The sequence below is a fragment of the Chrysemys picta genome, chromosome 3 (genome assembly GCF_011386835.1).
Source record: "Chrysemys picta bellii isolate R12L10 chromosome 3, ASM1138683v2, whole genome shotgun sequence".
In the NCBI taxonomy this organism is placed as follows: Eukaryota; Metazoa; Chordata; order Testudines; family Emydidae; genus Chrysemys; species Chrysemys picta.
Window position 1 is genome coordinate 123,348,408 of NC_088793.1, and position 72,089 is coordinate 123,420,496.

Below are 72,089 nucleotides of genomic sequence, written 5' to 3' on the forward strand. Positions count from 1 at the left end.
TGACGGGGGAGGGAGGGGCCTGACGACATGTACCCAGAACCGCCCGCGACACTGTTTTGCATCATCCGGGCATTGGGCATCTCAACCCAGAATTCAAAGGGGCGGCGGAGACTGCGGGAACTGTGGGATAGCTGTGGGATAGCTACCCATAGTGCAATGCTCTGGAAGTCGACGCTAGCCTTGTACTGTGGACGCGGTCCGCCGACTAGAGCACCTAGAGCATTTTATTGTGTGGACACACACAATCGGCTGTATACAACCGATTTCAATAAAACTGGCTTCTATAAATTCGAACTAATTTCGTAGTGTAGACGTACCCTTAGTCTTAGTGGAGGGTTTATACCAGCAAAAAAGTCCTTTTGCTGGGGTAGTTTGTACCTGTTGCCCGAATGAAATAAACTATACTGGCAAAAGGACTTTTATGCAGAATAAAAGGGCTTTCGCCAACATAGAAATGTCACAAAAAATCACACCTCTTGGGGATGTTACTCTACCGGCAAAAATTCTAGTATAAACCTATCCTTAGTTTCTTCCTGTTACACAACTAGTTTGGTTAGTCTGACTTTTATACAAAACTGATTTCATTTGCTTATATTGATTGAGGATAAATTCTCTTCTCTTTTCCTATTTTAATGTTTACATGGATACCGGTGCATTTACTAAGGCCAGGTTTACACTACCACTTACTTGGGTATAAGTTACGTCACTCAGGAGAGTTAATAGACCTCCTCCTTTCCCCCCGACCCCCGTCCTCCCCCGAGAGACCATAAGTTACACTGACCTAAGCACCGGGGTGGACAGCACTATGTTGGCAGGCGAGCTTCTCCCACTGATATAGCTACTGCCTCTTGCGGAGGTGGATTTATTATGTCAATGAGAGAGCTCTTTCCCATCAGCATAGAGCGTCTTCACTAGACATGCTATGCAGCTGTGCCGATGTAGCGCTTCTAGTGTAGACTAGCCGTAAGTTGTACCTTCACCTCTTTTTATCTCTGTCTCTTTATCTTCTCTGTCTAGGTTCTTATACTGCACCCATTAGTGTTGTGTCTGATTGCCTCTTCCAATGAATGCTTCTTTAGATCTATGTAGTGCACAGTGGCTCAAGTAGTCTTGAGCCGTTCCCATAACGTGTGTTTAGCTCTGCTTATGTCCTACAACACCTTTTTGTGAGTGTTTCATTATTAACCATTCAAACAGCGGGTATTTTCTTTTGCAGGCAGCCTACTTGTAATGCAACATAACAATGGAACATTAAGCAATCAGTGGGTCCACTCATGTGAATCTGTGCTCCCCAACTTGAGTGTGGGTTGCCAAATCTGTCCCTCAATATTATAACCAGAGCTGGCTGGAGAATGACAGTTCCATCGTGTGACAGCACCCAAGATTTCAGTATTTGTTTTCATGCCACACTAGAACAAAACTCAAACTTTGTAAACACTTTCTCGCTCTCTCTCTCTCTCTGGAAGTGACCGGAGAGACTGCCCTAGATCCTAGAAACCTTCCATTGACAATATTGTTGAAATCTATGCGTTTTCACAGAACGTTTTGGCTTTGATGAAACAGCATATTTCCATGGAAAAACATGCCAACCAGCTCTAATTAGACCGAATAAGAGTGTCAAGCCTGCCTGGTGTGACTTGTATCTACCTGTCATGACTGTAAATATGGGCCTGCGTCACCAAACTTGGATCTAGATCTGGATTTCAAAACCCTAGCAAAACTGGGTGGTGATCAGCTCTAGGCTTGGTTTTGGACTGTTACAAAAGTACACATGTAATATGGAACTATATAATTACATAATGAATAGACATCATTTTTGTTGCACAAGGTTCCGTGCATGCATGCCTGTTTGTACACATAAAAATCAGTGTGGGTGTAATTAGAATTCACATCGCTGATGTCGTTTACAAAGGTCATTTCAGACTGGGGAGAGATTGAACATGTTGCTTTTAATCGAAGATGGGCTATTTAACAGGTCTTTCTGACAATAAACAGAGAACAATAACATTGCAGCTGCTGTCACCTCCTTCCTCCTCCTCCCCCCCCCAGCCCAAAAGCATTTTTAATATATCTCTTGTTTTGCTTAATATAAATATAATGAATTCACTGTCCTCTCCAGCCCTGGTTGAGTTGTGTAATGGCCAGTAGTGTTATAGTGCAAATTAACACCAGCGTCTGGGATCATGACACTGGTCTAACTCTTTTTTCACTCACAAGTCTTGTTGAGAAATCTAGCTGAAATTGTGGTGTACATTTTGTGTGTGTGTGTGTGTGTGTGTTTTGAGCAAGCTCAAATTACCAGGCATTTCTTCCTTCCTGCTGCCCTGTAGAATGAACAAACCTTCCCAGCCCCACTTCTCTTACCTGAGTGCTCAAAAGACCCAAGAAAGTATCACTTCTGGTGGGATTTCAAAACCCAACCTGACGCAGAGGTGCCAAATTCCAGCTAAACAGCTGCTGTGTACTGTCAAATCTACGCACTGCAATGATTTGTACTGCCCATGGCTGCACCAGCTACAGCCGTTTGTTTAAAAAATAAAGAGACAGATAAATCCAACTCTTACACTTCTCCTAGCAAGCTCCTATTATCCATGAGCCTCTTTTAAAAAATGGCTTGCTGTAGAATGCATTAGAGCTAAATTATCATTTATGTTTGTCACAGGGGTTGCTAATGTGTAATGAGATTTTAGAGTTAATGTTTTGTACAAAGCACTTAGCGAAGCCGGAATGAAATTGGTTCAGGATTCTGATGTGGTGTTTTAATTAAAGATAGTTTCCAATCAGAGCTGAGCAAATGGCTTGTCAGAAGATTTTATACCCATCAGCCAATATACCGAGGTAATCCTGGTCTTGCTTTCTGCTTTGGGGTGCCATTGAGGGAATTAGGTGAGGGAGCCTCTTTGAAATGAACACACTGCTACCTCACTCAGCTGGACGCCCCTTAAAGGAGATGGACCATTTATTTGAGGCTATGAAATGTCCACCTGGACGGTGAGGATTTGATTCACTGCTGTGTTATTCCATTCATGCTGTAGTTACGGCGCAATGGCGTCACACCACTACACTGCACGGAATCAGGTGGGAGCCAGAGTCTGTGATTCTAGGGCTGACCCTGGACCCTTCACAGTATGGGTCTGACCTCTGATTTCTAACTGCAGTTCTCTCTCCTGCTCTTCTACCAGGGAGAGAAAACAGAGACAAAAAGGGGGAAAAAAAGGGTGTGTGTGCGGGGGAGGAGATTCCGCGTCAACGTAGCTGAATCTGCAGTAGGAGGAGGGGGCAGCAGCACGGGGCATCTCAGACAAACTTCATACAAGTTATTAATTTGGGATTTGGTTCCTAGCTACTGTGGTGATGGGTGGTTAGGCAGAGCTAAACTCGAGAGTGCCAGTCTAGTCATCTTTGGTGTTACTAATCAATGTAAAAATCAAATGCATCTTAACAGAGCTATTCCTTTGATTATAGAGGAAGAACAAGGGTTTCATTGCATCTAATGTCCAACACAGTGATCTAACAGTTTGTATTCAAGGCAGAATACTGACGCGTCTGGAACTTCACCCAGTGTCATGTACTAACCGGGGCTACAAAATAATCATATTTTAAAAAAAGATTGTCAAACTGTGCCATAACCTAATACCATGTATGGAGCGTTCTAGGCCAGTGGGCTTGTGTGCTAGATGTAGATCACAGACATCAGCAGATGTCACATCATAACATGGCACATCCTGGATTATTGCAGCAGAGGGGAAGCCCTTTAAAAGCAAACAAACACAGCACCACTAAGAATCATATTTATTTTTGCAGTTTTTCCATTCTAAACTTTTTATATCTGAATAATTGCCAACCATCCAGCTATGTGGTTTACATTCCATTTGGTAGGGAACTTAATTTAATCCCTTTTAGTATATGCATTATTCTTTTTATTAGGTGTTTGACTTTAAGTGAGAGAAAAAGATTTCATTTTATATGCAGTCTTGCCGTTATTGTTTTCTTTAAGGTTCACCTCCTTATACATTTCTTTTCTTTTACAGGTTTGTTAATTTAAATGTCTCATGTGCAGTTTGGAGGCTGAGGTGCAGTAAGCAGACTATTTTCACAGGGTTATTTCTAACATTAGCTATTCCTTTGGTGAGCGCGGTAATTCTGTAGAGGAATTCACCTGAGCTGTGTGAAGGGACTTTGGGGACTAGAGTGAAGAGATGAGGGTGAATTACTCAGAAATAAATTTGATATGTTGCCAGCTGTGCTGGATGCGTGGATATTCTGGATAGTGTAACATTTACTCTTCTTTTATCCATAAACTTTGACAGAGATCATAGGAACTCAGGAAATTATAGGGATGGAAAGAGGCCAAGAAATTTATTCAGGTCAGCCCCTCTGTGAAATGGCATCACATACTGTAACTATAGCTATGTCTACACTATGAGCTAGGGCTGTGATTCCCTTGCTTATGTACATATACTCACATGAGTATAAATAGCAGCGTACCCGTGACAGCATGGGTATTGGCAATGGAGGCGTGGCTGAGCCGTGCCAAGTACTTACCCCCTTCATTCAGGCAGGTTTGCACTTGCACAGCTCAATCATGCCTCTGCTGCTTCTACCAGTGCTATTGTGGCTACACTGCTATTCCTACTTGCACTACTCGATGTGCAGGGGAAGCGGATCCCTAGCTTGTAGTGTTAACATAGCCTGCAACAGTGTTTTTCACAGTCAGGGTCGCGACCCAGTACTGGGTCGTGGTATGTAAGGCACCAGGTCGCTCTGGTCAGCACCGCCAACCGAGACATTAGAAGTCCCATCGGCGGTGGTGCCCGGCTAAGGCAGGCTAGTGCCTACGTGCTCTGACACTGCGCTACGCCCCAGAAGCGGCCAGCAGCAGGTCCGGCTTCTAGGCAGGGAGGCCACGGGGCTCCGCGTGCTGCCGCCACCCCGATCATCGGCTTCCCGGCCAATGGGAGCTGGGGGTGTCGGTGCCTGCGGACGAGAGCCGCGCGGAGCTGCTTGCGCGCATCCACCTAGGAGCCAGACCTACTGCTGGCTGCTTCGGGCCTGCCTCTGCACCCCAGCTGCGCTGCTGACTGGGAGCTGCCGGAGGTAAGTCCGCACCCCAACCCCACACCCAATCCCCTGCCACAGCCCTGAGCCCCCCCAAACCCAGAACCCCTTCCTGCACCCCAAACCCCTCATCCCAGGGCCCACCCCAGTGCCTGCATCCCCAGCCCAGAGCCATGACCCCATCCTGCACCCCAACCCCCTGCCCCAGCTCTGAGCCCCCCCAACCCAGAGCCCCTCCCACACCCCAAAACACTGCCCTACAATACGTACTATAACTATATAGCATCTCTCTTATCAGGCTGCATTTGGCAAAACTCTTAATGCGTGGTGTTTACATTTTTCAGGGTGGAGAGGTACTGATGTATACTAGATCCAGTAGTGCTAGCCCAAGCGTTCAAAAATCAGGAGGCAGGCCCCTCAAAATCACGAGACTGGCTTAAAATTATGAGTTTTTAAAAAATAATGAATTTTGGGTTCTTTTGATTTGCCATCTGGTTTCTGGACCTTTAGAGTGTGCTCAGGTCATGTTTTGAAGTCTTTCTCCACACTCATGAAGACTAAAAACTTACATTGAATCATAGGACTCCAGGAGCTGAGGCTTTATGAAAAGTATCAAATGCCATGAGGCTATATAAATGAGAGTTGGCAATGCTGGAGGTCCAGGCTGATACCTCTCCTTGCTGCTAGCACGCATCTCTGTGGCCATGTCACTACAAAGATGCTAGCACGTCTCCTCCATATTAGATTCCGTGTAGGGGAGCTGACCTGTGAGTGCTAGGGGATGCTGTGTGCTCTCTAGTAAGGACACAGCTATCACTTGTGGGTTCCTCCTCGCTGACATCAGGATCCTTTAACAAATGAATGTTTTTTTTTTCCTGTGGGGAGAAGTCTCTCCCTGTCCATGGTGCTCTGAGCTGGAGGAGGAACTGGGGACCTGGAGCTGTTGGGGGCCCATTGATATTTTGTGTCTGAAGAGGGATTTAGACGCCTAGCTTTAGGCACCTATATTTAAAGATTTGCCACATGTTGTTAGCACTGACAAGCAAGATCATGGGCCCAGATCCACAAAGGGACTTAGATGCCTACATCTGGGTTTAGGTGCCTTAGTCCCAGCTTTAGGCTACACTGTGATCCACAAAACTCCTCACGAACCCTATAGGTGCCTAAACTTACTCTGTGCCTGAATTGTCAGGGTAAGAGTTCCCCTGGTGCCTGGGCATGCACATGGCTGACTTGGATTGTTTATCCACAGTGGAGCAGCTTCAAGACGAGAGATTGAGGGAGCCCCACATCGGAATGTCCCATAGCTCAGGGCACTCACCTGAGAGCTCAGATCCTTTCTCCCGCTCAGGCAGAAGGGGCCATTGAATCTGGGTCACCCACGTCCCAGGTGAGTGCTCCATCCTCTGGGCTAAAAGTTATAAGTTTTGAACCTTATAACCTTGCACCTGGAGCGAGGCAGGTGCCTGACTCATTCCTGCAAGGAATGACTGAGAGGCGTCTAAGCCGCCTGACTCCAGGACAGGGGTTCCCACGGGTGGCTCGCTAGCAGAGTCTGGGCTGCAGAGAGGCACCTTAGATGCCGACTCCTTGAGGGGGTGGGGCTTAGGACACTCCCCTCTCATCAGCATCTCCCATTGGCTAGCGTAAGTGGCTCCCAGGCTAGCGTGCTGGCTTTTGTGGATCGCATTCTTAGGCGCCTGTCTCTCTCCATCCATTGCACAGGAAGCCTGGGCGCCTCACCCAGGCTTTGTGGATTGCAGTGTTCCTGTGATTTTCTAGGTGCCTGAAAGTTAGGTATTGCAACGCTCAGCCTCACAACGCATTTGTGGTTCTGGGCCTAGAGGTCTAAATACCTCTGAGGTTCTGGGCCATGGTCTGTGATAACAAATGTAGCCATTGGTTAAATGGTTTAAAATTTCTTGTATAGCACTCCAAGCACCTTGATGGGTATCTATCTATCTATCTATCTATCTATCTATCTATCTATCTATCTCAAAGTATTATTTATCAGCTGACTGATTTCATGCCACTAAACCCCCCCCCCCCCCACCCCAGGGGACACATTCTCCTCCCCAGGCATGTTTGAAACTGCCGTTAGCATTAATGAGAGTTAGCCAGGTGCAAGGAGTGCAGGATGAACTCATAAGTAACCATAGCCCTGGAGGGTGTATTGCTCCAAGAGCCAGGCAGAACAGATAGGTGCACAAACTACTGAGCCAGCCTGAGCTCAATTGTATAATGGATTTTTGTGATCTCAGAGCAGCAAAAGTTGAGAGAGATGGAGGAGGGGGCGGGGTGCTGTGTACAGGGAGAATGTTTTCCTGGGCTCTATCTTGACACATGTGCATGTCTTTAAACCCCTTGAGCAGCTGTTCAGCCAAGGGGAGGTTTTTGAGATTCTCCATTTCTGATCAGGTCCTAAAGGTTGCAGACACCATTTGGTCGTCTCCTGCTGTTGTCTTGAGGCCGGAGGAGAATGAGCTCTGATTGCTGTTCATGTTCTAGGGAAGACGCTCCTGACAGAGAAGACTGACCTCTTGTGAGCAATACATTCATGGAGGATTTACATTACAAACCACAGCAAAAGGGCTGCAGTTTGTTTTGATGAAATATGACAAGTGAATCCCCCTCCAGGAGTCGGCTAGGTCTAGAGACAGCAGAAGCATCAGCATTGCCATTTTCCCTTCCAGAGTACAGTGCTAGCCTCTGATTTGGCAAATTCTGAGCACTCCGTGGCTGTGGCTTCAAACACTTGCACTTCAAACACTACAGTGGCACAGTGGTGCTTTGCTGTGTGGCTTCAGTTCTTTTGCTCCAAAAATCCTTTGCTCTAGCATCTTTTGGCGTCTCTGGGTTGTTGACGTTTTGCCTTGTTCCAGCCCCAGACTGATGGGCAGGGAGTGCTAGTGGGACATTCTGGGTGCAGCAGCAGCTGACCGCAGACACATCTGGGGCTCCCAGCAGAAACTTGCAGTGGAAGACTCCGCACTGCACACTGGCCACTGGTTAATGAATCTGAGGCTTGCAGCAGAAAGCGCTACTGGGGGAGAACCTTGCTGTCCTCTGTTTCATTTTATTTACAATTTCTCAAGGAGGAAATGCTACCGTATTTCCAAATCCTGCATCCCTCTGGAATTGGGGCTTAGTTGCTCCTCTGTGACCATTGTTGAACAGACAGGTTTGCTGCTGATTAGTTCAGCTCAGGAGTAGGGATATGTACCCTTCTTTGAGCTTGGTGGTGCACTCACCAGCTAACTGATCAGCAACCGAACTGATCCTAGCACAATTATTTCATTTTCCTCCTGCTCCTAGTCCCAGTTGTGTGAAAACGTCATGGCGCTCTCCTGTTTAAAGCTGATAAAGACATCTGTTGCTGTCAGGATCCAACAGTTGTGCCTCCTGTCCCTCTGCCATTTTTCTTTTGTTGTTTTACCCAGACTTTTACAAGTGGCTACCTCTCAAATTTCCTGTGAACTGCATAATTTCAGTGGAGCTGGGAAATCTTTTCCCCTCTGAGTGGAAGGGAAGAATGGATTGTCACCGGAACACTGGCTTGGGAAGTTGAATTGAACGCTATTGCAGTTCGACTGGAACAATCGCAGTGACTTGAGAACTTTCTGCACAGAGCTAATCTTGATTTTCCTTGACACCTCTTTGGATTAGGTTTTCCTGACTGTTCAATAGTTTTAAGCTAATAAAAGGCAAATGACCTCCAGTCACGCTGCTGGGCACACTCATCTCTCTAGTCCAGGGGTGGGCAAACTTTTTGGCCCGAGGGCCACATTGGGGAATAGAAATTGTATGGTGGGCCATGAATGCTCACAAAATTGGGGTTGGGGTGTAGGATGGGGTATGGGCTCTGGGGTAGGTCTGGGGATGAGGAGTTTGGGGTGTAAGAGGGGGCTCTGGGCTGGGACTGAGGGGTTCGGAGGGCGGAAGGGGGATCAGGGCTGGGGCAGAGGTGCGGGAAGGGGTGCAGGTTCCGGCTGGAGGTGCAGGCTCTGGAATGGGGCCGGGGATGAGAGGTTTGGGGTGCAGGATGGTGCTCCAGGCTGGGTTTGAGGGGTTTGGAGAGCAGGAGGGGGATCAGGGCTGGGGCAGGGAGTTGAGGAGTGGGGAGAGGCTCAGGGGATGCAGGCTTCGAGCGGCGCTTACCTCAAGCAGCTCCTGGAAGCAGTGACATGTCCCTTCTCCGGCTCCTACACTTCGGCACAGCCAGCTGGCTCTGTGCACTGCCCCATCCGCAGGCACTACCCCTGCAGCTCCCACTGGAGTGTGTAGGAGCCAGAACGGGGCCATGCCGCGGCTTCTGGGAGCTGCGTGGTGCGGCCCCAACCCTGCGCCCCGGCTGGAGCGGGGCTGAGCCACGTGGTGCGGCTCGCGGGCTGGTTTAAAACGGCTCGCAGGCCAAATCTGGCCCGCGGGCTGTAGTTTGCCCACCCCTGCTCTAGTCCATCATTAGGTCAGGCTCTCACTCCCTTTTTTCTTCCTGGGTCCTTTTCCTTTAACAGCTCCCCCAGACAGTGGTCCAGTTTAGACCGACACTTCCCATTTTCACTTTGCCTTGAGCAAAACATTCTATTGAATATTGCTTTAAAGGGGCTCCTGTGATATGAATAACACTACCCTCTGCATAAGTAAACACTAATACCAAAAACATGGCCTCTTTCTTTCACGGCCTCCGTCTGCACCTGTGTTCAATTAAGTGTGCAGGCAGAATGGCTGAGCAGAAGAATGTTTCTGAACTCTTCATGTGTGCTCTGTGGAAGCTGGTTAAATTACTATTTTGATCTTTATCACTCCTCAGAAACCATTTTTTATTTAATGGAAATTAAGTAGTTTTTAAATAATCCAGTGGTGTTTTATGAGTCTGTCATACATAACAAAAGCGAAGTTACTTTCCTTGTTTTCTTCTTAGTTATACGTACCCTGTTTTCAGAACTCAGTATACTGATTTCAGAGTAGCAGCCGTGTTAGTCTGTATCCGCAAAAAGAAGAACAGGAGTACTTGTGGCACCTTAGAGACTAACAAATTTATTAGAGCATAAGCTTTCGTGGACTACAGCCCACTTCTTCGGATGCATATAGCATACTGACTATCACAATGCACTGTAACAATCTCCTGGTCTCCATTCCTCTCCAGCTGCTCAGTGCACTTGCAATGGAATGACTTGTTACAGGAGATTTTTTTTGCCTTTGTGTAGGGCACCTTTTTTTCAAAACATGTAAGCTCCTGACTGCTCACATTCTAGAGCGATCACATTGGCTGAGCCTAAGTGTTTTATTATGAGAAATGTTCTGTCTCCTTCTGCAGGCTCATTGCAATATAAATGTATTGTCTGGGGAGCAGCACTGGACAGAGGAATGGTGGGAGACAGGGAGAGTTTAGCTCTGAGTGGGCAGGTGAAGATATGGAGAGTGGAGGGCAGGGGAAGGATGGGTTTTAAAACAAGAGAAGAATGTAATAACTGTTGTTTCCCTGTTTTAAAAAAGCAGATGAAATTGACTCTTTTTACGTGGGACAGAGTCTGGAAGATCTTTCCTATGCGAATGACTTCCCTGAGCAGGGCCGGCTCCAGGCACCAGCTTACCAAGCAGGTGCTTGGGGCGGCCACTTCGGAGAGGGGCGGCAAGTCCAGCTGTTCGGCGGCAATTCGGTGGACGGTCCCTCACTCCTGCTCGGAGCGAAGGACCTCCCGCCGAATTGCCGCCGCAGATCATGATCGTGGCTTTTTTTTTGTTTTTGTTTTTGTTTTTTTGTTTTTGTTTGGCTGCTTGGGGTGGCCAAAACCTTGGAGCCGGCCCTGCGTTCCCTGTGTCAACTTCGGGACCAAGGAAGTACTCCTTCACCATTTCCCCCCTCTGGGTATTAGGGACATCATTGTTTTGTCCCCGTCTGTTCTTCGGCCATCAAATCACAACCAGAAACAGCAACTTTCTGAGACTTAAAATAAGTAAGAGAAAAATCAGCCAACAAATTCAAGCCTCAGTAGGTGAGGGCAACTTTAGAGATGATTTTAAACTCTGAATATTTGTCTCTGACTTGCAAGCTCTATTGCTCTTACCCCTAATCTTCCTCACTTGCTCATGCTGTGCATGCACAGGCAGTGAGAGATAATAATGGACTTATGGTTGTACTTGGTGTTCCAATAACAAACGGCAGGATCCTAACATAAATTGTTTGAACATGTAACACTGCTCTTATTTCTTAACGATAAGGGCTCAGGAACTGCCCTTTACCAAAATGAAAGAAACAAACCAAGTGTTTCCTCTCTCTCTCTCTCTCTCTCTCTCTCTCTCTCTCTCTCTGCTTTGGTTTAAAAAAAATAAATAAAAAGTCCCCACAACAAAAAGGCATTATGATGATCCTTAAAGGTATAGGAAGCCTTTCCAGTAGAGACTTTCCATGCACAAAGTCTGGCTCTGTTTCAGATTTCTTTCTCTCTAATAAGCCCACATGGTTCAAGTTTTCTGAAGCAGCTTGACCTGCTGTATGAGACTGAATAAGTACTCTCTGGGCCAATTGGAATCCCTGGATGGGATTTCAGACTTGGGAGGAATCAGGATTCCTGGGGGAAGTAATTCTTTGGATGCTTTTTCCTATGCAAAGAGTTCTCCCTTGTCTCGCTCCCAAGTGCTTCCTCCATAAATTATAAATCTGCACTCAGTGTTTACAAGGATTTCTTGTTTATTGTGAAATATTTATTGCCAAGCTCTGCATCTGTTGTTCAGACCAGTGATGTTGTCTGTTTACTCCGAGGAAACAAAATTCTAAAATACCCTTTTGGTAACATGGCACACCCCTTAGGATGTGACCAGCCTTGGGTGCAATAGAATGTGTGCACTATCACTAGAAGACAAGGTACCTAGCATGGTGCCTCTTGGCAGTGTAGGCAGTATATTGTAATTTGAACGCTTTCAAGCCGTAAAGAAACCCCATTTATCATATATTGGCTAAGTTTATTTTTTGGGGGGGTTGTGGGGAGTTGCAGTTGGTTTAAAAAGTTAGTACGAGCTCCATTTTTAAACCCTCTTCAGGAAAATGGAATTATAATGATCTTCAGCAGAGATAAGTCTGTTATAACAACTGTGAAGTTGCTTCATTATTGTCATAGGATAGAAGCCTACTCACTTATTGCTAGTTTCATAATCTCTGGAACCGAGAGCTTGGTAATGAAACCTGTTTGACCCTGCCTGCTTCCTCCTGATCCGCCCACGGGCACACATGGGTTAACACACACTCATTAACTTTCTCACTGTCGGCTGCTATTAGTGCATCTGCTGTGACTCCCAGCTGTGAGACAGATGAATGGGCTCCTCCAGATGCAATCTTGATGCTGCTTTTTAGCTTAGCCAGAGGAGACATATGAACTCCAGACCCAAGATAGCTACACTGGAGCCCCACGCCCAAACAGCCTGTGTGTTCAATGGGTGTGGAGGGGTGTGCAGTTCTGCAACAAAGCTTTTTTTCCTCTGCACAGTCTCTACTTTCCACCTCTTTGAGTTACAATTTCAATAACTCCACTTTACACTTATTGAGAATGTACTGAAATCACTTTACAGTGGTAAATAAGCATTATTCTCCTTCTGCAGATGGGGTAACTTAGGCACAAAGGGGTTAAGTGACTCACCCTATGCCACATAGGAAGCCAGTGGCAGAGATGTTAACTGGTCCCAGGTTTAATGACGTGCTGTCCTGGGTTCAATGCACTAGAGCACAGATTCCTGTTGGGGTGAGGTGTTCATGATCTTTAACTGAATGGCTGTTAATATGAGGGACTTCCTATAACAATGCACTTATTATCAGATATTTGGTTCTGCTAAGGCTCAGTGAGGTGACTCTGGGTAGCACTCCAGAACTGGAGGAAGAAGTTTGGGATTGCTGTATGTTGTATGGGAACTGAGTGAATTTGCAGGCATGACCTACTTAGACTTTTGGGTGGGAGGGAAGAGAGTCAACAGACAATATAGGAGCGTCTCATACAGCCCAGCCCGGAATCATTGTTGGTGGCCATTGAAGCAGCAGTCTGACCTAATTCAGGATGCACCACAAAATCTGCCTACAGAGAGAGAGAGAAAGAGTGCAAGCCGGGGTAAATTAGAGGATGGGACAGATGCTGAGCTACACATAGCTAAGACATGAAGGGCTGTATTCCACTTTCCATAACGTGGATTTTCATATTGTTTGAATGAAAACCTCTTACTATGTGACTCTCTTGTTCGACTTTGGAGAATTGCAAAGGACTGTGTATTTGTCTTCTCATTACCCAAAGATGAAAGCTGCCTCTTTTGGGCTGAATGCTCTTGAAAAATATAAATTGCTTCTATTTGCACTGGCTGCCACGTTGTAGGGTCAACACATGAGTCTTACTGCACAGGTCTTTAACCAAAATCTGAATAGATCATTGGCCAAAACCTACCTTGCGGGGATGTGGGGTACACACAGCTTAACTGTATATTTTAGATGGTAAGGAGGGAGAAATGCTGCAACCCTGAACTGGGGCTGCCTGGCAGTGCCCCTAGTCACTGTTCTGGAGGAGGGTGGGAAGAGGACAAAGGTGGCTGTAAGCCATGTTTAGAGACATTCAGGATCTTGGAGCCACCCAGGTTAGCCCCTAACATACATTAGAGCAGCCTCAGAGCTATTCTGATTTATGCCAGGCACCTCATGCCCTATGGGCCTATTTCTGCAGCCAGGGATTGCTGAGGCATCTAGCTATCCTAGCCATGGATCTCTTCTCCTAGACATTCGGTGGGGACCAAACAGAAGGAATTGGCCATTAATTGGTAAGCCAGCATTACAGCTTTGCAAACCAGCCCTAATGGGGTTGAGGATCTGGCTCTGTTTGCCCTTGGCTGGGAGGTTGCACAGGTGGTTATGTTGTTCACACACTAGGAATCAAATGTGCTTTTAGTTTGGATAATTTGCTATGAGATTAAATCAAGAGTCTTACTCTACAGCAGCTAGCTTGAATTGACTACGGGCACGCCCCTCCCTGTGACTTGCAGTTAGAAGTAGACACACTCATAATAACATCTCTTCTACGTTTACAGAGGAACAGCCCTGAGATGGGGCATATACCTCACACTGGCAAGTATAGGGTTAACAGGGAGCCTGAGGGCCCAATTAGTCCAGTCTATGGCAGCAGGACAGGAGATGCTAATTGACAATAGACCCAGCAGGAGAGAACCAGACTGGAAGGTTCTGGTAAAGGAAGGACTGCAGGGCCAAGGGAGGAGACCTGAGAGAGCAGAGCTGTGGTAGGAAACTTGTACTCTGGGCCTGAAGCAGGACTGGCTCCAGCTTTCCTGCTGCCCCAAGCGGCAAAAAAAAAAAAAAAAAAAAGAGCGGCGGCACTTTGGCAGCAGCTCAAAGAGGAAGAGAGTGAATGAGGGACCTGCTGCCGAATTCCCACCGAGGACCCAGACTTGCCGCTCGATACCAGACGGGGTGCCGCCCCTTTGAATTGGCCTCTCCAAGCACCTGCTTCCTATGCTGGTGCCTGGAGCCGGCCCTGGCCTGAAGAGAGATGGCAGCAGGGGTAAAGTGTCTCTAGGCAGCTGCCAGAGAGGCTTGGGGATACCCTGAGAAAGCTCCTTAGCAATGGTGTAGCTGCAGGATAGATGCTTGCAAGCAGGTAACGGTAGGAAGCAGCCTGGGGAACCAGCGAGGGATCATGAGAAACAGACTTGCTGCTTATCACAAGGGCTCTAGGCAGGCACCTGGAGCACAGAGCAGGCCTGGGGTCCCTACCAGGCACTCACAGGAAGGGCAGTGTAAGCCTCAGGAGTAGAGGGGCAAGGACTGTTAAGCCCAGATCAGGACTGAAGGCCTGCTATGTGGGCACTAAGCCTTTGGGTGTTTGGCTGGACTTTGTGGTTACCCTGAAAAGGGACTGAACTGAAAAGTGTCTTGGCTGGAGAGTTAGGTCACAGAAACTGCCGCAGAATGAGAACGGAGGGAACTGGGGGTGCTAGAGGCAAAGGACCTTGGTGATTAGGGTTGTCCATTTTGGTTGGAAGTATTCCTGGAGATTTCACCACATGACAATCTTTAATTCCTGGAGATTCCAGGCCTATCCTGGAGGGTTGGCAACCCTAGATAGCCTGACCTGATGCCCTGGGTGGTACTGCAGTGGGGCGATCACTTACAAGCCCCTGACTCTAAATGTCTCCAGTTAGGGGAGTGTCAGGGCTGCAGAAGTATTCTTGAGCTTTGCAATGACTGTCAGGTGTTGGGGCCGTGTTTCCATGAGAGCCATTTTGACTATATTCTAGTCTATATAGGTTCTTACACCATGCTCTGCCCCGTAGTCCCTGAGTATCTTTCAGCAGTGCACTCATCTTGTTTGTTCTCTCATCATCTTCCTGGGGAGAGACGAGCGTAGAGTGTCTTGTTTTGGATTTTTTAAAAACTATATGAGTTCTGAAGTGGTTTCTGATGGCCTTTAGTTCCTGAGGTTGTTCATTCCACAGTCCTGGCCTGTCCTCAGAGAAAACTCTATAGTCTATTTCCATGAAGCATTTTCCACTGCCAGCATGCCGGGCGAGTGTGAGGAGACAAAGCCTGGGGCCTAGATTTATTTTGTTTGCATGGCAATCTTTGTGGCAAGAGGAAAGTCAGTCATTCCTAGAGCAGGAATGCAGTATGCTCCCCTACGTCCTCTCACACAGCTGCATCTGCATGTCCCACCCCCAGCTGCTGCAGCTTCACTTTGCCTCCAAACAGTCTTGTGTTGGATGCAGTGGCTCTGCTCCGATGGAGATCCTCTCCAGTTACCTATGGCTGTATTACAGCTGCTTCATGTTGCTTTTTTAACCCTCTGCCTCTTCCCTAACCTAAAATTAAACTGTATCAAATTTGAGCCATGCCACTCTAACTAGAGGGCCAGGCCCTGAGCTGGCATAAATCAGCATTTCTCCACTGAGGTCACTAGAGCTATGCCAGTGTACACCAGCTGAGGATTTGGTCCAGGTGGGTCTGTTTTGTCTCACAGAAAGTCAGTGGAAAAGATACGATTGTGTCAGTAACATGCAGAGGAAAAAATGCCAGAAAAGAGTCTTAAAAATCTGACACATTGTCATTCAGAAGAGCATTCCCAGTAGAGTTGTACAGGAATTTTTCCAATAAATAAATTTTACAGACGTTTAAGGGATAGCTTTTAGATTAGTGGAAATATTACTTGAATTAAAATTCAACCCATTAAGCCATCAGTTATATTGTCATTGCAACATCATGTGCTTAATGTTAATGACACACACAAATAAAAAAGAAATGACACAAGAAAGCTATTTGTGTTACTGTTCTCGGTGGTATGAGCCAAAAGCCTAATAAGATTTACTCTTGAAAGCCAAACTGAAGCCAGAGCTGTGACAAGGGAGGATGAACAGAGACACTATTCAAATGGATTTGGTGAAGGTAGGTGGCATTATCCTATGTGCAAAAACACTGAAAACCCCCGAACCCAATCCCCAACCACATTTTTGACCTATTCTTACAAGGAGCTGAGTCTCCTCAGTTCTCACAGACCTCAGGAGGAGTTGAGGAAGCTCTCTGCAATAGGTGGGAAATAGTTCTCTGCCCTATGACTGCAAAGAATACGGGCTTGGTCTAAGAGTGGGGGACCCTCACAGGGTTCCGGTTGGAAAAGCACCGGCAAATTCAAAACTTTGTCTGAACCTCGTGGGTCAGCACTGCTGGGTTAGAGATGGCCCAGACCAGATTTCCTGGCAATGATAGCGTCAGTACTTACTGCTTCCAGTCAGGCTGGAAACACCTGGAGAGCAACCTTTCTCATGGTATTTTTGGCATTTCCACTTCTGATCCAGGCTAGGACACTGAAGTGCAGAGACGAGTGATAATGAAAAATAACCCTGACCTTTGCAATCTTCTAACAAGGTCGAGGCAGAGTTTTTGGCTGAAGATTCTGGTTGTTTTTGGCTAAGCTGGGTCGCTCATTACTGCTTTGCTCAGCTTGTATTTGGATGAGGGAGTGGGCCTGAATCAATCTGAACCTGACCACTTCAGTGGGTTGTTTTCTTCTTTAGCCAGGCCACCATGACTCTACTGTGTGTCTTCTGGTGCTAATCCATCCCCAGTCTTGGGGTGTGACTCCCTGGGGCAGCACTTCTGTGATTTAGGCAGAGTCCTTGCTGAGAAATGGGTGGGTTACTGGCCTGCATGAAAATAACACTTGGGCCCTAACCAATGCCCCCGGCCATGCCCGCTAGGCCTGATTTAAAGCACCATGAAATGTGTGTGTTAAGGGAAATCTCTAAGTGAGAGCCTGAGTTAACTTGTTGGGTGAAGATGTACTGTTGGTGACTCAGCTCTGGTGCTAATTTATAAAGTGATTGGGGCAGATTGTTCTTCAAAGCCAACAAGCGTGAGGATGAAACATGAGGAATCCTTTCTGTTATATTTTCCATGTCAGAGGGTCCCCTCAGTACCCAGTTAGCTCAGCTGGTGCTAACTAGATTTATAGTCAGCTGCCATCTCCTCCCCAAAGTGCCTGCTGTTGTTGCCACGAACACACAAGTTGCACAGGTTGTAGACCTGTGTTGGTGGTCCTGGAGATATTTGCAGAGCCCAGTGTAAGTCTTGGTAGCGTTTGCCTGAAACACCCTGCCCTGTTACCACACGTTGAAGCCACTTGAAAAGAAATAAATGGGATTTAATGACTCACCGAGGCAGGTGCCTCATTATCCCACTCAGATTTAAGGGAGGTGAGAGGGAATGTCTAGGCTGTGGGCTGGGCAGTATGATAGTAGGTGCAGCCAAGCCTGGGGAGAAGGTTTGAGCTAAACTTTGTGCCTTTCTTCCTGATTCCTTGGTTAGCAAAACAAAATCCCAGGGAAAGGGTGAGTTTCTGTGTTGTGTGCACTGTTTCTATAGTAGGTTGAGAAGGGTGCCTGCTCACAGCCCGACATGGCTCTTGACACACAGGAACCCAATTAGGTCCCTGCCAAACCTTGGGCTCGAGATGTCCCCTGTTCCCAGCTTTGTTTTGGAGGAAGGAAACAATGTTATTTTACTCAGCCAAGCTGAAATACGTTCCAGGCCAAGGTCAAGCCACCCATCTGGTCATCTCCATCTATATGGCTGAAGCGGCTTCAGCAGGAATGTGAAGCAGTGCAAATACATCATTGTTAGAGCTTGCTCTCAGAGAAGCTTCAGGAGCACTGAACATGCTGTTACGTGTAATGAGGCACAGCTCCCACTCATTTCATTGCAATTGCTATTTAGACTCAATTACCACAGTGGCTGCTCATTATCCCTTAGTTACCAGGTTATTACTACTTTTCTAGAGAATAATTATTTATTTTTCCCAGCTGGCACAGGATGCATTTGTCTAACGCTCCCTCACAGGTGTTCAGAGTAGGAAAGTTTCACAAAGTCCCTGACTGCCGGATGGTGTCACTGGATGCTTTTCGTGGTATGATTCATCAGCCTCTTGCTGGGCGGAAGGGCTGTTACTCAGACACCCGGGTTGAAATCCAGCGATCGCTGCTCCTTTTTGCCTTCATAAATATTTCTTACATCCTGCCCCTTGCTGAATAGGCTCTATGTTCTCCCCATTCCTTCCCCAAAGCCCTTGGGCTCTATCCCTGATGCCAGGGGTGCAAACTGCACAACCACTGCAATCAATGGGAAATTTGGCCCTAGGGCGAGCAGGTGGGATTTACAATGTCATCCTCTCGCAGGGTTTCAGGTAGGGGAAGGTGGCTTTAAATCACTATCAGGGCTCCACAAGACCCTTCTCTGATGGAGGCAGGCCTGGGATACCTGGCACATCTTCAATCACCCTGGCCATGAGCCCTCCCTGGTGACTGCTGTATCCACTCTCCCCTGCTCTTATCTGGCTGATTTACTGCCACTTGGGGCCCTGTATCCTGGATTGCACTTCTGGAAGCTGGTGTAGTCCAGGGGTGAGTTATGCCCTTGTCTTTTGAATATGATCTTGTCTTCACATAACCCCACATCTTGGCCTCCCTGGGCAGCTTTTGCAATGAATAAAGACTCGTAGACTTTAAGGCCAGAAGGTACCATCATGATCATCTAGTCTGACCTCCTGCACATTGCAGGCCACAGAACCTCACCCACCTGCTCCTGTAATAGACCCTGAACCTCTGGCTGAGTTACTGAAGTCCTCAAAGAGACGCCCCCCGCGTGGCTTTGAAACAAATGCTGGAGGCTCCATGGATAGTGGTAGCTGCATTTTAGATTATTTCCATTTGAGCAGGTGGCTTTCCCATCATGCTGTAAAACACCAACTACATATGCTTATAGATAGAGCCTGGCAAACCTACGGATATCCGCTTTATATCTGCAGATCCTGTTCATGGATCGGATGTGGATACAAATTTTATATTCACGCAGGGCTCTAGCCTTAGAGGACCAAAACTGAACACCTAACTCGAAATGAAACACAAATCCCATTGCCAAGTCTTCTTTCCAGGCTTGGCTGGTCCTTGGTTTCCTCCCTAAGGAGTGCTCTGCTCACAGTTTGCCCCCCTCCCCTCTCCAGAGAGCCCCTTCATCTTCCTTACATACAGGATGGAGTTAACAAGCCCCCAGCAACACTAACTTAGCATTTCTCTGCAGGATCAATACCTGCTAACAAAGGTTCACAGAAGACTGCCACTCCGTTACATACTCCAACTTTCCATTCATTCTTCTACTCCTAGGTATACTTCCAATGCTGAGCTAAAGGGATTTTATCATTCTCAAGTAAATATAAAATGTAAACTTTCTCAGTACAGGTTTCAATAGTATTAAAATGTAACTGTCTTTTTAACACAATTTTTATTATATTGATCTCCTTTGAAGGCTGGAAGGAGACATTGCAAAAAAAAAATGTCCTTGTGTTGGGGATGAGTGCTTACTCCCTAACTTCAGGCTGGATCATATTGTTCTAGATGAAGCTGGAAGCAGCAGAGATCTGGAAACTGGTCTAGTGGTTAAAGCAGAGGACTGGGAACTAGGATTCCTGTGTTTTGTCTAGTTCTGGATCTTCCACTGTATGGCTTTAGCACTGTGATTTAATCTCTCTCTGCTTCAGTTTACTCCTCTGTAAAATGGGGATAAGAATACTCCCCTAATTCACAGGGGTGTTGCGGGGTCTAATTTGTTAAGGGTGAGGCAGTGTAGTCTAGTGGTTAGGATGCTATCTGGGGACTCAGGTTCAATTCCCTGCTCCACTACAGACTTCCTACGTGACCGTGGGCAAGTCACTTGGCCTCTCTGTGCCTCAGTTCCCCATCTCTAAAATGGGGCTGTTAGAACATTACAGGGGTGTTTTGAGAATGAGCACCTCACAATCTTTAATGTAGTCAGATACTACAATAAGGAGGCCATATAAGTACAAAATATGGACAGACTAATGTGTGCAAAGCCCTTTGAAATCATGGTTGGCATTTGCTTTAGGAATACCATGTGAGATAACAAATCCCCTGTAAGAAGTGCTGTGCATCATGGCGATGCTGAACTCTACAATGATAGCAGGGATAGAACTTGCATTCTCCGGCTTCAAAAGCACAGGCCCTTTGCCTTTGAGCTAAAGAAAAATGTCTATTGGCTGTAAGCACTAGTGGACCTTGGACACGCTGCTGAGCAGTTCTGATTCCATCTGGTGGTACACATACAACATCAGTCTCTTAATCAAACAAGTGCAATAAGTAGATATTGACTTCTACATAGATTTATTGACCTGAGAGTATATTATTGGCTGAGACAAAGCCAAGGACAATAGGGACTGCAATGGATCCTGATGTTTATTGAAACATGAGGTTAGTGTACGTAGAGTTACATGTATTGTGATTGTTTTCATCAGAGCTATCTGGAAAGCTCTCCGTTACAGACATTATTTGCAAGCGTGTAATAGGTTTTTCTTTTAAACTAATATTCTAAATGGGAGATGAAATTAAAGGTCCATTTAAAAACTACTTCTTTCCTCCAGGGAGAAGGTGAATAACAGTGTTCACGTATTCTGCCGCAGCCAGTCATTATGCACTTATTTGCATATGTAAACTGATTTGTTGGCATTACTTCAAACTCAGTGTTGTTTACTTCTGAGGAAGTAAAGTAAACCCTGCAGACAGTTACACAAGTGTTTAACTTTCAACTAATAGGTGAGTTCCACTGGGTAAACTCCTAGCCCCACTGAAGTCAATGGGAAAACTTCCATTACTTGAGTGGGGCTGGGATTTCCCCCCTTTGACTTCAATGGAGCTACTTGCACACTTAAACACATGCGTAACTAGTAAGCCTCTAATCCTGCAAATGACTTGTAACATGCCTGGTGAGCTAGGATTTCCCCTGTATGTAACCAACAATCCCTATGTCACAACTGTGGTGTGAGGTGTAAGGCAACATGATGAGTTTAAACAATCAATTGTCTAAAAAATATGTAGCTACTTTGCAAATTACAATAACCCAATGTGATATGAGGAAAAAGCACTTTATTTCACATTTGACAACAATGTCCGTACAGTCAATTTTGATGTTTCCCCTCTGTCGTCAGACAATGTTTACTTTTGATAGTGTGGGTCTTTCTCACAGCAATAGAGAGAAAAGCATTATAAACATGGGAAAGCGTGATTGTAAATCCACAAAAGTTGGCAAGGGAAATTTCTCTAACATTATTTTTTCAAATGCAATCATATATTACCTCCCCAAAAGTTATGTTAAAAGGATGTTAAGGTTGCCAAGTCAAGCACTCAAAAGCTAGGAAATGGATGGATGCTGCTCACTAAATGGGTAGCTGTTCAGTATTTATTTTCTCCTCATAATTCAACATGTAGCCACATTTACTGCACACCATCCAAACTCTGCACTGAATACAGAAGTATTAACTACCTCACAGGCTGTTTTATGGTGCTCTAATCAGAGCGTCTTAGTTATTTACAAACAATGAATTTATCTTCACAACACCCCTGTGAGGGTAAGTGGTATTTTATGCAAGGGGAACCCAGGCACAGAGATTAAAGCCAAAATTGTTAAGTGTCAGTTAATTTTGGGTGCCCGATTTGAGGAACCTAGGACCTGGTTTTTCAGAGTACTCCGCATTATATAGCTCTTCATATGTTCTGAGCAGAGGTCCCACTGACCTCCAGGTGAGTGCTCAGCACTTCTGCAAATCAGACTCCAGATGTCTTCAATTGGGTACCCAGAAAATGAGGAGCATACAGTGGCCATCTGTGAAAATGTTGGTTTAACTGAGTGGAACAGCATCGCATGGGAGCTCTGTGGCAGAGGCTGGGATAGAATCCAATTCTCCAGGGCAGCATTCCACTGCCTGACCCTGAGACCTTTCTTTTCTGCATTCCCCTGTTTCATTTACTACACACCTTCCAGTTACTGCAACAAATGATGCAACGGTCCTACAGTCAGTCTCCTTCTTTACAAAGTCCTGATTCATCCCCAGAGCAGGTCCATTCTGTGCACTGAATCAAGGATGGGTCCTGTGGAAAACATGGTATGTGACCATGTAATTAAAGACTCCATCATAATGCATGCAGATGAGGGACAAGTTATGATTGCACAAGCCACCTTAATATGGTCATTTCTTAACTTCCGAGTGCTTGACTGTGCAACCCAATCACTTTTTAAATGTAACTTTGTGTGTAATAATATAGAGGTTAGTTTGCACTTCTGTAGCACCTTCCATGAGAACCTCCAAATGCTTTCCAAACACTATTGGGATAAGCCTCACAACTATCCTTTGCAAGAAGGATGTTTTATCATGAGCATTTTATAGGGGGGGAAACAGGCACAGAGGGTCTGATTCTGCTTTCACTTACACCAGTGTAAATCAGGAGAAACTCATTGGCAGAGTTAACTGATCATACTAGTGTGAGAAGTGAAACAACTCAGAGGGTTACATGCCTTGCCCAAGATCCTACAGGACGTCTGCAACAGAGTCGGGAACTGAAACCAGAACTCATAACGCTCCAAAGATGAAACTAGATAGTTTGTTTGTTTGGATTGATAATCTCTTCCAGTTGGAAAAATGTATCAAACCGTACATGTCTACACTTACTGGGGATCGAAGCTGTGGCGATCAATGCACCGAAGACCTGCTAAATCGACCACAGATTGCTCTCCCGTTGACTCACTCCACTGGAACAAGACGTGTAAGGCAAGTTGATGGGAGAGTGTCTCCCATTGAACCAGCGCAGTGTAGACACCGCAGTAAGTTGACCTAAGCTACGTCGACTCCAGCTATGTTGTTCATGTAGCTGGAGTTGCATAACTTAGGTCGACGTACCCCGATAGAGTAGACAAAGCCTATAGTGACAGCACTTCCCACTGTCCCTTTACTGGGGGTGTTCAGGATAGCCTTGGGATTGCCCAAAGAAGGCTCCTGTCAGGGTTCCTTCCCCACTCTAAACTTTAGGGTACAGATGTGGGGACCCGCATGAAAGACCCCCTAAGCTTATCTCTACCAGCTTAGGTTAAAAACTTTCCCAAGGCACACATTCCTTCCTTGCCCTTAGTATCACCAAGTGATTTAAACAAACATTCAGGGAGGGCCACTTGGAGCCCTACCTCCCCCAAATATCCCCCCATACTCCTACACCCCCTTTCCTGGGGCGGCTTGAAAATAATATCCTAACCAATTGGTTACAAAGTGAGCACAGATCAAACACGCCCCCCCTCCCCCCGCCGGTCGTTAGGACACTGAAAACAATCAGGTTCTTAAAAGAAGTTTATTTAAAAAAAAAAGATAAAAGAATCACCTCTGTAAAATCAGGATGGAAGATAACTTTACAGGGTAACAAAAAGATTCCAAACACAGAGGATTTACCCTTTAGGCAAAACTTTAAAGTTACAAAAACAGGGATAAACCTCCCTCTTAGCACAGGGAAAATTCACAAGCTAAACAAAAGATAATCTAACACAATTATTTGCTATTACTTACTATTTCTGCAATACTAGATGCTTAGTCCAGATATGCTTAAGGAGATATATTTTTCCTGCCCTGGTTCCTTACAGACTCGAAGAGAACAAAAACAAAGACACAAACAAAAACCTTCCCCCACAGATTTGAAAGTATCTTCTCCCCTTATTTGTCCTTTTGGTCAGGTGCCAACCAGGTTATCTGAGCTTCTTAACCCTTTACAGGTAAAAGAGGAATTAACCCTTTACAGGGTAAAGAGGGATTTTATGCTACCCTTAGCTGTATGTTTATGACAGCTCCTGTCCAGCTATCTTCACTGTGGTCCATATGAAGGGCACTGTGGATAATCACCCTTTCCTGGGGTGATTGTCAGAAAACATTCCCTTTTGCTTGTAGAGCAAAGATGGCAAGTTACAGGCCACACCAAGTTTGACCAAGCCACAGTTACAGGAGGGCCAATGGTAGAACTTTATAATGTAAGCTGCTTGCAACCTTAAATGTAGACAGGTTTCCACCTGTCTATAGTCAGTGGAGAAGATCCTCAGCTTGTGTAAATTTTCATAGCTCCATTGTCTTCAAGGGGAGTGGGGGAGCACAATGTTCCTGAGATGAGTGGGTAGAGTAGTAGTCAGCGTAGAGTGAATTTTGGTTCATGTTTAGAAGCAGGCCCACAAATGCAGGTGAATTACAGACCTCATGATTTGAATCCAAATAAATTTTCTCTCTCTGCGTTTTGAGGAGACTTCATGGTGCCTTAATGCATTTATGGACGTAAATATGAAATTATATTTTAAAAGCTAGAAATGAAGACACTGGGTGTTTAAAAATTTTGCATAAATCTGGTGCCTTTTAATGCTCTTTAAAGTCAGAGATTGATAGTGCTGACTAGAGCCAGACATAACGTAGGCATGCCCTTTGCAAGCTTTCCTACACACCTCTGCCAATGCACCTCATTGCTGGCATGGTTATTCTAGTCTTCAGCCTCTTCAGCACTAGACCTGGTCAGTTGTTGTGCAGAATTGTGCCACAGTGTGGGCCATACAATCCTTTTGTGCTGTGGAATCATAATCACCAAGGTCCAGATCCTCAAAAATATTTAAGTACCTAACTCCCATGGGTTTCAAGGGGATTTAGGTACCTAAATACCTTTGAGAATCTGGCCCTGAGTCACTGAGAACCCTCACCTCACACTAGTTTCACTTGGAAATCCATATTTGAATGTAGCTTATTATATCAAACAACCTGATCTTTTGCTTATGGATATCTCTGAATGTCACTTGTAAATATTTGCAAAAGCCAGAGCGATGTGGATAGTATGGATGATCCAACTTAACGTGTATGGATGAACTTTTTGTGCTGTGGGTGTGTATTTTTTCCCTCCCATCCTAAATCTACTATCCTGGTAACATTTCAGATTTGTAAATAAATAATAACCAATAGCTTTGCCTTCAAGATTGCAAATTACAACAGACTATGGACTATTCCATACTTTTGACAAATGATGTTTGCTCCAATAACAGTTGTTCAGAAAAAATCATGAATCATTTAACTTGTTCTTCTTAGGATTTTGTTTTGTTCAAATGTCAGTTTTGTTTGTAATATTTCTTCTCTCCCCCCGCCCTCCCCCAACAGTTTGGTAGTATCTTACAATGACCCTTGAAAAGAAAGGGTGGCTAGAGAGAGGAGGTGAAGTTAACGGAAGCTGCAAGATCATTTGGAATTCTTCAGGGCCTGCTCAACAGGAACAGATAGAGAAATACAGGCAATTTCATTTGCCAATATCCTACTTAGATGCATCTTTAGCTGGACAGAAACCACGGGCAGAATGTACACCAGGTCCATCTCCTTCTGAAGTCAATGGCAAAACACCCATTCCGTTCAGTGGCAGCAGGATTGATTCCCTACAGCTGAATTTTGGAAGGTGGCCACTGATTTTTCAGTGCTTCAGTTTATGGATGCTCAGCTGGAGATGCCTGGGCCCTGATTTTCAGAAATGCGGTGGACCAACAGCTGCATCAAGGTCAATGGAGCTGTGAATGCTCAGCACCACTGAAAATCAGGCACAAGGTGTTTCAAGTGGGGAATCACTGGCCAGTTCTGAAAATGTTGGCACAGTGTCATGAACTCACCCCAAAGTAAATAAATAAAATGGATCAAAGCTACTGTACAAATGTAGGATTATTAGTGGTGGAACACTTCAGGCAATGACCAACATCTATGATAGCTTGAATCTAAACTGTGATCATTAATCTATGGAAAGCAAATGGAAGACCCAGATGTGACTTCGCTGTAGAACAATAGGTGGTCAAAATGCTCTTCTGTGAATAAAGAGTCATTGTTGCCAACAGTAGCCCATAAATATGATGCTCTGCTCCCGCACATTCTCAGCTGACCTAGATACAGAGCATCATTTTAACTTCTTTTTATACTGTCATATCTACTACTGTAATCATAATATTTATACAGTTTTTCAAGAAGCATTTTGATTGTGAAAACCAGTTCCTTTTCCCCCCCTTTCATGGAAGTACGCTGAAGGTCAGATTTACAAAATTTAGGGCTATATTCTGTGCTCATTTATACCATTGTAATCTTGAATAATGACATGGAAAATAGTGGAGTTGCTCCAGATTTATATGCATATAACTGAGAACAGAGTTTGACTCTTGGTTAGCAAAGCTTGAATAAAAAAGCAGTTGCAAGGATAAAACTCAGTGCTCTGAAGTAGCTTGTGTGTATTCTGTGTTTGGAGGGAACACAAGAGCCCAAAGATTTATTAGTAGTGTTTCAGAGCATTATTGAAATTAGACTTAATTATCTGTGTCATGTGCAGGATCTAGCATTTTTGATCAAGCATATTCCATTTAAAAAAAGAGATGTGCCAAACTGCTTCCAGAAAAAGAGAGCCCATAGTTTCCAACTGCCTACTTCAAAAAACTTTAGGGTTCTTTTTTTTTTTCTGCTAGCAAAATGCGCATTGAGTCCCATTTTGTGTTCATGTCCAAATGCAGAACCTTTCAGATGGATAAATCCCAATGCATAATCATTCAATGAGAGCAAGAGTGGAACCGCATGGATGGATTTTAGATTTAAGAGTGCATAGCTGGGTGCGCCAGAGGGAAAAGAAGGTGCAAAGAGCTCCTCCTCTTCTACTTAATTATTACAGCTGGTTGGGAATTTCTAACAGAAAAAGCCCGGCCACAAAATCAAAATTTTCTGCGGTAAAACTTCAATTTTGCCCCAAAATAATTACTTTCTATTGGGAAAAGTGGAAATGACAGCTCCCTGTCTGTCCACCTGCAAGGCTCTTGTCAATTTTACTCGAAAATGCAATTGACAAAAGGCTTCCAGGTAGGCAGCTGACAAGCTCAAAAATTCCATTTCAGTTCTCCCAAAATAGACTTATTTTCTGGAAACTCCATGCTGTGAAAAGTTGTTTCTCTTTTTTACTTTTTGGCCCAGTTCAGGATGGAAAAAATTCCAAAACCTCAACATTTTTCACCAGGATGGATTTGCATTTTCCTGCTAACTCTAGTGATTACACGGCAGGTGAAGAGGAATGTTTGGGTGCAGGGAACAGGATACTAGCAGCTCTAAAAGGTGTGTCTGGCTAGGATGGTGCCATTGCCCCTCCCCTACAAAGGTGGTGTGAGGTGAGTGTTCACTGCCTGGTCAGCAAGGGGCTTGTTTATCTGCTCTCCCCAGTGCCACAGGGGGCAACATGCCTTCCAGGAGGGTCTTCTGGTTAAGACACTGCACTAGCCTGTAGGTGACCTTAGTTCTGTTCCTAGCTATGCTACTGATTTCCTGTGTGACCCTAGGTAAGCCATTTAACCCTCCTGTTCCTCATTTATACAATGGCAACAGTCATACTTTTCTACTGCCCCAGGGGATAAATTAGCTAATATTTACAAGGTGCTCAGAAACTATGCAATAAGGGCTAGATGAGTGCCTATTTAGTAGGCTAATAGCTAGATGTACCCTGTTATTTTGTCAGTCCCCTTCCCACCCCTCCCATGTTTCTTAGGAGGCATACCTGGTTGTCACAACTTGGTGTTAAAATATACGTCTTATGGAACAATGGGTTATGCTTCATGCTTTCACTGCTATTCTTGCTTGGATTTTCTCTTCTCCTCCTCTCCTCCGTCCCCTCCCTCTGGACTATATTGTACTCATGAATTTGTCTTAGGGCTGCAGGGAAACCAAAGCCGTAACTGTCACAATTGTCATTTTGGAAATATTGTGTGGGCAATAAAAATGAATTGTTCCATGCTCTAGGTTGAATAATCCAACTTGGATTTCCACAGTAAATGATTAACTTTTCTTTGAACACAGAAGGAAGATTGCAAGGGACTCAATTAATCAAAGCAGCAGTCTCACTAGTTTAGAAGTCCCTACACTTCTCACTAGCAGCTTCCAGAGCTGTCTTGCCGCACAGAGCTGATTCCAGGATAACTAATTAAACACAGGTGCAGGCTAGAACACTTGTTGAATTAATGTACAGTATCTTCTTGTCTCTGCTCCCAGGCACTTGAACCCAATAACATCCGGTGTCTGCTGTATTTTTATAATTAACCCATGTGCACTAGAGATAATTAACCCTTTTTTTGCTGGATTAACATGCTGTAAAAGCACATCTTTATTTAATCTCTCTGATGTGATTGGTTGCCACTGATATTGTTACACACCTAATGGAAAAACTGCATCTTGTAGAGGAAAGCGCAATGAGTTAGTGAAACACTGAAGTATATTAATGAATCTCCTGGCATTAGCAGCTGTTGACACAGATGCTTCGTATCTTTAGAGGGTATTTATCTGCAAAGTTGTCTTAACTTAAATTTTTGGCAAGGCCATCTGGTCCTGTGGTTAAAGCTGGCGATTGGAAGTCAGGACTCTTGGCTCTGCCTCTGACTGACTTTGGGCGAGACATTTTAAGTTCAAATTATCAAAAGTGCCCACTAATTTTTAGGGACCTAATTTTTGGGTGCCCAGCTAGAGCCACTTAAGGATTTGCAGAGGTAGTGAGCACTCACTACACCACATAGGTACTCATAAGAGGTGCAGAGAACTTGGCATCACTGAAATTCACCTCTCCTCTCCCCCAAGGCTCAGCTCCTCAAAGATATTTAGGTGAAATTAATGGGAGTGAAGCACCTACATACTTTTGAGTATCTGGGTCTAAATGTCTCAAATTAGGCACCTAACATTAGTGCACACTTTTGAAAATATTGACCTCTTTTTGTCATGGTTCTCCTACTTTACCTATGGGACAGAGGTGTTTGTAAGTCTTAATTAGGACAGTGGATCTCTGTTATAGTTTTGTGGCTTGGTTGTGTGTTTTTTTTGTTTTGTTTTTTAAACCTCACCAAAAGCAGAGTTTCACTGTAAAAGGTGAGGAGGAGCTGGCATAAGATACCTTCCACTTTAACCCAGTTGTGTTGGTAGGGCTTTTCTTCATTCCCCGTAGCTTCAAGGGCCCTTAGTCACTGTGGGGAATTGGTGGCATTTGCAAGGACATCTCTCCACCTTGAGTGTGGAACAGTTCTAGCAAGACTGGGAGCCCTGGCTTGCTCCAGACTGTTGCTTTCATGTGGTGCTGACTACTTCCCCTCCCTCTCTTCCCCCCCGACCCCCCGGGCTGTCTTCCTTTGCTCAGCCAGAGTGAAGGAGTGCGGGGGGGAAAGGGAGTGACCGTGTTCTTGGGATGCAGCCCTTGGCCTTCACGCAATGGGCACCATTTAAAAAAAAAAGGGGGGGGCTGTTTATCATATTATTTGCAATATGCCCTATCCTTAGAATGTGAAATACCGTAAGTCATGTGGTACACTTAACAATTATAGGTAATAAATATTCAGGTTTAGTACTGCCCATTGTACCTACCTTGGAGGAGATGTGAAGGGCTGCATTCCTACTCCTATTAATGTCAATGGAATGACTCTCACGGACATCAAAGGGAGTTTTGTTGTGGATTTCAAAGGGACAAACACTTGGCCCCATTATGTGTAGCTAAAGGCTCAATATACAAGAAATAAGTCTTTTACATATGCACCAAAGTCTTCCAAGTCCTTCACTCCACTTCATTATGGGAGGAAATTTTTACCTGTGTCTGATGAATGCAAATGCTCCCAGAGACTTAGACAACGGACATATGTTTTTATAAATGATTAAACCTTCAACAGTAGTAATGCTGGTGAATCCTAGTACAACATTATTCCTGAGTGGTACTGAGGTTAGTACAATTCCTTCAGGTAGAAACACCATGAAATGCAATGAAACCAGGAAAACCTTCCTCCTGCCCCCAACACAGAAGGAAAAAATGTTTGTGTATCTGAAAGAAAATAGCAACTTTTTGTTTTTAACTCAATAATGAAAGAGGTCCAAAAGCTACAACAGAGGATTGTAGTGAGAAAATGATGTAAAACCTGAGAAGTGGATCAGATAAGACAAGTCATGTTTTATTCAGTGTGGGAACCAAACCCTGCCATTTTGTATAGATGGGCTGATATGGAAGACAGGAATGTAGTTAGGGGAATCACCTAATGGGTTCTTAAGAACTTACGTAAGTTCGGAAAAGCAGCTATACTTTATTATCCTGCCGTGCTTTCCAGTGCCTTTTTTAATTTGGTAGAATCAAGTAGCATCATGGTACTTAAGTAAAAATTTGGCTACTTTATTTAGTATTTATTTTATACTTGGGAATAACTGGTCACACTTAAGGGCCAGGATGGATTTTCTTTGTCGATCAATTTGGGGGAAAAGCACATAGTGGGATTTTATGTAGCAAAATGTTTGCCCTTCTGTCATGCAAAGAATATGAGAAAAGTATATAGAATAGCAATATCCAGTATTGTTCCTAGTATATTAGAGAGACAAGGTGGATGAGATGATATCTTTATTGGACCAACTTTTGTTGGTGAAGGAGACAAGCTTTCAAGCCACACAGAGCTCTTCTTCATGTCTGAATAGAATAGCAATGGCACAGTTCTCACTGAAGAACACCAGGCACAAAGGACCCATGGCCTACTGATGATACTGTGTAATGGAATTTGCAGAAGCACAAGAAAAGCAGGACCAGACCCTAGATTACTTCCTTTCAGCTCATATTCCTGCCAGTTGTGTTGTGTGTATGGTGGATGTAACTAGCATGGTTTTGGTTTTTGAGTGCCACACTTCTAAATTTCTAGGAAGCTGTTGTCTGTTGCTGATAGCCACCACTGTGCATTCAATTCTGTTCTGTGTTGAGGTCAGCTACCACCTGTTACAGAGGAGATTCTATCATGGTAACTTTGTTTTTGTTCTTTCTTTTTAGTTGTCTTCATTAATTTTAAATAAGTGTAATTCAAATTGAAAGTATATGGTTGTTCTAAGCATATGCAAAAGCTGGCTGGAGGGTTATCCATGTCGCAATGAATATTACTTTGCTGGATATTAGTTTTAGCAATAATTACAATATTGTGGGGTGTTACATGATGGTGTATAAGATGCCCATATTTTTATTTGTTACTTTTATCATGTTCTTCTGTTTTTTCCCCCCATAATTTTACCAGTGCTTCGGTGACTCAGGGAGCTAGTCTCAACAATTGCACATTGTCTGCATGCTAGGAAAAATGTCAGGTTTCTGAAGTATGGGCCCCATTCTGCAGTGGATCATTGCATCTACCAAAGTAATAAACCAAGAAAGGCTGTATGTATGTATGAATTTAGAAATGTACCTTAAAATTGTGATGTCCATTTCCCCGTAACAGCTGTTTGCTGTACATGATTGATACAAAGGACCCTGATATACTGTAGACAGATGTAAAATTGAGAAGCCAATAGGCTGCTATCATTCTTCCTTTTATTCCTGTTATGTATCCCATGTCTGTCTCTGCTTATAGTCAAATCTGACATAGTGCATGCCATATTGAGTTGTTATGCTTAATTACAAGCCAACACAAGAGATATGAGTGCATTAAAGAAAACACACAAAGTGGAGAGAGAGGTTTTCTGCAGGAGCCTACAATGATATTTTTTTTCACGCTGGTTCTGGATACCCAGAATCCACACCTATTTCTTTAAGCTGCAGGGTGCTTTAAGAGGGAAGAAAGGTAATAAAGGCTGGTTCATAGAGGGGAGCCGTTAATGATCTAATAAACTATCTAAATCAGTAAATAACTTCACAAAGTAAAACACACTTTAAAAAATAAAGTTGCCCCTACCTTGATTTGAAGAATTTGCCTCGCCCATGCAAACAAAAGTGTATTGTAGGGGTGGGTTGGTAGAGCCTGTCCAGTTTAACTGCTCAATTCCCTCCCTTTTACAAAGTTGTCGTTGGTTGTTAGGCACTGACTCTGCTTGGAGCCGAGCAAGTGATAATTAAAAAACGTGTGCTCCAAAGAGCTTCCAGCACCCGTGGGGCACCTTGGAACGAGTGTAGTGCCCTGCCTGTACACGGTTACTCTGACATGGAGTTCCTTGAGAGCTAGGGACCTAAAATGTGCCTTGAATTATCCTTTGTAACCATCGTTTTCAGCTATCTCGGTCTTGCTGGCTCGGCTCTGGAGTCCATTTTCTTTGGACTCCAACCTGCACTAGAGGTATTATCAAGCAGGCAGGATCATGCTTTTTCTCAATGAAACTCTAGGGCTGCACACTGAACATTATTACTGCTGACCTTTGACCTCAGTTACACATGTTCAAAATTCAAATCTAAATTGGGTCCAAGGGAATGAGAAAACCCAAAGGAAACTAACAAAACCTTCTAAAGCAACAGTTCACGTTTCTTTGGCAGGAAGATGCTACAGAAATTTGTGACACAGCTCTTAGCAATCTTCAGTGCAGGGTGTGTATTTTCCCTCTCCTTTCACTTAGAATTCCTGTGGTAACTTTTCTGGGACAAATCAAATTGGCAAACAGAGAGAAAAATGAAGTATGGGCTCCTGACATTAGTCATGTTTGATTGCAAAATAATCATAAAAAAGATGAATCTCACTTGATAAGGGAGAGATTTTTATTTCCCATCCAAATGCTACTGTGGCATCTGTCTCTCTCCTTGTCACTTCCTTCTAGTTCATTTACAATCCTGGAAGCAAACTGAAAAATCTATTGCAGTACTTCATGGACCTCCATGTGCAATTTTCATGGTTCATTTCTGGTTCTCAGTCTTGTGATGACTCATCCAGCCATCGGTTCTTTCAGCACTGCAGGTAAGGGAAGTGCTCAATGACACTGGGAATTCTCCCTCTTGTTGAGGTGTGAGGTGATGGAGGTTGTCAGAGTGGTAAAGGGGATAGACGTAGCACTGAATAAAAACACTACAGATTAAAAAGGTCATTTAGGTTAGGTTTGGATCTGCCTTTTAGAGTCTTCTTGTAATTAGCTTGTCTCAGAATATGAGTGGTGTGAGCTTTGTTTACATGACTGTACTGTATGTCTGGAATGCTCAGTAGCGTGACCGTACCTATTGCTGTCAATCCATGACAATAGCAATAGCAATAAATGTGGATATAAACAAATACATTTCAAACCTGATTCTTCATACCTTGGTAATTTTTAATAGATACTTTTGTTAAATCTTAGTGTATGACCACAAAGGAGGTCACTCCCACTTAAGAAGTGCAGTCATGGAACAGAGGGCTGCAGTCCGTTTCAGTCTCTTCCTGTGACTTGCTTCTCACCTTCGATAGCTCATTCCTATCTGTGTGCCTTGATTTCTCCATCTGTGTAATGGGGATAATACTAACCTCCCTCAGGTGTGATGTAAGACTTCATGCATGTTTGTAAAACACTAGGGTATAGCTACACTGTGATAAGACCTGCAGCTGCCCCATGTCAGTTGACTTGGGTTGGGGCTGAGGGGCTATAAAATTGCAGTGTAGACATTTGGGCTCATGCTGGAGCCCGGGCTCTGAAACGCTCTCCTCTTCCGGGGTCTCGGAGCCTAGACTCCAGCCTGAGCATGAACTTCTACACTACAATTTTATAGCCTCACACCCAAGACCTGTGAGCTTGAATCAGCTGGGGGCCAGGTGTGGATCTTTTATCACAGTGTAGACCTGCCCTGAGACTCGGTGCCGCAGGTTTTTTCCTGCAGTGTAGACGTACCATTAGACCATTGGGATGGAAACTGAAGTAGAATGATGAGCTATTTTTATTCTTACATGGGTCTGTCCTGATTCTGCCACTAGATCTGCATGGGAGTACCCCACATAAATTCTCTGCTGGACCTTTGGGTAAATACTATATTTAATTCATTTTTTAAAATGCATGTTATTTGTCAGATGGACTGGAATAGACCCTTAGGTACTACCTGAATCTCTGTCTTGATAACAGTTCTTCCTAATATTCTAAAACCTGCATTGTGGGGTGGGTGTTTGCTAAATATTCATTCAGAGCTTGCTTTAAAATGCATGTTTGCTGGTTACACAATAGACCTAAATGCCTCTAAATAAACCATTATAGCCTGGTGTATAATTATGTATTTTTAGGATACATGCAACATGCAGTTTTAAAAGAAATCTGTAGGGAAACAAATTGTACTGCATATGCAATAGCTGAATGTGTTTAAACAGCAACCCCTCAAGCCTTTCCAAAATACAAAAGGGTGGGATCAATAAAGGTGCTTAGGCCCTTAAGTCTGGGGTTTAGGTGCCCAAGTCCCAGTTTTGGCTCCATTGTGATTCACAAAACTCCTGCTGAGCAATGTTGGCGCCTCAACTCACTTGACAGCTTAGTTTTCAGGGTAAAAGTTCCCTTGGCACCTACGTTCCTGCCTTTGAGCATGCGCACTGGTGCCTTACCCTAGCACCTAGCATCCACCTAATCCCCACAGCGATGCATGAATTCAGTGAAGACGGGTGTTCAGCCACCTAAGGCATGTGCGGGGTCCCATTTGAAATGCAGCTGGAGAAAGCTGCCCAAACATTTCCTCCCCCTTATAACGTTGAGCCCAGTAGTTAGCACACTTGCCTGGGATGTGGGAGACCCAGGTTCAATTTGGCCCTCAGGCAGAAAGGATTTGAACGGGGGTCTCACCTCTCTCTGGTGCACATGTAACCCACCCACCTTCTGGGGGTGGTTTTCTGTCCCATCTAGTGGCACTGAGACCACTTAAAAGAGAGAGAGATAAAAGGAGTCTGCTCTACAGCCTTAGCTAACAGGCAGTTGGCTTTTAGCTTATGTGGTAGAGACTCATGCACTAAGCTCCAGATAGGGTGACCAGATCACCCAAGACAAATATCGGGACGCGGGGGGAGGGGGGATGATGCGGGGGGGGGGGGGCGTGGCGGGGGGCATGGCCAAAAAAAACCAAACCCCCCCCCCCCCCCCCCCAAAAACAAACCCTTCCTCCGCAAGCGCTGGAGGGAGGCCCGGGAGACTCAGGGGAAGCGCGGGGCCGGGGTGAGTAACAGTCCGGCCTGGTCCCTTGCAGGCAGGACTCAGTTGGGTGGTTGGGCGAGGAGGGGGGCGGCCCGCGGGGCCAGGCAGCGGCTGTTCTCACCCCCGGCCAGCGGGACTCGGGAGCAGCCGCTGCTGCAGCTCCCACTGCCGCGGGGGCAGGAAGCGGCCATGGCGCTCCGCGGCTGCGGCTCTGGCGCCCCCGAACCCCCTGAGCCGGGGCCTGCTGCGGGGACCCAGCAGCGCGCACGCTGCGCCCAGCCCAGCCCCTGGCCAGGCGCGTCTGGGCTGCTGCCCAGCTGGTGCTATCCCGCGGCGGCCCCGGAGTGGGGGCAGCAGGCCCCAGCCCCCCCGTCCCGCAGGGGAACGAACGGGGCTGGGCTGCCGATGCCTCCGCCCCGGGGCCGCCGCGGGATAGCACCAGCTGGGCAGCAGCCCAGACGCGACCGGCCAGGGGCTGGGCCCAGCGTACGCGCTGCTGGGTCCCCGCAGCAGGCCCCGGCTCGGGGGGTTCGGAGGCGCCGCAGCCGCGGAGCGCCATGGCCGCTTCCTCCCCCGCGGCAGTGGGAGCTGCAGCAGTGGCTGCTCCCGAGTCCCGCTGCCCGGGGGGACAACAACAGCCGCCACCTGGCCCCGCGGGTCGCCCCCCTCCTCTCCCAACCACCCAACTGAGTCCTGCCTGCTCGGGGCCAGGCCGGACTCTTACTCACCCCGGCCCCGCGCTTCCCCTGCGTCTCCCGGGCCTCCCTCCAGCGCTTGTGGAGGGAGGGGGAATGGTGAGCCCGGGGAAGAGGCGGGGATTCGGGGAGGGAGCCAATCGGGGGAGGAGGGGGCGGAGTCGGGGCGGGGGGTGTGTGTGCGAGCACTTCCGGGCTCTAGGCTCCGGGGCATTTCCTTGTTTGTCCAGTGTCCCGACCGCATGTCGGTCGGGACGCGGGACAAACAAGGAAATATCGGGACAGTCCCGATAAAATTGGGACGTCTGGTCACCCTAGCTCCAGAGGTCTCCAGTTCAATCCCGCCTGCTGACGACTGGGGTATGTCAGCATTATACCTGCCCGAATCATAGAATATCAGGGTTGGAAGGGACCTCAGGAGGTCATCTAGTCCAACCCCCTGCTCAAAGCAGGACCAACATCAACTAAATCATCCCAGCCAGGGCTTTGTCAAGCCTGACCTTAAAAACCTCTCAGGAAGGCGATTCCACCACCTCCCTAGGTAACCCTTTCCAGTGCTTCACCACCCTCCTAGTGAAAAAGTTTTTCCTAATATCCAACCTAAACCTCCCCCAGTGCAACTTGAGACCATTACTCCTTGTTCTGTCATCTGGTACCACTGAGAACAGTCTAGATCCATCCTCTTTGGAACCCCCTTTCAGGTAGTTGAAAGCAGCTATCAAATCCCCCCTCATTCTTCTCTTCTGCAGACTAAACAATCCCAGTTCCCTCAGCCTCTCCTCATAAGTCATGTGCTCCAGCCACCTAATCATTTTTGTTGCCCTCCGCTGGACTCTTTCCAATTTTTCCACATCCTTCTTGTAGTGTGGGGCCCAAAACTGGACACAGTACTCCAGATGAGGCCTCACCAATGTCGAATAGAGGGGAATGATCATGTCCCTCGATCTGCTGACAATGCCCCTACTTATACAGCCCAGAATACCATTAGCCTTCTTGGCAACAAGGGCACACTGTTGACTCCTATCCAGTCATAATCACTGGGCTATTGGGATGTGGGGCTCCCTCAGTCCCCCTGTTGAAGCTGTTTCACTTTAGCCAAAGACTTAAATCATCCTTGGACCAGCAAGCGAGAGAGAATGAGTCTGTAGCATGTTGGTTAGGGCACCCAGCTGGGATACCCCAGCTCCAGGCCCCTTGCTCCAATCACTTTCATTCGGTACCCACAGTGGAACAGTTTCAACAGGAGAGACTGAGGGAGCCTCACATTAGAATATCCCATAGCTCTGTGTTTAGCTCACCCACCTGAGAGGATTTGAACAGGCATCTCTTACCCCTTTCTCTCCCTTAGTCATGTGGGGGGGGGGGGGTTGAACCTGGGTGCCCCCACATCCCACCTGAGTGCTCTAATCACTGGGCTCAACATTTTAAAGTGGGCATCACCACTTCCTCCTCCTCCTCCTCCCAGCCATTTTTGTGGAGAAAAGTAGGTGCCCACCTCGTTCCCGCAAGAAACAACTTAGGTGGCTGGTTCCCATTCATGGATTGCTAGCAGATGGGCACCTCCCTGCAGCTATCTCTGAGAGAGGGGTGGGGCTGAGGACACGCCCCTGTTGTCAGCATCTCCCATTTGCTAGTTTGGGCCTAGCGTGCTGGGTTTCGTGGCTCATGTTCTAAGGTGCCTGTCTCTTCCCATGCATTGTCTAGGAAGCCTAGCTGCTTAACTCAGGCTTTGTGGATCACAGTGTTATTCCTGTGATATTTTTTTTCCCTAGGTGCTTAAGTCCTTTTGTGGCCACTCTAAAAAATTTAGACTTTCTGGAGTAATCACTTCCCAGACTTCAGATTCCGATTTCCATTTACACTGGTGTTAATTCATAGGGGCTGAATTGGCTTCAACAAAACTACTACGGATTTATATCAGCATAAATGAGACCAGAACCTAACCATATATGCATCTGTATATAATATCTACATAATAAAGTTAAAATTCTCTATGTGAAGTTCTAGCACAGAACAAGTCATTGTGATGGTGGAATTGCAGTCCTTTGAGAATTGTGTGGCTTTTCCCTTGGGTAAGAAGCTGGGAAGGTCCCTGGCAATTTGGACCCACTGTTCTGGGTGGCTTGTTACTGTCTGGATTCCTTGGTTTGTTTGTGCATTAGTAAAGGAAAGAGATTGAAACTCTGGCCTTGGTGAGAATGTTACTCACCTTCCCTAGATAGGTTCTGCCCACTGGCCTGCAACGTAGAACCTTATATTTGTCCTCCTAAACAATCATTTGTCTGGCATTAAGGTGGCAGCATGACCCACCTTTATTTGTAGCTGGGAGCAAAATCAAATGGTGTTGCCCTGCTGTGAGAGGCTTTTAATGCATGAATGGTCCTGAAAGCTCTTATTATGCACTGCGAGGTTGGGAGCTATTTCTGGAATGACAGTAGCCAGAGGTATTAATATTGGAAGGTATAAAACAAAGCTGTAGTGAATGAGTTAAGTTTTTAGTTTCTTTATGTGCTGAGAATTCAAGAGGCAGTGCCGTGTATTGGAGTTAGGAACTCCTAAATCCTCATCCAGGCTCTGCCACTTATTTATGTTATGACTTTGGGCTAGTCACTTAACTGCTTATTGCCTGAATTTCCCCATTTGTCAAAGATTTGCTTATTGCTAGGGGGTGTCTGTGGGGCTTTAATTAATGTCTGTAAGGGGGGCTGAGATCCCTGGCTGAGCGAGGATAAAGAATTGCAAATGATTTATCATCAGTGAGAGACAGAGGAAGCTTACACACATGGGCATTAGAATTATTTCTTCCTGTGATGATGCTCTTGGGCTCTGCTGCAGCAAGATCACCGGGGGGGATGGTGGGTTTGGATGTTTTAGATGAAGTCTTCCTTTTGGCCTTTTCAGGCTTGCTGGAAAACAGAACAGCTGAGTGAAGGAAAAGGAGGGCAGCCAAGGTTAACTGTCCTTTCCTGTTGGTCCCCTGGATCCTCTTGTCTGTGCAATGACAGCTGAGTCTTTCAGGAAGATCATTACCTTCCTGGAAATGCCATCTTGCTACAGGCTGTTAGTAAAGCCATGCAGTACCTCTGCTGCCCATCTACTCTGCCTTTTCCTTAGTAGGAATAATGGATCTTGGACAAGAAAAAATTCCTCCATATAATTAAACAGCATTAGAATGAGTCCCGTGCTTTGGCTGGTAGGCTGCATGATGAACTTCAGTGAAAGCAGATGGTCACAATGGTATTAAAAGCTAAAGACTTCAGTCAAGCTTTTAATTGAAAACAATTGGACCCTGCTGGATGGTAATTACCTTGGCTGCTTGCAAATAATATCACAGCATTGCTACCTATGAAGGAAGAACGGAAACTGAGTTAATAAGAAGTGCTTGAAGTGCATATAATAAGCAAGGAGCATCCAAACTTATTTTCTCTGCTAGTTTCTCCCCTGTAAGGAGCTTCCAAGTGGTTAGGAATGTGAAAAGGAACATGCAGTGGCAGAAACTAAAAAGTTAAGTGTTGGCTGCATTCATAAAACAACTTGAGCCTCTGTGTGAGGTGGTGTTTTATTTCTTTTATTTTTTATTTTATTTTTTTAAATAGTTGAAATTCCAACCAGGACTAGAAAAAGCATAAAATAGCCTTAAAAATATCAAGAGGTTCCCTTTCTCTTACCTCCGAATTGTGAATGCTAAAGTCAAAATCTATTCTCTTTATCTCACTTTACAAGATTTTTCCCCCCTCTTGTGGCTCAGTGGCTGATTGAATTTGGAAAGTTGGGGTCCCAAAGTTTTCCTTTTCTGCACTGTGTGTTTAATTATAACTTTTATTTAGTAGCCCTTCTAATCCCTAATGAAGAAAATACAGTGTGGTGTATATTTTTGCATATGATAAAGAATTCAGAGAAGGAGTTGAACATCCTGAAGCAATAAGTTGACTGAATTGTCAATCTGATGTTCTTAAAATACTAGACTCAGATGAAGGTTCTGAGACTTGCCCACCCAAAATGTCTGTGACCTGTTCCACAAGATTCTGTTAATTGTTGTCTGTAATAGACTTCTGAACATAAATGTGACTTTGACACTAATGTACATAGTAGTACTTGCTGGGGAAAATGACTTACATTGCTGTGTGTGTTTCAAAAAATACCCCTGACAACACTGTCTCTTTCAAACATCTCTCAGATGTGTATACGTTTGTGAGCTGAATCCTGTCACCATCTGTGTAAACACTATTTTGCATGCGGTGGTGGTGATGCAGCTGTGCTCATAGGGCTTATAAGCAGGGGAGCAACTTTGCTACTTTTGATGGCCTTAAGAGTAGCAGCTGCTGTAATTTAGCAAAATTAATGAGTAACTGTAAACCACTAGTAAAAATGATGCCAAGTTTTTCCATAACATAGCGTCACTTTAGAAGTGATGATTTTACCTGCTATTCCTTTCAGTAGCCAAATATTTGTCTTTGCAAGTGCGCCAGCCAAGAGTTTGTCCAGCCGTGGCTGGCTTCTGGCTGGCAATGTGAAGAAATGGACTCTTTCAATGCAGGCATGCCTTGAAAATATATTGCCTCTAGAATGAAATGATTATTTTTATACGTTGAGTTCACCCTTAATTCATATAGTTTGCTGTGATAAACATACTGGGAAATGTCCTGGCCCCAGGGCCTCCCTAGACATTTTGGTGCCCTACACAGCCTCTTCGTGGCGAGGGGGGAGCGGGGGCATCCCCAGGCCTCCATGGGGGGGCAGGAGCAGGCTTGGGACGGAGCGGGTTGTGGCTGGGTCACTCCACTTCCTGCTGCCCAGTGAGTGCAGGGCAGGCCTGACCCTGCTCCGCTCTGCTTCGCTCCCCTGGCTCCCAGCCTTGGGACTTGTGGGGCAGGGGGAACCTAGGATGACCAGATAGCATATGTAAAAAATTGGGACCGGAGGTGGGGGGTAATAGGTGCCTATATAAGAAAAAGCCCTGAATATCGGGACTGTCCCTATAAAATCAGGATACCTGGTCACCCTAGGGAACCACCCCACCTAGCACTCACCAGCTGGGAGCCAGCAGGGTGGAGTGAGCTGCCGCCGGGTCACTCTACTTCCTGCTGTCTGGTGAGTACAGGGTGCGCCTGACCCCTGCTGCAGTCCCCTGGGATGTTGCTCAGGGAAAGGGGTGGAGTGGTGGCGGGGCAGGGGCTTTGGGGAAGGGGTAGAGTGGGAGTTGGGCTGGGGCGGGGCAGGGGTGGGAAGAGGCGGGGCTGGGGTGGAGCAGGGGCGGGGGCAATGGGGAAGAGGCAGAGCAGGGGCAGGGCAGCTTTCCTGGCCAGCTCAGCCAGCAGGGGGATTGGGCTGGCCACTGGAGCAGCACGCAGCTGCGTAGGGCACCAGGAAATTTGGGGCAATTTGGTGCCCCAAATTTCCTGGTGCTCTACGCAGCTGCATACTTTGCATATGGGTAAGGATGGCCCTGCCTGGCCCTTTTGAAGTCGATAGGAGTTTTGATACTGACTTTAATGGGGCCAGGATATCACCCACTTCATATAGCCGAATTATATTCTTAATTATACTGGTGTAATTCTGGAGTAGTGTTACTGAAATTGCTGGTGGAACTCATTGCCATAATATATTATGGCAAAGAGTTTAACAAGCTTTTTTTAAAAAAATTAACAAGTATAATAGTTACATTTAGAGAGGATAACATATTTATAAGGGGTCTAAAACCAGATGTTTCATAGGTTAGCAAGAAACTTCTATATACAAATGAATAAAAAATTATCCACTATGATTATTAGTGTGCCTTCCTCTGATTTTGGTACTGGCAGTTTTGTAGACAGGACACTGGCTGAGCTGAACTGTGAGGATGACATCTCAATATGGATGCAAACATGATATTGCTAAAATTAGTATAAGATTTTTAATATTGGTCATTACTTGTTTGCACCTTCACTGAATATTAAGATATAGCTACAAGTATGTTCTAGCCAGGGATGCTTGAAAATATAACAATATCCATGTATGTTTGTTAGTTATGTTGTAAAATGTTCAGGCTGGTTAAAGACATTGCAGGAAGTTTCTCCTTTCTATCCCCTAGGACAAGCAAGTGTCAGGAAGATAATCTCTCTTTAGCCATAAACCACTTTTATTGCCCTAAGAGTGCTTCTACAAAAAAAGTTTAAAATGCAGATTTTTTTAATCTTACTTTAACTTTCTATGCCAATTTTTTATACTGTTTTGAAAAATGGATATAAGATTGGTTATTGTGATTGGGATTTTGTAGATAGTACTTGTGATGAAGTGGGGATTAAAACACTGCCCAAGGGATTAGATTTGAAAACTCTTGTAATGATTTTATTGGGGTATAGAAATGCTGTTGTAACTTAACATATTACATATCAGAGGGGTAGCTGTGTCAGTCTGTATCCACAAAAACAACGAGGAGTCCGGTGGCACCTTAAAGACTAACAGATTTATTTGGGCATAAACTTTTGTGGGTAAAAAATCCATTTATTCAGATGCATCTTATTCCTGGAGAGGAGACAGGGGCAAAACATTGGTAAACAGAGAGTGGGATTTAATTGGATTTAAGACTCTTAATAGTCATCATTAGCCTGTTTTAAGACAGCTCCTTACATGGCTTCTTCTAAATAACTGATTTAAAATTATTTTTTTCTTTGCCAAATTATAAACTCTCTGGTTAGTATTAATAACTAGACAGGTTTCATCTGCCCTTAAAAAAAATATTTTGTCCATACATAAACAGGTTTTTGGAGTAACTTTTTGCCTTAGTAAAATGTTTCAATAAAATGTTACCATACCACATCATTAGTTAGTTATTTAGGATCAGGTTAATATGAAAAGATTCTGGCTTGCTGGTTGGGGAGCCCGCCTCCTCTGAGTACGCTAAAAAGAGTGACCAAATTTCTAGATACATAACCTCTTTTTGGCACTTCTCTTGTGTACAACAGCTTTCAAGTACTTAATAAGATACCAAGATTGTTTCCCAAAATTATTGTGAATTCAATGTACTTTGGTCTGCGCTTACTGAAGGAAGGGTGCTCCCAGAAGCGGTCTACTCTCACAGGTGTAATGGCTATTGAAAAAACTCTCCATAGAGAGGCATACACAAGAGGTTGTAACGGAAGTAACCGATTTATCATTTGTGTTTTGTTTAATGTGCTCTTTTCCTTTAATAATAAAATACCCATGGTTAATAATTGTGGTCATTTTGCTTGGTCTCAATTATGATGATGTCCCCTAGGGTATGTAAAAGAACCCCTGTGAGTAAACCAGTGGGAGTCACTGCTGTCTCAGGAGTGTAAGAGAGAGAATTAGTAAGAGTCGGAATACCATATCTTGTGTTTTGAAACTAAATATTTTTAGGAATTTAAAAAATAAAGCATGGGATGACAAATAATTTTAAAACTACCCCTGTCTACCCCTGAGGACCATCTGGCTGATACTATCTGGCAGTTCCTATGTTCAAACTTAACACCAGTGTAAGAGAGTAGAATTTGGCCCACAGCATTTAGAGTGAAAACCTGGCCCCATTTAAGTCAATGGCAAAACTCCAATTGACTGCAATAGGATCAGAATTTCACTCGTGGTGTCTGCATACATGAATAATAAAACTATATGTAACCACCCTTTACCACTGGAACTTGTGACAAATATGCAACTGGAAAAGTTACTTTTGAAAAATAACTTGAACAATTGTCATTATTTCTACCAGTCTGGTAACAACTACTTGTCATGTATGCATATTTTAATTGCTACTTGCAGGTTCATGGGGTGGGGATTGTATACCGCATACTATTTTAAAGGTGTATGTAAGGCACAAACTCTATTGATTTTTAGTATACAAAACAACGAACAGCTGCTGGATTTGATTAAAGCTGACGCACTTAATCTCAAAGCTGTTCTGAATATATCACAAGGCTGTAGTGATTATTGCTATTATATGACAAGCCATAGCATAATACAGGAAGAGAGAGAAATCATTTTTCTTTTCTTGGAAACATTTGAAAGTGTGGTGCTGGTTCTTTTTTGGACTTCCTGGTGATGTCACTTTGGTAGCCTGGTTGTAGTGACAAACAGAGTGTAGTCTGGCTCAAAGCCGAATATTCTTCTAAGTGGGGTTGCTTTTGTGCATACATTTCTTTAGAATACCTGATCACTTTTCTTATAGCAGGGAAACCCCGCTATAACGCACCCCGCGATAACACGAATTCGGCTATAATGCGAGCATAAGGTGGCTTCCGCCGCCCCAAGCGCGCAAAAAAAAAAAAGGCGGCCAGAGCACTGCCGAAGAAAAACAAAAAAAGGAACATGCCTTCCCCACTGCCTCTTCCCCTCTACCCCCACTTCTCCTTTTGGCGGGAAGAGCCATTCTCCTCCCCAGCTGCTCCTCGCTCCTCCTATGCCCCTTGCACATCTCCCCTGCTCTCTGCCCAAGAGAAATTGACTGGCTTGAAACTGACCGGCTTGAAATGGTAAAATTTTCATAACCCCGCTATACCGCGACCCCGCATTTATTGCGATCGAATTTTTTGGACCCCAATCATTGTGTTATAGTGGGGTTTCCCTGTACTTATTATATGGGTTAAAAATTAGTGATCTGTGTAATCAAAAAGATAGGGACCAGCGAAAGGCGAGCCTTTTAAAAAACTGAATTGACACTGTCAACACAAATTAGGCCCAAATTTAGATTAATTTTTAAAAACTTGGAAAACCTTAGAACAGTCTTCATTAATATTAAAAAAAATCTATTAGAAACCATTGTTGTTAAACAAAAAAACATTCCTCTGCAGTGTTTGCAATTCAAAAGATGCAGCACTAGGATCCTGAAAATGAAATATAAGTGAAAGTGACTCAACTGATTTTCATTATTCAACTGGAGGGAATCAGAGAAAGTAAATGGAGCATAAATAGTGATGAGTGAATTGGATTTTTAAAATATTTCAGTTCTAAGAAACTAAAGTGGTGTTAATAAGATATTGCAGACCATTTACTTCACCTACATTAATTTTAAGTTGACAGTGCTCCTCTATGGCTTGATTTTTCAAGGGTGGTGGGCGCATGCAGCCCCTAAAGTTAATGGGAGCTTTGAAATAAAGGCAATAAATGACAAGCCTTGGTGAAGCTGGACTGGATGTTGTAAATGTAGGAGACTTTTAAAGCAAATTCCTATGCAGACAGACACTGCCTAAGTGTTTTGAGCTACATATCCACCACCATAATTATTCATTGCAGGCATTTCTACACCTTCCATCACCATATCATGGTCCACTTTACATTGATCTAGTTTTCAAGTGATATTATGTCTACAGAGCAGCGCTGGGTAAACTTTGCCAGTTAGCTGAATGCTATGCATACAATGATCGTTGGTAAGACAGAGTAGTGAATGGCTTCCCTCAGATTGATTAATCAACATGGCCCAGATAGCCCCCTTCTGTGCTAATGGGAGGTGATTTATTGCTGGGGAAGCTCCAGTTTAACTTTCAGGATTCTTTCTTATTATCACATGGGGGGGGGGGGGGGAAGGGAGGAGTTTGGCCCCCCTTGATGGAAAAAATGCCTTTAAACCTGGCAGACCTTGGGGATCTGCTGAAGACTACGGCCCTCTAGGGGGAGGCCTCTCTGTAGTGGCTTTGGCTTCTGTCAGCCCCACTGGCTCCTTACAAGCACAGCTCTATTGGAGCCATTCTGCCAGGAGTCCCTTCTGGTCGCAGTTCCCCTGGGTCAGCCACTGCAGCTGGGGAGCAGCAGAAAAGTGAATACGGCCTAATGCTGAAATAGCTTTTTCCAGCCAATTTTGGTGGGGCCAGGGTGGGCTGACATGATATTGTGACTGGAGTGAGACAAGGACGTGTGTTATCACCAATCCTCTTTGCATTAGCTCTAGACTGGGTGATGAAGCAGGCAACAAAAGGCATTGTGGACAATGTAAAATAGGTTAGAAGTGATGAGTTGCACAACCTTGACTTTGCTGACAATATTGCTTTACTAAGTGTGAGGTGGAACAGAATGATTGCCCTTACATCAGAGGAAGGAGAAAAAATTGGATTGAAGGTAAATGCAGAGAAAATCAAGATTATAAAAGTAGGAAACTGGAGAACAGACGCAAAGGTGTACATAGGTGGGGAAATGAATCGAACAGGCAGAGTTCTGCTATTTGGGGAGCATGATAACGTTTGAAGGTGGCTGCGACAAAAGGTATGTCTACACTACGGGATTACTCCGAATTTACAGAATTCGATTTTTGGCAACCGATTGTATAAAGTCGAGTGCATGCGGCCACACTAAGCACATTAATTCGGCGGTGTGCGTCCATGTACCGAGGCTAGCGTCGACTTCCAGATGCCATAGCACGGCAACCATGGAGCCCGTTTAGCCTTTTTTCACTGTCACCATATGTCTACTGGGTGCTGCTGACAGACGCGGTACTGCAGCACTACACAGCAGCATCCCCTCGCTTTTGCAAGTTGGCAAAGACGGTTACCAGTCAAACTGTACCGTCTGCTGCTGTCATGGGTGCTCCTGGTCAGCCTCGGTGAGGTCAGTCAGGGGCGCCTGGACAAAAATGGGAATGACTCCCCAGGTCATTCTCTTCTTTAAGTTTTGTCTAATGGAGAGTCAGTCCTGCCTAGAATATCAGGCAAGCCTACTAAAGAACCAAAGAGGCAAACGGCGGCTCCAGTCAGAGCCCCAGGCATCTCGCAGAAATGATGAGCTGCATGCCATTCTAGTGGGTGCCCCTACAACAACCCCACCCGTTGCTTCCCTCCTCCCCCATCCATCCCGGGCTACCTTGGCAGTTATCCCCCCATTTGTGTGATGAAGTTATAAAGAATGCATGCATTTGAAACAACACTGACTTTATTGCCTCTGCAAGCGGAGATCAAAGGGGGGAGGGGAGGGCAGTTGGCTTACAGAAAAGTCAAGTGAGCCACCATTCTGCACTTGCTCAGCCTATAGCTGAAAATGGGAATCTGTAATAAGCACTAGGATAGAAGCACAGGCAGGACTGAATCTCCATTTGTGTGTGGGCCTTTGGTTGACACTGGTAAAATACAAAATGTCCCAGGATATGTATGTTGGGGGACAGTTCTAAACGGCAGCTTTATTTTTTTTATTTGCAGCAAAATGTAGAGGTCTACGTATCTGATTGTGAGCCCTGGGAGCAAGGGGTAGGCTGGGGTAGGTGCGACGGCGCGGTGCTGCCGACTGGGAGAGCAGCCTGAGGCAGAAGCCTCCAGCTGGCATGATATTCCAGGCAGGACTGAATCTCCATTACACAAAACTTAAAGAAAAGAATGACCTGGAGTCATTCCCATTTTTGTCCATGCGCCCCTGACTGACCTCACCAAGGCCAGCCAGGAACACCCATGTCTGCCCAGGTGCCCCCGACCGACCTCACTGAGGCCAGCCAGGAGTACCCATGGGACGATGATGACGGTTACCAGTCATACGGCACCGTCTGCCATCCGCAAGGCAAGGCAAGGCAAGGCAAGGCAAGGCAAGGGGATGCTGCTGTGTAGCGCTGCAGCACTGCGTCTGCTAGCAGCATCCAGTAGACATACGGTGACAGTGAAAAAAGGCGAGAAATGTTTTTTTCCCTTTGCTTTCACGGGGGGTGTGGGGGGGTGTGGGGTCTGATGACATATACCCTGAACCACCCGCCACAATGTTTTTGACCCTTCAGGCATTGGGAGCTCAACCCAGAATTCAAAAGGTTTTCGGAGAGTGCGGGAACTGTGGGATAGCTACAGTTGTCAGTCGCCCCTCCCTCCGTGAGCGTCCATTTGATTCTTTGGCTTTCTGATACGCTTGTTTCAGCTCCTTAAGTTTCACGCAGCACTGTGTTGAGTCCCTGTTGTGGCCTCTGTCCACCAGGGCCTTGGAGATTTTTTCAAATGTTTTGGCATTTTGTCTTTTGGAACGGAGTTCTGATAGAACAGATTCATCTCCCCATACAGAGATCAGATTCAGTATCTCCCGTACAGTCCATGCTGGAGCTCTTTTTTGATTCTGGCTGTGCTGATGAGCTCTGCATGGTCACCTGTGCTGATCAGCGCTCCACGCTGGGCAAACAGGAAATGAAATTCAAAAGTTCGCGGGGCTTTTCCTTTCTACCTGGCCAGTGCATCCGAGTTCAGATTGCTGTCCAGAGCGGTCATAATGGTGCATTGTGGGATAGCTCCCGGAGGCCAATACTATCGAATTGTGGCCACACTAACCCTAATTTGAAATCGCAATGTCGATTTCGGCGCTACTCCCCTCGTCGGGGAGGAGTACAGAAATCGATTTTAAGAGCCCTTTATGTCGAAGTAAATGGCTTCGTTGTGTGGACGGGTGCAGGGTTAATTCGATTTAACGCTGCTAAATTCAAACTAAACTCATAGTGTAGATCAGGCCAAAGATTCATATGAAACTAGGAAAATATAACCACCTTTGGAAGGATGTACAACATCTGGTCAAACAGAGGTCTCCACATCAAACTAAAGTCAGATTATACCATGGGATTGTACTGAGCACACGACTGTATGAAGCAGAGATTTGGGTGATGTAATAGTAGTCACCCTGATTTCAAAGGCAAGATTGACAATCACATGTTTTGTACTAATGAGTCTTTGTGTGGCATCATAGACCAATCTGGGAAGAACAACATTTACCACTCGAACGAGAGAGCTATTGGCCTGGTTGTGTTAATTGCGCTGCATGTTGTTTCCATGCCTGGTGCTGTGCTTCTATCTGTACATTGTGATTCTTCTCAAAGTCGTGCCCCCCCTGCCCCCCCACACCCCCCTTGCCCTCCCCTTGAGCTGTAGAGCCATGAGAAGCTATCAGTCACCAGTTGCTCAAAGGTCAAATCAGAAGTATTTGTAGTGTGCAGATTTTGTTTCAGAATATCTTTTGAAGTGTCATTTGCCCTCCATGCTTACAGTTGCCAGAGCTTAATTTGGAATATAGAATGTGTTTTGCTGGACAGATCTCAGGCATATGAATTACATGACCAGTCCATCTCAATTGGGCGCAAATCAATAAGCCGCAATACCAACTGAACCAGCTCTCATGAAAATGTCCATGTTGGATATATGGTCCTGCCACATGATGCCCAATAGTCTCATTGTGGGTGTTGCAAATGGAAACTCTCAAGGTTTTTAATATGCCATTAATAACACTGGTCTACAATTTTTGAGAAGTCGTCTGCTTCAGAGATAAAATGTGCTATTTATTATGCATTTTGATGTGCTGAATTCAAATATGACAATTAAAACAACTGATTGGCTACTGTTTCTAAGATATTTAAGTTTTTACATTTTATGTCTATGTATATTATGTAGATAGTAGAGTTTTAATCATAAATTGTAAACCTAGGTCTTTTCATGTGTTTATGGTTGCTTTACATGATAATATTTCACCTGTCCTGTTTATGTAACACTTTAAAAATCAGCAAAAGGGTTATATAAATAAAATTTATTATGAAACAAAAGGCAAAAAACTATTACGTACATAGTTTAGTCCTATTCAGTGTCTACTCGGCGCTTCTTGGCTTGTCTCTTGTATTCATTAAATGGAGCATCTCTTGTCACTGTCCAGCAATAGTCTGCAAGCATTGATGGGCTCCATTTGCCCTGATAGCGTTTCTCCATTGTTGCAATGTCCTGGTGAAATCGCTCGCCGTGCTCGTCACTCACTGCTCCGCAGTTCGGTGGAAAATAATCTAGATGAGAGTGCAAAAAATGTATCTTTAGTGACATGTTGCAAGCAAGGCTTTTGTATGCCTTGAGGAGGTTTTCCACCAACAACCTGAAGTCTGCCTTGTTGTTTCCGAGAAAATTTATTGCCACTAACTGGAAGGCTTTCCATGCCGTCTTTTCCTTGCCATGCAGTGCATGGTCAAATGCATCATCTCGAAGAAGTTCACGAATCTGAGGACCAACAAAGACACCTTCCTTTATCTTAGCTTCACTTAACCTTGGAAATTTTCCACGGAGGTATTTGAAAGCTGCTTGTGTTTTGTCAATGGCCTTGACAAAGTTCTTCATCAGACCCAGCTTGATGTGTAAGGCTGGTAACAAAATCTTCCTTGATTCAACAAGTGGTGGATGCTGAACACTTTTCCTCCCAGGCTCCAATGACTGTCGGAGTGGCCAATCTTTCTTGATGTATTGGGAATCTCTTGCACGACTATCCCATTCGCAGAGAAAACAGCAGTACTTTGTTTATCCAGTCTGCAGACCAAGCAAGAGAGCAACAACCTTCAAATCGCCACAAAGCTGCCACAGATGTTGGTCATAGTTTATGCACCTCAAAAGGTGTTTCATGTTGTCATAGGTTTCCTTCATATGGACTGCATGACCAACTGGAATTGATGGCAAAACATTGCCATTATGCAGTAAAACAGCTTTAAGACTCGTCTTTGATGAATCAATGAACAGTCTCCACTCATCTGGATCGTGAACGATGTTGAGGGCTGCCATCACACCATCAATGTTGTTGCAGGCTACAAGATCACCTTCTATGAAGAAGAATGGGACAAGATCCTTTTGACGGTCACGGAACATGGAAATCCTAACATCACCTGCCAGGAGATTCCACTGCTGTAGTCTGGAGCCCAACAGCTCTGCCTTACTCTTGGGTAGTTCCAAATCCCTGACAAGGTCATTCAGTTCACCTTGTGTTATGAGGTGTGGTTCAGAGGAGGAGGAGGATGGGAGAAAATGTGGGTCCTGTGACATTGATGGTTCAGGACCAGAAGTTTCATCCTCTTCCTCTTCCTCATCTGACTCAAGTGAGAATGATTCTGGTGCATCAGGAACCGGCAGTCTTTCTCTGTGGGGTACTGGGCGTATAGCTGATGGAATGTTTGGATAATGCACAGTCCACTTTTTCTTCTTTGACACACCTTTCCCAACTGGAGGCACCATGCAGAAGTAACAATTGCTGGTATGATCTGTTGGCTCTCTCCAAATCATTGGCACTGCAAAAGGCATAGATGTCCTTTTCCTGTTCAACCACTGGCGAAGATTTGTTGCACAAAAAGTGTTGCAGCATATGTGTGGGGCCCACCTCTTGTCCTGATCTCCAATTTTGCAGCCAAAATAAAGGTGATAGGCTTTCTTAGCCATAGTGGTTATACTGCACTTTTGTGATGCAAAAGTCACTTCACCACAAACATAGCAGAAGTTATCTGCACTGTTCACACAAGTACGAGGCATCTCTGCTCACTTTGGCTAAACAGAAATGTATCCCTTTGCAAAATCAAACACTGACAAATAAGAGAGCACGACCCTGTATGATTTCTAGAGCTGATATAGGGCAATTTGTTCAGCAGAGTGATGTAAGCTTCGTTATGATTGCATCATTCATGACTTCTAGGAATAACATGATGCAATTCATATCATGTATGACACAATACCAGCTTCAGATTGCATCATTCATTGTTTTGCCTAAAAAGCAAGTACTGTCCAAACCCAGTCATAGATTTATTCATAGATCCAGTCAAAGATGTATTTTAGTCATTTCTGGTTTAAATTGAGATCCCTTCCCTTTATAACTCACGTATCCTCCGCCATTCCCAAGTCAAGGGTCGTATATACTGACCCAATAGCATATCTTGAAAACTAGAGCCAATCAACAATTTTAAGCATCATTTTCGTTCTCAGTGACCCAGAATTAGTAAAGTTTGACTACATTTATTTCAGAAGCATTTTGGCTGTAGAGCAGTGTAACAGGTCCATGTTTCACTCCCATAGAGCAATGTCCTGAGGACAATATCATTCTACACTTTGATTTTTGTCTATAGACCGATTCCATGTTGCTTCCAGATTTGGTGATAAAGGTGAACATAAGAGGCGCTGACTTTCTCAATTCATTCCTTTCTCTTTATTAAAATACTAAGAGTATTTTATAGTATATTATGGCAGACGCCCATTGATGTCTGTGGGCTTTAGATCAGGCCCCAAAAACATTCTACTTAACATGGTGTTTGTTACAGTGTTTTGGCATGTTGTGGTGGAAGATGGTAGTGGTGGACGATGGTAGTGTTTTATATAAGGCTGGCTCCTGCTCATTTTACCTTTGTGAGACTGCCTGGTCCTGTCTATGGTAGGTGCAAAGGTGATTTAGTTTGGACTTGTGGTCTTTTTTGAATTAAACTTGAAAGAAACTTGGTCAGCTTGAAAAATCACACTACGGTATGAAACTTGTGTACTTGCTATTGCTACAAGTAACCCCTTAGGGCTGGTCTACACTGAGAACTTACATTGGCATAGCCATATTTTTCAGGCCGTTGAAAATCCATTCCCCGGAGAGACGTAGTTATACCGGCCTAACCCCCAGTGTAGACAATACTAAATTAACAGACAAAGTTGTCTGTCAACCTAGCTGACGCCTATGGGGACGTGGATTGCCTCCTGTCATCGTAGATAGTGTCTACACTGAAGTGCTACAGCACTGCAGCGTTTTAAGTGCAGACATACCCTCAGACTACTGTAACTGGAGAGAATTTTTCTTTCCACTGTTTGCTTTGTGCCTTGACAGCTCTCTACAGAGTCAGTTTCACTGTTTCCCCCTGTATCATCAGGCTCTGTCTGCGCTACAGAGTCTAAATTGGCATAGCTATGCCAGCATATATCCTAAGCCACAAAGACTTCTGTCCCTTCCAAACTTAAAAGATATCCTTACTAATCTAACTCTGGATATTTTCATTATCCATACAAATGTCAAATCCTGTTTTGAATCCTGCTCAACTCTTGACCTCAATGACCTCTTGTGGCAGTGAAGTCCATGGGCTGACAGTGTATAAAGTATTTCCTTTTATCAGTCTTAAATTTGCTGCCTTCTTGATTTCATTAACTGTTCCCTTGCTCTTGTATTTATGCGAGGGTAAATGGGAGCATTTGATCCACTTGTCTATTCCATTCATTACTTTATATATCTTTAGACCTAAGTCTTCTCTTTAAACAGTCCCAATACGTTCAATGCCCTTCTCCTCACACCGTAAAAACACTTTCCTCTTGAGCGAGCCAAACATATGGATGGTACGTCTAGGACATCCAGATGCCTGTAGGAGGTGGGTAATAAATATTTATAACTAGGAGTCCTATAGAAATGGGAAGACAACTCAGCCTTTAGACTTCCCATTGGATTCCATAATGCCACTGTGGTAGTGAGTGCTGTTGGCATCCGGGCTGTTTTTATCACTGTGCCATGGAGGTGGATTCTTTCATTGCCCAGGAAAATGGCTTTTTGTTATCTGCATTCTTTTAGCACAACTGCACGTAAAGAATTTGTCATGGAAATGAGCAGACTGTATACTGGACAAAATAGAAATAAAAAAACAACAAAATAAACCTTTCCACTATTACTGGATAGGTTGTGTCTACATTGTCTTGCTCTACTCTCCTTATGTTATATTTGGACATCATGAAAGGATGACTAGGATCCTGCTAGACCAAGTTTGAGATGCGGCAGAGTGTCCAAAATCATTTAACTCCAGCTCAGATGCAAATGGAACAAATGAGGTTAACTATGAGGTGTCTTCCACACAGATAGCTGAACAGGTATTAGCACCATTGGGAATCTTCCATGTAAAAAGTTCTAGTGTAGACATGACAGATCTTTTTTTCTTTGCTTCACTGTAGAGCCTCCAGCCTTTTCCAGATCCCCTCCTGTCTTCCTGCTACATATTTAAAGCAGCAGGTTTTTTTCATTACAACCAGTAGAAAACTTCTTTCAATGAAACTTTTTTTTTTTGGAAAATGCAGATTTTTGTCCAAACCAAAACTACTTGTGGAAATGTATCGGTTTCAATGAAATTTTTGCCAGGAAAAAGTCTCTGACTAGAAATTCCATGCTGGAAACAAACAAGGTACCCCCCGACCTAGAACAGCCAAGAGCCCGGTGGTTAGGATACTCCTTTGGGATGTAGGTGACTCAGGTTCAATTCCCTGCTCTGAATCGGCAGAAAGGGAATTCTTGTTTTCTGGCCAGCCCCAGTACTCATCCTGACAAGATGTTACTCAGCACTGGGGAAGGATTCCCCTACAATCTATCTTGCTCTTGCTTTATATCTAGTCTAAATGTTTATGGCAATATTGACCGGGGGTGCGGGGGAAGTAGGAGCAAAAAGACTAGAGCGAGGCAAGAATGTGTTGGTGCCTGGCCCTGTGCAAGAGGTTCGAGAAATAGTCCTCTGAATCCGTTTGCCCCTATTGTGATTTTGTTGTGGTCCATGAGACCAGATTTCCAGAGCCAAAGTTCCCAACTTGCAATTGAAGGTCCTGAAAGGTGGGAAACCACTTGATGCCTGACACTGATCAGAGACCCCACCTCCTTTTGGATCAGTGAGACCTGGCAGCATCATCCATTCCATAGGTATCTGATCCCAATATTGGTGCGTATCAAGTGAAGGGTATATTTGCTGGAAGTGGAGTGTAAATTATTCATGAGGGCTTTGCTATCCTGAATCCCTTAATTCCTTCATGTCTCTAGTACAAAAGAAAATGCCAGTGTTCCCTGGTTATAGATTTTTTGTAAAATAAAACCCTTCAGCAAAGCTTGGCAGGTGAAACAAAAAATTTTAATTATAAAACATTAGTTACTGAATCTCCCCTGTTAAATTTAAGACCCACAGCTTGTGACAAAGACTGAAACAGAACTCTCAAGCAAACTTGTAGATGAGATTTTCTGATCCCTGAGTTTGGCAAATTTTGGCTTTTAGGGCTCTGCTTGGTACTGCAATGGTCAAATAACCCCACTGGATATTTCATATCAATGAAGCAGTTTTGCTTAGGGGTTAAAGTAGGTTAGGAGCCACACCAGATGGGCTCTGTTTCTTGCTCAGTCAGTGACTGTCTTGCCCAGGGTCACACAGACTTATTGTACTGCTGCCTCTTGGTTTAACCCATCTCTGTGTACTAGACAAAAATACTGTCCTATTTCAGAAGGATGTTGGGGTTTAATTGTTTTTGTAGTTCTTTGAGATCATCCAGTGAATGTTCTGCTAGTGCAATATTAATACTTGGAAGAAACTCCTAATCTAGTGATGCAGTGGACATAAGTGGCTTTAGGAGACTACTTGATCATGTTGGTGGTATAATAACGTTTTCATATTTATAAAGCAGTTCACAATTTCAAAGCATTGTGACTGGCCAATCAACATTGAGAAACAATAGCGTAAAGAATAAATAATTGAGACCGCTCTATGAGCTTTTGTGCATTACCAGCACTAAGATTAAAGGTTTATTTCTATGACTGCTTGTGTGAGTACAAAATAGTCTGTGTGTGTTCTCTTTGCCAGGGTGGGGCCACATGCTTTTATAAAACTTGTCAGACTAAACTCCTGTTCACAGCTACAAGGCAGCTTCAGCTTCAGTGCATTTGTGAGAATGAATGAATCAGGAGGGAAAGTGTTTTTTCTGTGCCGCTGATACTTTAATGTGAAACTGAGACTCTGAAATACTCTGTTCTGCTTCAATAGTTCCAAGAAGAGCCTTTCTCTAGGGGTCTTTGGAACCCAAATTAATTGAAATAATTCCAGCCGGCTCTTTTAATTCCAATTCCCTCCCTCATGTACAGGGTGCCTCTCTCTCGCCCTCCCTCTTGAACAAAAAGCTTTCAGATGCTCCTCTGGAAAGGACTAAAATATAATTCAGGTGAAGTTAATGTGCAGTCAAGGTTGGTTGCTCTGTCTTCTGAAACAGCAGGCAGCAGTGGAACACAGTGGTGAGTGAGCCGAGAGTTCAAACATACTTGAGAGACTCCTAAATTAACCTGAATAGAGACCACGCTGAAAGGTGGAAACTATTCCTCTCTCCCTACTCCCCCTTTTCGATTGATGCTGAACTCCTTTGATCATCATCCAGTTCATGGTTTCTTGGCTGCATGGACTTGGTTCTGGATTTGTCAGGAGTATATCCATGAGTGGGGGGCTAACCATCTCGATTACATTCTGTAGATGGTTAGAAAATCCTACAAAAAGAATGTCATTCTTTATCACATTCAATAGACTTTTAGAGTAGCTTCTAGAGACTCCCGTTGACTTTACCTCTATTAAATTGCATGAGGCTTTTCCAAAAGGCCCGAGCCAGCGGCCATAATGGCTTGTGCACGAAGCATTGCAGGGCGACAGTTACTATTCTAGTCACTGTCCTGAAGTTGTGTCTGGAGTGAATTCAAAAACTTACCCCTTCCCTGACACCCTCATCCACATAACTCATAGAGCAGTGGCTTTTAACCTTTTTGTCATTTGCGGACCCCTAAAATATTTCAAATGGAGGAAATCTTTGGAAATCTTTGACATATGCTGCGGGTCCCCAGGGGCCCACACACCATAAGTTGAAAACCATGGTCGTAGAGCAATCGTGAGTATAAATATCAGCACAGCCATGGTAGCACAGGCATGGCTGAGCCGGGGGGAGTACAAACCTGCCTGAAACCAGTGGGCATGTACTCAGCATAGCTCAGGCATGCCTGTGTTACTACAGCAATGCTGCTAGTTATACTTATGCTAGTTCAAATATATGTGTGCACAATCAGGGGAATTGCACCCCTACGTTGTAGTTTAGTTTCAATGTAGCCACAGTTGCTTGCATACCTCAATGGAAAAATGGCTCTGTTTAAACAAAGTTATCTTTGGCAGGATCCCCTGGGAGGCTAATATGAGGGGGAAAGGAGTCCAGGAGAGCTGGCTGTATTTTAAAGAAGCCTTATTGAGGATGCAGGAACAAACCATCCCAATGTGCAGAAAGAATAGTAAATATGGCAGGCGACCAGCTTGGCGTAACAGAGAAATCTTCAGTGAGCTTAAACCCAAAAAGGAAGTTTACAAGAAGTGGAAACTTGGACAGATGATTAGGGAGGAGTATAAAATCAGGAAGACCTATGCACAACTGGAGTTGCAGCTAGCAAGGGCTGTGAAGAAGGGTAACAAGAAGGGTTTCTACAGGTATGTTAGCAACAAGAAGAAGGTCAGGGAAAGTGTGGGACACTTACTGAATGGGGGAGGCAACCTAGGGACAGATGATGTGGAAAAAGCTGAAGTACTCAATGCTTTTTTTGCCTCGGTCTTCACAGACAAGGTCAGCTTCCAGACTGCTGCACTGGGCAACACAGTATGGTGAGGAGGTGAGCAGCCCTCAGCGGTGAAAGAACAGGTTAAGGACCATTTAGAAAAGCTGGACATGGACAAGTCCATGGGGCCAGATCTAATGCATCTGAGGGTGCTGAGGGAGTTGGCTGATGTGATTGCAGAGCCATTGGCCATTATCTTTGAAAACTCTTGGCGATCGGGGGAGGTCCCGGACGATTGGAAAAAGGCAAATATAGTGCCCATCTTTAAAAAAGGGAAGAAGGAGAATCCGGGGAACTACAGACCGGTCAGCCTCACTTCAGTTCCTGGAAAAATCATGAAGCAGGTCCTCAAGGAATCCATTTTGAAGCACTTGGAGGAGAGGAAGGTGATCAGGATCAGTCAACATGGATTCACCAAGGGCAAGTCATGCCTGACTAACCTAATTGCCTTCTATGATAAGATAACTGGCTCTGTGGATATGGAGAAAGAGGTGGACGCGATATATCTTGACTTTAGCAAAGGTTTTGATACAGTCTCCCACAGTATTCTTGCCAGCAAGTTAAAAAAAGTATGGATTGGATGAATGGATTATAAAGTGGATAGAAAGCTGGCTAGATCGTCTGGCTCAACGGCTCACTGTCTAGTTGGCAGCTGGTATCAAGCAGAGTGCCCTATGGGTCTGACCTGGGGCTGGTTTTGTTTAATATCTTCATTAATGATCTGGATGATGGGATGGATTGCGGATGACACTAAGCTGGGGGCAGAGGTAGATACGCTGGAGGGTAGGGATAGGGTCCAGAGTGACCTAAACAAATTGTAGGATTGGGCTAAAAGAAATCTGATGAGGTTCAACCAAGACAAGTGCAGAGTCCTGCACTTAGGATGGAAGAATCCCATGCACCACTACAGGCTGGGGACCGACTGGCTAAGCGGCAGTTCTGCAGAAAAGGACCTGGGGATTATAGTGGACAAGAAGCTGGATATGAGTCAGCAGTGTGCACTTGTTGCCAAAAAGGTTAACGGCATATTGGGCTGCATTAGTAGTAGCATTGCCAGCAGATCAAGGGAAGTGATTATTCCCCTCTATTCAGAACTGGTGAGGTTACATCTGGAGTATTGCATCCCCACTACAGAAAGGATGTGTACAAATTGGAAAGAGTCCAGCGGAGGAAAACAAATATGATATAGGGGGCTGGGGCACGACCTACTGAAGGAACTGGGCTTATTTAGTCTGCAGAAGAGTGAGGGGGGATTTGATAGCAGCCTTCAACTACCTGAAGGGGGGTTCCAAAGAGGATGGAGCTAGGCTGTTCTCAGTGGTGGCAGATGACCGAGCAAGGAGCAATGGACTCAAGTTGCAGTGGGGAAGGTCTAGGTTGGATATTCGGAAAAATTATTTCACTAGGAGGGTGGTGAAGCACTGGAATGGGTTACCGAGGGAGGTGGTGGAATCTCCATCCTTAAAGGTTTTTAAGGCCCGGCTTGACAAAGCCCTGGCTGGGATGATTTAGTTGGGGTTGGTCCTGCTTTGAGTATGGGGGTGGACTAGATGACCTCCTGAGGTCTCTTCCAACTCTAATCTTCTATGATCTTTTTTTAAAGTGATAAACATCATAATTCTTCAGTATTTTTGGACAGTTTTAATTACTTCCATGTGGGGTTCAATTGGTGTCTCCCTTTTAATCAATACACCCTTAATAATACAATATCTCACAAGAGGCACAAGTACAATGTGCTGAACAAAGCAAAACAGCCACTAGTTTACAGCATGAACTGCTCCTATACAATGGTTTCCCAAAGCTCAGTATAGACACTTTCCTTAATGGAAAGACATAACAAGACTGAATTAGTGGCTGGGCTTGGGGAAGTGAGAAATTAAAGTGAGAATGTATTTTTTGTCTGACACGTTAAAGTGCATTTATTTATGTTGGCGGGGGCAGTAGTAAGAGAATAAAACATTTGTTAGGCAAGATGATTATCTCAAATTCAGAAATACAGACTCGTACACTGGCAAGGCTCTGGCTGAGTCAGGGTGGGCTACTTTCTGGCAGCAGGACATAGTGGGGCTAATGCTGTCCAACTGCATCCTTTTCATGCTGGCTCCAGCCAGTGAGTGAGCGGGGCACCCCCTACAGAACTGGATAGGCTCTGGGGTTTGGGGAAGAAGAGGGTGTCAGCAGCTCATGACGAGAACACGTTGGGTGCGTGGGAGATGTTAGGGGCTACTCTGGAGGTGGCAGTGCAATGGCAGTGTGGGGGATGAAGGGAGAGGTAGGGGTAGGGGATGGATGAGAGATGTAAACTCCTTACGCCACAGCTATTTACCTTGTACAGCTTGCAAACTCTGCTATTTCATCTGTGGATCTTGACAGCTCCTTGCTCTGGAGCTAACAGGTTCAGGAGATACCAGTCTGCTGTAATCTCCTTGCTTCAGAGCTCAGTGGCTTACTTGCACTTAAAAAACTCCTCCATCCTTTGCTGTTAGCTTACAGTCTCTCGCTTCAGCAGTTAAGCTTGTACGTTCATCTAACCAAATACTGGCACAGTTAACTGCCTGCGCATAAAGGAACACCACATCCATCTTCAAGTGCACAGCTAACAGCCTAATGGCAGTTTTTTGCTGTGAATGCTCAGTGGTATGCTTTAAATGTTCCTAACTTTGGCATTACAAAAACAATTGCTTTTGGCATTAGCAAAGTACATACTGCTCATTGGGGCAGAGAGGACTTGTGATCTTGTGGTGAAGCCACTGCACCAGGACTCAAGATCTGGGTCTTATTCCAGGCTGTGATGCAAACTTCCTCTGTGACCTTGGATAAGTCACTTAAATCTCTCTCTCTGCCTCAGTTTCCCAATCTGCAAAATGGGGATAGTATTTCCCTGATACACAGGGGTGCTGTGAAGACAAACTTGAATTAAAATTTGTAAGATGCTGAAATAGTATGGCTTTCTATAATGCTCCCCAGCAAGTAAGTCTGCAGTTCAAACCAGCACTCTACGTTAGCGCTGCAAAAAAGAAGTTGGGCTTTTTTTTAAAAAAAGCAAGAAAATGTATAATTTTACCCTTGTATAAATTTAAAATCAAAATCACCTCTGCTAGAGATCAAGCCTGAAACCTTTCAGCTGATGTTTTAGAAAGTTATGAGTATGTGAAAACAGGGGTTGAATGGACTCTCTTTTGCAACCTTGACTAAATAAGGCTTTCTTTAGACCAGTGTTCTGGCCCTACCATAACTTGAGAACTGACAGCAATTAAGTTGATTAGTACAATTGTATGTCCTAATTCAGACCTCTACAAACATTTATTCCAAGCACAAACATGTATTTCTGGTGCAACTTATGGCTTTTGCCATGTGTCCTGGATATAATATTTATGAAATGTCTACATTAGTACAATTAGTCTACATGAGCACAGACCTGAAGAAGAGCTTTACGGAGCTCAAAAGCTTATCTCTTTCACCAACAGAAGTTGGTCCAATAAAAGATATATATTACCTCATCCTCCTTGTCTCTTCTTTGAGTACAATTAAGAGCTGGGAGAAATGTTTTTGATTAATAGTAAAATCAGATTTTTGGGGCCCCAAAACTACTTGTGAATAGTTTTGGCTGAACAAAAACATTTTCAAAATTTTGGTTTGTTTAGTTGAAAGGACATCTTCGATTGGTGTTTTTTTTTTTTTTTTTTAATCATCATTATCAAGTTGAGGTACGGAATTCTAGGACTCATAGCTCACCATGGCTTAAGTCCTTTCACAAGAGGACAGCCGTTACATCATAGAATCATAGGACTGGAAGGGACTTTGAGAGGCCATCTAATACAGTCCCCTGTACTCATGGCAGGGCTAAGTATTATCCAGCCCATCCCTGACAGGTGTTTGTCTAACCTGTGCTTAAAAATCTCCAATGATGGAGATTTCACAACCTCCCTAGGCAATTTATTCCAGTGCTTAAACTTCCTAACTCTCAGGGTGATTTTCCTAATGTCCAATCTAAACCTCCCTTGCTGCAATTTAAGCCCATTGCTTCTTGTCCTATTGTCAGAGGTTAAGAAGAACAATTTTCTTACTCCTGCTTGTAACAGTTTTCAAGTACGTAAAATGTTATCATGTTCCCCCTCAGTCTTCTCCTCTTCTCCAGACCAAACAAACCCAATTTTTTCAATCTCCCCTCATAGCTCATGTTTTCTAGCTCTTTAATGATTTTTGTTGCTTTTCTCTGGACTTTCTCCAGTTTGTCCACATCTTTCCTGAAATGTGGTGCCCAGAACTGGGGACAATACTCCAGCTGAGGCCTAATCAGCATGGAGTAAAACAGAAAAGCTACTTCTCGTGTCTTGCTTACAACACTCCTGCTAATAGAACAGGAGGACTTGTGGCACCTTAGAGACTAACAAATTTATTAGAGCATAAGCTTTCGTGGACTACAGCCCACTTCTTCGGATGCATGGAAGTGGGCTGTAGTCCACGAAAGCTTATGCTCTAATAAATTTGTTAGTCTCTAAGGTGCCACAAGTACTCCTGTTCTTTTTGCGGATACAGACTAACACGGCTGCAACTCTGACTCCTGCTAATACATCCCAGAATGATGCTTGGTTTTCATTTTTGTTTTTTCATAAAGAAAAAACACTCCATTTCAGTTTAAAAAGAATCACATTTTTTCTGGATTTTTGGGTTTGGCCATGGAACTGAAAAAAATCGATTATTCTCTCATCTCTACAAGTATGTGTTAGTTAACTTGAATGAATTGTCAGTCATGTTACAATAGGACTAAAAACTCTCTCTAGTCTAGACAAAGATAAAAAGGTGGTGTTCTAGTACAAAGACAGTGACCAAAACTCCACATTTGAATTCCCAGCAAATTGTTTGAAATCTAGATTCAACAATCAGTGCTTAAAACCTGCTTAAGGGGGGAGGGGGGAAGGGTGCATTTGGCTGGTGTTAAGTAGCATTAAATGAGTGTGAAACTCTGAGCTCTGGTCCCTTAATAAAGAAGCTGCTAAATGAAGTTTTAAAGAAGAAATGAAGGCAAAAGGTATTTGCTGTCACTTTTATTCATGTACTTTATTCAGCACTGTATTTTATTTCATTTGGGGCCAGTTTTAAATGGCGTATTTTCTTTATCTTGCCTGCTGGGCATTTGTTAGGCTGTCCAACCGCCTTTCCCAATTAACCAGGTTCTTCTCTGTGTGGGACATGCATACATTTGGTAGTTGTAAAAAGTCTGTATTTAACAACACTTTTCACACTGAAGATTGTGACATATAAACTTAGAAAAGAAAATATGTAGAAAAGCACTCATCTTTGTAGCAACAGCAGGAAACATATTGGGCCTTAAACATAAACAAATCAAGCATAGTTCCTGCTAATTTCAATGGGAGATTTGCTTGATCAAAGCCTGTCGAATTTGTTCCCCAAGAAGCAGAATTGCTCCTTTCCTCCCTGAAATAGTATGGTGGGCAAGTTACTGTGCTTGTAGTCTGCATGTACTATGTGCAGTTGTATAGGCAAATAGGTGGGAATGAGACCTCAGATCTTATATTTCAATATAGACATTAATTTGGAATATAAACAACAAATTAATATTGATGAGGGTGGAGCACAACTGATTAAATTTCATATTTACCAAAACAGAAGGCTGTTTTGGGCTTTCCAATATAACTGAATCAATCTAAGTCAAGATTCCCGTTTGAAAAGGGGTGTGTTTGTGGGGGGGGGGGAGGGGTGGACTCCCAGTCGTAAGATGGCAAGTTTGGAATTTTGCTTTGCAGTATGTTGGTTTCCAACACTGCATTTTGAAGTAGTCTACTTGCCTTGATATATTTCAGTATACAGTATGGGGTGGGTTTTCTTTTTTGTAATTCTTTATTATAAATATTAAAGCAAAGGCAGCACAAAGAAGTCAAAATACCGAATTAATAGGCGGGAGTTTTCCCTTTGTTCATGCAGCCTACCGCTCTGACGGAAGTGGGGTGTGCGTGTATGTGTGCCATAAAAGTCAAAGCAACCTTCATGTTTTCTGTGTGTCTGTGCTATGCAACCGTGGGTACTTTCTCATGTATTTTCTTGTGACCTTTATTTGAAGGACTTACTGTAATGCCGTACCCATGCTGGGCTTGACTGACAGATTGTACATGTGTGTGCCTAAGGGGTGGTGCATAGCAGTGCAGTGAGGGAATGGTGGCTCCTTCCCAGCTCCCTGGGTCTCCCAGGGGCAGTAATCATTGCTGGTGTACATCTGGGCTGGCTTTTTGTGTTGGGGAGGGGGAACAATGGCCAGGTTCTGCCCAGTCCCCACCTCTCTCCAACCATTTCCCTTTCAGCTGTTAAGGATGTGGAAGAGAAGGAGGCGTACAATGTCCACTTCATCCCCTATGCACCTACTCCAAAGGCTGGGGAAACTGTGCAGTTGTGAAAGCGGGGATTTCTTATTGCCTTGTATACCCCCTTGTGGGGGTATAGACTGGGCTGCAATCTGGGTCAAAATCTTTAAAAGCACCTGCTTTGGATGTTCAAGTGCATGATGTCCTTTGACTTATTGCATATTGGTCACTTATCTTAACTCTGCCAGCAGAGGGAAGCTTATAAACAAACAAAAACAATTTTAAAGCCTCCCTTACATGATTTGATCTAAGCACTTGTAAAATGAGTTCTCTCTCTGTATGGACTAGGCTTACTTTTTGTTAGTGTTTATGATTTGATGAAAAAGATCTGTATTTTTTTAGAAAAAGCAGCAGCAGCAAGATGGACCTCCCTGTCTGGGCAAGCATTCAGCTTTATTCTGCAGCTGGGTCATGTCAAGTGTACACAACCTGTTTCAAATGCCTGAAAATTCCTGACATTGTGAAATTCTTTTCTTACATATTTGTTGACAAAAGGCGGGTAGGGAAGAGAAAACAGAGCTATTAGGAATGCATGCGTGAAAGGCTTTGGTAGCTAGGCAAGGACTGACCTGAATAGTTTGTGGGAAAAGACTTTCTGAAAACCCCTCCTCTCTGCTTTTTTTTTTTTTTTTTTAAAGTTTATTAAACAGGGTCAATTGCCAAAACTCTGCTTTGCCATTGTTGCCAACAGGATGTGGTACAGGTACATGATATTTTTACATGCAACAAAACCATATAGCTCTTTTTGTGATAGCCCTGTTGCTGCAGCCCTGCCTAAAAAAAGGAGGGATCAGCTTTTAGATAAAAATGTGCCCCTTTTAAAGAAAAACTCCAGGGATTATTTTCAAAATCTCAGAATAATAAAACCTTGTGTTGGAAACAATGGAATGAGTTTTGGACGTAGCCCCAAGGGCTACTCTAATTTATGGCAGCCTAGAATAGGTGGAGCTTTTGTGTTCTGGCCACGTCCACTCCTAGCCCTATCCCTGGCACGCTCTTGCACCAGAGGCTGCACAGGAGGGCAGCATAGGGCAGCCTGTGTCACCTCTACTTTGCCCCTACTCTCAGGGCATTTAGCAGGGGCTTATTATAGCCCCTGGATGCCAACAGAAGAGCGCATGCACTAGAATAGTCTGAAGAACTCTTTCAGGGTATGTGTGGGAATGGGCTGGGTAGGGGGATGCCCCTGTATGAATCCCAGACCCCATCTACTTGAAAATAAACCACCACCCATTAATTTAACACACACCCGTCAGCTCTTCTAAAACATGTTGCAATGTGTTTAAAGAATTTTCCAAATCTATTGCTTTTTCCCAGTGAAATTAATACATGGAGATATACCTATCTCATAGAACTGGAAGGGACCCTGAAAGGTCATTGAGTCCAGCCCCCTGCCTTCACTAGCAAGACCAAGTACTGATTTTGCCCCAGATCCCCAAGTGGCCCCCTCAAGGATTGAACTCACAACGCTGGGTTTAAGCAGGCCAATGCTCAAACCACTGAGCTATCCTTCCCCCCTACTGAGAGTAAAGATTCCCTCACTCACAAATAACTGAACTTCCTGCGTCTTCCCAGGGACACAGCTGCTTCCATGGAGTAAGCTGAGAATAATCAACTCCCACAGACATGCTAACTTTTCTGCATGAATTTCTCTAACAATATTTTTTTCAAATTATCCCCAGAGTCCAGCCCTAGCAAAAGCTCCAGATCTGATCACTCCCAAACTTTGGAGTGTTCAGATCCACAACCAGATGGATCCCAGTTTCACAGCAATGGCTCTCTTGCTGATGCTGTTTTGCAGAACCTACAAGGTTTCAGCTGGGATCTTTTTACCAAAAATAAAAATTGACCTGTCTACACAATGATTGATGGAAACATGTTGGATATTCCCTTTTGTAACAACAAATCCATAATATGTTGTTAAAGAACCGAAAAGGAAACCTTGTGGCAGCAAGGGGGTTGAGTTTCTGGATCAGAGCTGTGGGACCTGATGCTGGACTTGAAGTAGAAAGGCCATCCTTCTACTAGCTATCGAAGGGCTGAGGCCTGGTCTACACTAATCCCCCAATTCGAACTAAGGTACGCAACTTCAGCTACGTGAATAACGTAGCTGAAGTCGATGTACCTTAGTTCGAACTTACCGCGGGTCCAGACGCGGCAGGCAGGCTCCCCCGTCAACTCCGCGTACTCCTCGCGCCGAGCAGGATTACCGGAGTCGACAGGGAGCACTTCTGGGTTCGATTTATCGCGTCCAGACAAGACGCGATAAATCGAACCCAGAAGTTAGATTGCCTGCCGCCGAACCAGCGCGTAAGTATAGACAAGCCCTGAGGGTTGGGGCCTTAGGGAAGAGAGACAGAGCAACCTCCTCCAAGAACCTTGAGACCATGGAGATTTAGGGGTGGTGGTGCTGGAGCCACAGAAAATCTTGTTGCCTCTTATGTCTGCCTTCCTCCTCTTTCCCTCCCGCCCCATGTAAATTCCTTGTTTTATTTTTACTGGGCTTTTCAGTGGGTATACTCTATTACATGCATCACTCGTGTGGAAATTTGCCTCTGCCAATACAACCATCTGCTTTATTTACAGAGTCTAAGTCTCTGGAGTGTTTTCTCACAGGCCCACAAATGAGCAGCCCTTTTTACAGTCTCCAGTATTCTGTGTCAACTCTGCGAACAATGGGAAAGTACCCAGGAGGTCCCTGCAGGAAACAGTACTTCCCTTGTATAATTAACCGGGTGGGAGACTGAGGAATGAAGATAGCACAGGAGACACACAGTACAAACTGCTGAAACAATAAACAAACAAACAAGAGACCAGCACTTCCTTTTCTCATATTGTTAATGCTGCTACCTTAAGCACACCCCTCAGAAACGAACCCTTTATAAAGACTCATGTTTAACACTTTCACTGCTGGATTTTACTGAAGTCTTGACCAACATTTTCTAACCTGATTGCCAAATGGAGGGTCTGGATTTTCAAAGCACCCTCAAGCACACTGCAGAGGAGAGGAACAGCGGGGAACTCCACATTTCTGAAAGTCGTGCCAGTTTTTTAAAAAGTGCTTAAATAAGGACGGAGGTGCCTAACTTCAGGCAGTGAGGTGGAAAATTTTGTTCTTAATGCCATGTGGCAATAGAGCCAGAGCCAAAATGCTGTATCCAAATAGGTATATTAATCTTAATAACATAGACGAGCACCTCTGCATCATGAATTTTGATTCAGCAAGGGATCAGCAATGAAATTCAGATCTAGAGCCAAACCGTCTCAAACCTGGGGTGCAATTTGGATCTGAGTTTTCTGGCACAAACCCATCTCAAGTAAAACACAGCAGTGGTTGCTGAAATGCTAGCTTGGTTCTTTGGGAACTTCAGCAGAACACCACTGTACATCAGTCAGCATTAGAAACTCTCTTGATCTTGCATGTTGGTATGGCTGCTAGGTTCACATTTTTGCCCTGAATATCACACATGCCTCTTCAAATTCCTAGGATGTGTATTCAGTGCTGCTCACTGAATAGTGGCTTTTGTCAAGGCATACTGATCAGTTTTCTAGAACCCTTACTGAGGAGTGGGTTTTTTTTTCTTTCCTGTTTCTGTGTATGAAGTGTTACATGTGTATCCCATCCCACTGAGGCTAGTGTCAGTTGCAAGGATAAATCTCTGAGCAGCAAGATTAAAATGCACCTCTTAGGGCTGGTCTACACTTAGTCCGGACTTCGGACTAAGGTACGCAAATTCAGCTACGTTAATAACGTAGCTGAATTCGAAGTACCTTAGTCCGGACTTACCGCGGTCCAGACGCGGCCGGAAGTCTCCCCCCGTCGACGCCGCGTACTCCTCTCGGAGAGCTGGAGTACCGGCGTCGATTGTGAGCACTTCCGGGATCGATCCGGGATCGATTTATCGCGTCTTAACCAGACGCGATAAATCGATCCCAGAACATCGATGGCGTGCCTCCGGACCAGCCGGTAAGTGTAGACTAGCCCTTAGTCTCTTATACTGTCTCCTTATTTCATTAGCCAACATGCTGCCATGAAGAGAGTAAATAAGAGGATGTTTTGGGGAATTGGGTCAATCCTAGAGTCCAGTAAGATCATTCTTTAGAATAAATGGTAAACATTTCCCCCCATATTGTGTTTGGAACAATGGGGGACCTGCAGCGTAAGAAGGACATAGCCAGACCCCTTTAAAAAATGGCTCTATTCGCAGTATAGTACAAACACAATCTAAGTGCAAAACCACACCTTGGGCTGGATGCTTACAGCTGATGGCCTATTGTTAGCACTTTAAATACACACTGTTCATGTTAAGCACAGCAAGCAGTCTTGTAAACTCAAATGGTGACATTTAAAAATGAAGTCTCTCAAATAGACTTTTAATCTTTCTAATAAGAAAGTTATCTGCTAAATACCGAGTTTAACAATTATGTAATAAGTCCATTGCTAAACATAGCTAATCGTTGGTAGGATATGGTTTAGCATTAGTATTTAATTAACCTATAAAAACCTTTCTGGCTAAATCTAAATTACATTTCAACCCTAAAAGTATGTAAGGTACTTCCCAGTGTTGTCAGTAGAATATTTTCCCTTACTTAGTGTGGCACTGCTGTCTTTAATTTTGGAGAGGGGCGAGAAGATTGTCAGTAGTGCTCCCTGTAGACAGGAGACCAAAGTGACATAGCCTTGACCCCAAAACGATACCAGTGTCAGAAAATGTTAGTTCTCTGGGGAAAATTCTACAGAGTGGCTGAGGTTGTGGGGAAGAAGATTCCTCTTGGTTGTCTAGGACCCAAGGTCAGTGGAAGACTGATTGGGACGCAGGAAATGGAGTAGAGGAATGAATTTTATCCCTCTTGAAGTGCTATATCAGTGGCATTTAGACCAAAGGTAAAGTTGACCTACCTCATAGGTCTGACTCTACGCAATGTTAACTTCTAGAGTGTGCCAGGAAATAGAATCAAAATAAAGATGAAGGGCAGGAGGGTAATGGATTGTGTGGGGGTCAGCAAGGGGATATAGAGTTTGTCACCTCTAGGTCCCTGGTTCACATCTGGACCAGGCCAGTAGTGATTGAAAATTTCTTCTCACAGTCATGAGTGCTAATTGACACCTAGCTGAGAGGCCAAAGTCCATGGAGATGGAGACTGACCTATTCTTTCAAGTGAGAGTTGAGGCCATACCTCTCAATGCTGCACTTCATGTGCCTTTCCGCTGTGTGTCTCCATTGCCATCAGAACATCCTTCTTGTCTTAGCACTCTCCTCCCATTGCCCCACAACTGCTCCCCCTTTTGTTGCTACTTTTTCTACTGTCCTCATTGATAGTCTGACCATGTTGCTTTAGTCTAACTACAAAATATGGTTAAGGATCAGATTGCATTACAGACTGAGGCTTAGGAGACAATCATGTGCTAAGCAGTTTTCCAGATGGCGAAAACTTAATATAGTTTTTATAGGCTAACCAGGATACTGCTGTGTCCCAGCCTGGGCCACCGCTTCCCTAGTCGTATCACTAAATTATTTTTAAAGGTTAAGTTCACATTTGTAATACAAGAGGACACAGAATAGTCCTTAATCCTGAATCTGGGCCTGGAAGAATCCAGGGTATATTATGTTCAAACAATCCCACCTTAGTGTACAGCCACTGAAATTACAACCTTAACATGGGAGTGGGAAGGGAGAACAAAACAAATGAAAACACATTTGTGAAGCCTGACTGAACAATCATGTAGACAAAGTAAGAGCTGCATCTGAATAGCTTTAACATTTCCTGAGAGTCTAGGGGAATAAAGGAGGACAGGCATGGGATGCCATATAAAAGTAATAATGAAAACCAGTTATAGAGATTATGCAGTGTGATAGAAAACCTGCCACAATTGTACATTATCATAGAAATGAAAAAGATCCACTATCTCTTACCTCAAACACTGCTGAATGTTCAGCACCGACCCTGGAACCAGGACAGACTAAAATAATAACAGAAATGGCAAGTTATGCAATTAGTTATGACAGACTCCCTCTACCAAGGTACTCTTCCAGCTGCTGAGGAATTGGTAGTCAGGAGGGGAAAAAAATGTGGTATGGAAGGGATGACAAAATCTTGTTCTGTCTTGTGACTGACATTTGTTCTATGTTTATAAGTATGCTTCACTCATTGGTGCACGAGTGTTTCCTCAAAGCTGAGCTTTTCACTCACTCTGTGAGGAGACATCCTTATCACAATATGGGAGGAATGCGTCCGTCAGGCAGATTTTGGTGCTTAGCTCCTGGTGCTTTTGGGCAAATTTCTCTGTGCAATGTAGCATGCACAACTTCTTACCACATTTTTGTGTGTCACAAATGTACGTTTCTGGTATGTGGGTCTGACAGTAGAAGGGCGAATTTGCAAATCCAAATTGTTCCTTGGGTTGTGAATAAGCAAGTCTTGAATTGAAATCCTGGGTTGAAGTGTGATTCTTTCAGTGAGTGACTCAAGGCCACAGAACTCTTCTGCCTCAGCTTCCCCAGCTGTAAAGTGAGGGTAATACTTACCTACTTCCTGAGGCTGTTCTGTGAATTAATCTGATGTGAAAAATGCTAAATCGCGGTGGTGTGTGTTTGGTCATTCACGTTATTATTCACATCATGCAATTAAGGTGCACAGCAGATTCCGTCACACCACAGTTCCTCTCAGCAAGCTGTTAGCTTCCAAAAGAAGCTGTATTCCGTACCACATATGCCTATGAAGTCCTGTAAAAGGCATGGGGCACTTCTGTTTTCCAGTTGTGGGTCTCCATACTCTGACGTGCCTCTTCCTTCAGTGACAAGCATCCCGCTGTTGAAAACCTCTGTACAAACTGGGGCCCATTTTCAAAGCAAGCGGTATTTGTTTAATGTGCTTCAGGCTTTTGGTGTGGGGTGGAATGCATCAGTGCATTTTGGCCATGATTTCCAGTAGTTTCAATCATTTGCTAAGAAACATGCGGTGATGGCACGTCACTTACACTCAGTTATGCAAGGCTCCCTGGATGGTGACTGTTGCGCTGAGACTCTTAAGGGAGAGGGCAAGTGTGGCTTGTAACCAGCTTTCCCATTCTCAAAAGGCCACAAAACAATCCTGACCCAGCTCCAGCATTGAACGTGTCTTGCCAAAACATCACTTCAAGCAGGAGCTTCCAGTGGCTTGAAACTCTATGTCCTCTATGCTTGAGAGACCCTGAAAACAACAGAAACAATATTTGAAACTACTGGCAAGGCAGATATTTTCCTTACCTTCTCTCACTGATGTCTGGGCCTTGTCAGTTTAGTTAACATCCTATGTCCATGTGAGACAGTGACTATAGTCACTTGGGAAGTCAGCGAGGATCGTGTGAGTATGTCTCTTGTGCTACCCATTGCTGGCCTTTTCATCACTTACTGAAGAGAGAAAAACAAACTGAATTTGATAGAAAAGGAAACAATGATACAGGACACACTTGTAGGCAACTTGGTTCATAGGGTGTCTTCTGACTCCAAATCGCTGGAATGTTTGAAAGGGTGGGAAGAATAAGTGTTGGCAGTATGGCTTGGTCTGGATTTGAGAGGCGTGAGCACCAACGAACTTTTACCCCAAACATATATTGACCACTAGAGGAAAGGTACCAAACATCAAGGGATGAGGGCTTGGGTGCCTGTATAGTCCTTCCCCTGTTACTCAGATCAGAGATAAAATGGAAAATTAAGTATTGAAATGATTCCGAGGAGGACTTTGTGGGAAGCTTCTCCTATTAGAAGTAGGTGTTGTGAGAACAGTCTGGAAACTTGCCTGCTTTCCAGCTTCAGACAGTGGGGATGAGCCTGGCTTCTCTCACCTCCCTCTACCAGCACTGCTAAGTCCTCCGCAAGCCAATGGCTCATCAGGCCGATGTTGTTAAGGCACATCAGTTTCACAGACAATGTTACACAAGGGAGTGATGCAGCCAGCATCACATTCAACTGTGGTAACCTTTGGGCACCAGAGGTCAGGTACCCATTTTACAGCTTGGTGAACTAGAGGCAGCTTTTCAGTGTGAGCTCAAGCAAGATTCAAATCCACAACCTCTAGGACTGTAGTTGAGCACCTTAGCCACCCAGCCTCCACATCTCTGTGTACTGCTGATTAACCAGGGCAATTTCAGCCATGATCCAGATCCCATTTCTAGTACCCCAGCTCCTAGAACAGGTGAATTTCAGGAAACCAGCTCCCTTAAGGGAATATTTGGGAGTACCATACAAAAGAGCTAGGCTGGCACCAGCAAGAGTCTGTAGCAGTGAGTGTTGGTGGCTCTGTGCCATTTGAGTGTTATAGAATCTCCAGGGCTTTCTTATTCTGCCCTAGTCTTGGCAACTTTTCTAACCAAATTCTTCTGTTTCCCAAATCTGCATTTCCAACATGGAGACTAGCGTTAACTATTAAGGTAAATCCAGTCTTCCTGTGCTACAAGGGAAAGCATGTTTGCAAGAGGAACAGCTTGTTGTTTATTAGAGAAGACCCTTTGCTGTATTGGACTGTGCTGGGTCCATGAAGCCTTCTCTGCCCCTGACACCTCTCTGTTTAAGGAAAACACACCCAGGCCAGACTACCAGCAAAACCATTGTCCTTCAGCGGCTTAGAAGGGCCAGCAGGAGAAACTGATCACCAGGGAG